Source organism: Mesocricetus auratus, unplaced genomic scaffold (assembly GCF_017639785.1).
Source record: "Mesocricetus auratus isolate SY011 unplaced genomic scaffold, BCM_Maur_2.0 Super-Scaffold_2245, whole genome shotgun sequence".
In the NCBI taxonomy this organism is placed as follows: domain Eukaryota; kingdom Metazoa; phylum Chordata; class Mammalia; order Rodentia; family Cricetidae; genus Mesocricetus; species Mesocricetus auratus.
Window position 1 is genome coordinate 14,396,115 of NW_024429180.1, and position 72,089 is coordinate 14,468,203.

A 72,089-nucleotide genomic window follows, 5' to 3' on the forward strand; every position below is an offset into this window, starting at 1 on the left:
GGAATACATGCGTAATGTATTTTCACTCAGCAAGAAAATGAGAGAGAGAGAGAGAGAGAGAGAAGAGGAAGAAGAAGAAGGAGGAGGAGGAGGAGGAGGAGGAGGAGGAAGAGAAGGAGGAGGAGGAGGAGGAGGAGGAGGTGTAGGAGAAGAAGGAGAAGAAGAAAGACAGACAGACAGACACCTTGGAACATTCAGTCCTAACTGAGGTGTCCTTCAATTCTGTCCCATCAGAGCTCAGAGTACCCTATAGAGGAGGAAGGTAGAGAAACAAGCCAGAAGGTACCAAGAAAATAGGGTCCTCTAAATAAATATAAGCAAAGCTCATATGAAATCACAAAGACAGGAAGAGTATGCACAGGACCTATGTTGCTCCTCATCAGGTCCCTGCATATATTATGGCTTTCAGTTTAGAACCTATGGGTTTTGTGAGTATGCAAACAAGTGTACCTCTAATTCTTGTTCCTTCTCTTGGGTTCTTTTCCTTCTGTTGTTTGTCTTGTCCAACTTTTTGCTGATCATTTTTGTTTTATCTTACATTTTATTATCTTTTCAAAGTGCATTTTTTCTCCATACATGAGAAATAGTGGAGTGGGTTCAGATGGGAGGAGACGTGGGGAAAAGTGAGAGGAGTAGAGGATTGGAGAAACTGTAATGTGTGAGAAAAAAACATTTTGAATAAAAGGAAAAATAAAGCTGGTTTGCATATAGCAAGTACTACTGTAAGATTGTAAATTTCAAATACCTAGACATTTTAAATATTTTCACCACAAACAACAACAGGATATTAGGAATAGCTGTGTCTTCCCTAAATTGAATATTACAAACAATACCCATATTTCATATTTTAGCTGAAAATTTTCAAACGAAATTTACAAAACTACAAATGATTAAAAACGATGGAAAATAGATTAAAATATATCAGCTTTCAACAAGTATAATGTGACCTCCCCCCAAAATATAGTGACTTCTAACATATGGGAAAAAAAACCAATTCCATCTACAGCATTTTAGATCTTAACAGAATTTTAAATATTCTGTTGAGCAAACTCAAAAGGTTCAAGGAGAGGACAAGGAAACACTATCATGAACATCAGTGTCAGCAAGTGAGAAAGTCCATACAATATTAACTCGTGGAAATGAGGAAAATAGTAAGTGGTTGACAGGCTGTGATGATGTACTTAACTCAAGAAGAACAGTGCAAAGAGGGTAGTCATCCGAAGAGGATGGTGTCAGATTAAAGATACCCATCACAGATCTGATTTGGAAGGAATGGTACAGCAACTGACAAGTGTAAAATTCACACTTAACTTTGCGCAAGTTGACGAGTAACAAATTTTATTAATTACTCAGCTTTTACTCTTTTAATGTGTTAAATTTTATCTTGACTCATTATGCTTTTTCATAACTTTTCTGATTAACCTACCATTATTATTTCTCTCAGATAAATGTTTCATTTTACTAAGCAGTCCTCTACGTTCTCCTGCTGTTATTATAATTGAATTTCAACTGGTATTATAAAGTGTCATGAGTATTTCAGTTTTGTAATTTGAGTTTCCTCTTCCAGGAGCACATCATATTTTTTCCTAATTTTAATCTTTTTATGTCTTTGCATACTGCCCCCTTTTGTTAACCATTGTTTTATATAGTAATGTGAATGGAAAAGAGATACAGTACCTTTTCTGTACATTTTGTGTGCAGTTCTCTGGTTACAAATATACTATAAATTAGAGATGGATTTATTTCAATACTTAACTAATTGTTGTATATTAATTTAATAACATGCATATGCTTAATATTTCATTTATTTTCATGTATTTTATAGTGACTTAAATAATTTTCTGCTACATACTGAAAATATTCAATTTTCTTCTTTATGGGCTATGTATATAAAGTATAGCATGTCAAATTGTGATACTCTAATAAAGTTACTAATTAATAGAAAATAAATGATTGATAGTTGGAAGGGAATTTGTGTGTGTGTGTGTGTTTATGTTCTGTGTATCTTCAAGATACATATACATATATATATATAATTTTCATTTAAATGCTTTTCATACAAATGGAGTTATCATCGTAAAAGCAAGAACAAAATGATGTGGTAATTATATATTAAAAATACTGTTTTTAGGAAACTTTTTAAGGAAATTAAAATCTTCCCATTCCAACAAGTTCATAATTAACTTGTAATAAGTTTTAATGTAAAGCATTATTTAAGTCATGCAAACACAAGTACTGATCCCAGTTTTGTGAAAATTTTTGTTGTTAAAATGGTAGTACAACATCTAAGGTAGTATTTTACCAGACTGGGCACCAATATATCATAGAAGATGCCATTTAAATATGTGAATAGGAAAATGACTCACCTAAATAAAGACTGGTTCAATCAGAAACTCATTATCAACGGGACTGAATTTCCACATAGAATGACAAAAGATTTAAAGGAATTTTAGAGACAAAAGTATGGAGAAAAGCATGGGTTTTGGTAGCATCATTTTCTCAGGTGGGCTCTGTTTTGCTAGCAACAAGCAGAGACTCTCGTGGCTCACTTAAGGGACTCTTCCTGACTCAGCATAAGCAAAGAAATAAAACCAACAAGGTTCTTTTAAGAGGTTCTGCTAATGATTGAAAGGTGTGTGCATACAGCTGGAAGTGGCAGTGACCACATCTCCAAGCCAGCAGCTTTTGCTGGATGTCACCATAGACTGAGGCGATGAACTGGAGTCACGCTTATGCCCACATTCTTGGAAAAACTGCAGTTTAAACAGCCACGGTTTTAACAGATAAGACACGTGGCCAGAAAAACATAAAGATTTACAGTAAAGTCAGAGTTGGATAAAGAAAAACCTCTAAAGGTTTACAGTGTGTTTAAAAATATACGTAAGATTGAGAGAGAAAAAGACACGGCATAGTGGTAAATAAATAGAGAAGCTGGCTGTGGTGGTACATGCTGATAGGATTTGCTGCAGACGCAGAGGCAGGCAGATTTCCAAAGAGAAACCCTGTCTCAGAGAAATATAAATAAAAGTAAAAGAAACAGAACAATAATAATAATAGATAAATAAATAAACCACATAAAGATGGAAAATACACAGAGTGTCTGAATACTGTATGCTATGCTAAAGTGTTTTTTAGTTTTTTTGATTGCTCAGGAAGGAACAACTGCTAAAGTACACTTGATTATAAATGCTGCTAAATTAATTCAACTTGTATGTTTTGAAAATGCCTTGACTTAAAAATTTAAGTATAAGGATATGTTACTTTGGAAAGGAGTTACTGTTTATGTTTCTACAGAAAATGAAAAGCTGAGGATTCCTTCCAGGCTTCTGTGGTCTCATGAACCAAGACCCCCGGAATCAGTGGCCCAAGTGATTCAACATCTAAAACAGCTAAGATGATGCAGCCTTACAGAACATGAAAATAAGGACTTATACAGGTTTCTGAGTTTTGTCATGATCCCCATGGTATGAACAGTGCCCCCTTCCAGTATGAAGCAGTTTGGAATGAGCGACGTCCAAATCCCCATATTGTTTATAAATCTTTGTTTTCATTTGAATGGTGTTTCTTATAATTGGTTAATGATCACAACCAATCTCCTTTTAAAGGAAAAGGGGGATTATGGTATGGAAATGAATACTTTGTATTGGTATGTGTTACGAGAAGCTTTTTCCTTTTCTAGCTGCTTTGGTTTATCCCCCGCCAGCCGCCTGGGCTCTGCCACTTTGTAGTCCCCAAATAAACACACAAGATGCTGTATTAATTATGAAGCTGTTGGCCTTGCTTATCTCTTACTGGCTAGCTGTGCTTTAAGTAATTACCCCATAATTGTTAATCTAAGTATGTCTCTTACCGGAGAATAGTTCTGGGCTCCTACCCCAATGGCGGTTACATGTTGACTCTCTGTGTTTCTCCTTCCCAGAATCCTTCTGGACTCCTAGTCCCACCTATCTAGATTCCCTATAGGCTCAACAGTACTTTATTGACAAATGCACAGGACTTCCCCCAACATCTCCTCTTTTCTGTTTAAACAAAAAGAAAGGTCTTAACTTTAACACCGTCAAATTATATATAACAGAACAGTTGTCAAGTAAGAACATAGTTACAATATTTTAGCAAGATTTAAAGAAAATATCATCTATCTCATTCTTGTGAGTCCAAAGTCCTATATGTAGTTTATCTCTTATCATAACTAAGGAAAACTATAATTATAACTATCTGTCTTCAACTCCATCAAAGACCACAGAAGGATAATATACAATCACTAGGATTGACAGAGATATCTTACTGCCTGGACAGTCACCCGAAGTTCCTCTGTAACGTTGGGGCATCCATCTTCAGCCCATAGGCCACAATGTGTTTGGAACACTTCTCAGCAAAGCAGGAAATTTCAAACTGTCCATCTGCATCAGCAGTCTGTCAGTCATTTTTCTGTGTCCTGCAGAAAGTCTCGTAGACTCTTTCATGAAGCAGGAACCCTGAAGGATTATTTGAGTTCAGCATTCACTTTCCTGTGGGTCCTGCATATCCAGATTATACAGCAACAGTCAAGCAGTCCAGGCAAAAGCAGTTTCTTGCCCAAATGGCTAACCTTGCCATGTTGAAAGCAAACTCCATAACAAGTTTCTTCGATGCCCATCTTCCTCTCAGACATAACTGGTGCTGCCAGGAGCAGACATTTCTCATTGTCAAGAAAAACCCTAAACCATTTTAAATGCCATTTTCTGAAGGTCTTTGAAAGGTTTGAAGATTGTCTATCTCAAATATATTTCTGTATATCTAGAAAACCTAACTTACCTTCCAGACACACTGTGGCCTATGGGCTGAAGATGGATGCCCCAACATTACAGAGGAACTTCTGATGACTGTCCAGGCAGTATGATGTCTCTGACAATCCTAGTGTTTATATATTATCTTTCTGTAGACTTTGATAGAGTTGAAGGCAGATAGTTATAATTGTAGTTTTCCTTAGTTATGATAAGAGATAAGCTACATATAGTATTTTGGACTCACAAGGATGGGATAGATGATATTTTCTTTAAATCTTGCTGAATGTTGATAGACAAAATGTTGTAACTGTGTTCTTACTTGATAACTGTTCTGTCATATATAATTTGACTATGTTAAATTTAAAACCTTTCTTTTTTGTTTAAACAGAAAAGAGGAGATTTTGGGGAAGTCCTGTGTATATGTCAATAAAGCACTGTTGGCCAATAGGGAAGCAAGATAGGTGGGACTAGGAGTCCAGGAGGACTCTGGGTAGGAGATACACAGGGAGTCAAGATGTAACAGCCATAGGGATAAGAAGCCAGGAAACGTTTCTCCCATAAGAGACATACTTAGATTAACAATTATGGGGTAATTACTTAAGTCAGAGCTAGCCAGTAAGGAACAAGCAAGGCCAACAGCTTCATAATTAATACAGTGTCTTGTGTGTTATTTGGGGACTACAACGTGGCAGAGCCCAGGCGACTGGTGGGGAAAAACCAAGCGGCTGACAAGGAAAAGGCTTCTCTTTACAATTATACCCTTTTCTTACCAGGTAATGTAGAAAGAGAAAAGGTGGCATGTTATTCTGTAGCAGGAAACATTTCCCACTACAGGAATATATTTGTGGTTTTCTTTTTTGTTTTTTTTTCATAACAATGAATTCTTTCTGGCTGACATTTGGGAAGCCAAATTGACCTAGATGCAGTCATAGCTGGAGGAACTCAACTTGGCCATACACTCAGCATTATAATGTGTGCTGTGTCGCCATATTCAAAATGACTTCTTGACACAAATCCCTGGTGCCGGTGTCAATGTTACCGAAAGGCCTAATGTGCAGTCAAATATTTATGTATGTATTTCTTATTTATTTATTTCCCTCTTAAAATAGCTCTGTTGTCCTGCCAAAAACATAGGCCCTCTCAAAAGATCACACAGCACTATATTACAATGGGATTCTTCTTGAAAGACATTCTAAAAAGCTCAGGGAAGGAGAAACATAAAATTGTGTTATAGTTTATCTCCTGAGGTCCCAGAGTGCAACATTTCTGTCCCCTTTTTTTTTTTTTTTTGGTTAACCATATTTAAATGTCACTCAGATTTAAAGAAATGGAAATCAAATTCTAGTTCTACATGGAAGAATTGATAATGAAGACAAATTTATTGTTTACCTGGTATTTTATTTTAATGAAAATAATAAATCTTTTCAATTTTACTGTCACATATGTGCATACTACTCTGTATACACCTATATATAAGTGGATATCCTCAATTAAATATCCTAGCCTAGGAATCATCTACCTCTGTTCTACTTTTGAGACCATCAAAAATACAGTAAGAATAGGCCTATGGATACAAACTCAGTATCTTTTTTTTTAATTTAAGTTAGAAACAAGCTTGTTTCACATGTCAATCCCAGCTCCCTCTCCCTCCCCTCTTCCCCCGCCCTCCCCAACATGCCCCTCAGTCCCCCACTCAATCTATACTATGATCCCCAGGGAGGGTGAGGCCCTCCATGGGGGATCTCCAGAGTTTGTTATTTCATCCAGGACATGGCCTAGGCCCTCCCATGAGAGTCCAGGCTGAGAGAGGAATCCTCATTGTGGGATGGGCACTCAAAGTCTATTTGTATGCCAGGGACAAATGCTACCCAAGGCCCCACAGATTACCTAGGCCTCCTCACTGACACCCACCAAGCTCAGTGTCTTTAGTAGAGATTGAAGTATATGTGGTGATATCTTGCTTGTACAAATAAAGCCTCTCTGAAGATCTGAGAATGGAGCTTGCCAATAGCTAACCATAGAGGTCTGGAGATCTATACAGAAAGACAGGGAGTGAGCTGACTAGACAGAAACAGGAAGTGAGATGATTGTAGATAGGATATATGCAGGGAGAAACAGGAACTTGCTTTCTTGTTTGCTGAGACACTAAGGAGGTAAAATGTGGCTGTGGTTTGCCCTCTCTTCTCTCTGATCTCTCAGCATTTTCCTCTATATCTTGTTCTAGTAATTTATTATTTAGATCAATTAACTACTTCATTTACAAGTATGTGTTAGATATTGTAGTATATCATGAATAGCTTTTCATGTAATAAATAGAAAACTATTGGATATGAAAATTCATTTTTTACCTTGTAGTAAAATATAGCATATTGAGTGTATTGGCACGATAAAAGAATACTGATATATCTATAACTTGTTGCATCATATCAACCTGTGTTTACTCCTCAGTGGGTCTTTGAATTGACTACCACTGAAGTTTTTCCTCTTTTTTTCCAGTTATATACAGTTGAGTTCCTCTAGAAGAAAGAAGTTGAAAGGGATAAGTTTATTCGCACTCTTTATATAAATATTATTTAAATTATAAACAATCTTGTTTTACATTTCAGTCCCAGTTCCCTCTATCTCCCATCTCCGATGGCTCTCACCAACCCCCACCATCACATCTCCTATCCACTGCCTAGGGAATGTGAAGCCTTACTTGAGGCATCATCAAAATCTGTCCAGTTATTTGGGGCAGGGCCTAGGCTCTCTCTTGTGTATTTAGGCTAAGAGAGTATCCCTCCATGGGAAATGGGCTCCCCAAGTCCATTCATGCACTAGGGCTACATCCTGATTCAGAGGCTCCATAGTCTGCTCAGTGCTCCTAGCGGATACCCACGTTCAGGGGCTTGGTTTGGTTCTATGTTGATAGCCCAGCTGTTGGACTGGTGTCCTAGGACACCATCCCTATCTTGCCCCTCCATGCTCCTGTAGTGCAGTGAGTGCCAGGGTGTCTTCCAGCCCACCTTTCACTGTATTTAACATTCTTGCAAGGGAAAAGAGTTACAATTCCTGACATTCAAAAAGGGCATCTAAATTAGCCAACAATACCTAAATGTGGTTCTTTCACGTAAAACTCTCTTTCTAATTTTTAGTATATCAAAAAATATCACCAAGCGAATTTACCATGAAAAGAGGGGAGGATTTGAAAGAAGTGGAATGTGGAGCCTTTGATCCACCATTTTTTTGTTTGAGAAATCTGAAAGGTAGGCTGCAATTGATCTCTTAAATATTGGCTTCTTCTACCTGAGCCTAAACTTATGAACTGTCAGAGTTAGCTCAACTTTCTGTCTTGTCTTTCTATGAAAGAGACTTGGCAATGTCAAGTAGTGTGGTTGCAGGAAAATAGGCAGATTGAGAATATGGTGAGTGCTGAGCACCTAAAGCCATGGTTCGCACAAGAAAAAGTCAAAGCAAATCTCTGAATAATAGAGAAGATAAAGGGAGCCAATCATCCAGAGTATATCAGGCTAATACATGCACTGTCAGTCAAAACCATCTGATTCTTGCAAGGTGTGTGCCTAAAGGGGAGTACCATTTCCATAACACATATGCCCCTAAGTGTAGCTCACATTAAATCTCAACACAACATATGTATAGTGGAGAGAAAGAACAGTTATAGCTTCATAGGTTGTTTAAATTCATGATCGTTCTTCAAAGGGAATATTTATAAATAATTATTGAAACAAATGTAATCATAACCTTTATAATTCTACCAAAAGATGCTGAATATGAAGTTGCGAATGACAAATTACTATATTAAATAAGATTGCCACTGGATTGTGGTTTATTATTTTATAACTGTATTTTTAATTATATGATGTGTGGGGCTATGTGCACACTAATGCCATATCCCCTTAGGGCAGGAGAGTGATGGGTACCCTGGAGTTGGTGTAAATGTCATTATTGACCTTTGTAATGTGAGTATTGAGAAATGATCTCAGGTCCTGCACAAGGGCAATAGGGCTCTTAAACACTGAGCCACCTCCCCAGTACCCGAGATACTTGTCACTTACAACTGAGTTGTTCTTAAAGAAAATTATATATTAAAATGAATAAGTATTCATATGGAAAAATATCTACACATGATCATATCATACATATTCTCTTTTTTCATGCTTAACTGATTTATCATTTCCATTCCATCTTACTATTTCCACAGCTTGTTCAAAGGTAAACAACAGGAAAACATTTTGTGATTTTAACCTATATCCCACAATAATAAATTCCAGAAACGCAGTCTCCAGGCTAACATCATCATCCAGTAGCTTATTAAAACTGAAAGTTCTCAAGCCACCCTATATTCCATTGAGAAAGAAGCCCTTGCACTAAATCAACTCAACGCCTTTGTTTCACATACTTTCTAAATGAAAATTATGCTTGAAAAAAAATTTAGAGACACTGTATCAGTGAAAACATAATTTAATCTTAATTTCTCCATATTGCCTTTAAAATTTCCACAGTATGGTCTCCTCCAGTCTCAGTCGTGTGCATTCTGTTTGCCAAGGTATACCAGATAACTTTTAACATTCATTCTTTGACATTTCAAACATGTGACTATCCCTTGGCTGATTTAATTAACATTCTTCAAATTAGCCTATGCTAACTAATTTGGGAGGAAATGCCAGGTGACTAATCTCTGTTTTCTCAGATGATGTCTCTTTCTACTGCCTTTATGCTCCTGCACTGTAAGCTGCTACATAAAGTTATCTTTGAGGGTCTTCACAAGGTTTCTAAGGAAATGCTAATCTCCACACTTCGTGTTTCACTTTTGATTCTCTCAACATTCTGAAATCACTTAGCTGACTTCACCACTTCACATAAGATCTGAGTTTCCCAGTACCTTGGCAAATTATAAGGCAATATTTTATCCACATTTAATCTACTTGCACGTCGCATTTGATGTACTCACTACTATGTTTTTGAAAGGAATACTTTTTCCAAACATTCTGACATTTTAGACTGTATCAACATCTTAAATGGTTTCTCTTCCTCCATTTCTGAGCTGTCACTGACCCTTCATGTATCTTGTCAGCATTTCCTCTTTCTTGCTCTGGAGTGAAGCTTACCCAGTAGATTTATGCATCCTGTAGGTTTACAGCTTATGTACTGGGTGTTACAGAATTTACATTTCTGAAGCTGATAACACCTATGAAAATAGACACATTTCCTGAGTCACTAAGTGTATGAATACTTGCATATAAGTTATGATATTGTAAATTTATTATATCATATTTATATAATAAATTTATGGTTACAGCTATATATTTTTAAATATGTTAAGTGCATAAAATTTCTATCCAGAAATAACCAGTGTACTTTCAATATATACAACCTATATTCCTTATTTGTATGCATGCTGAATTTCCTCACAGTAATGTAGCTGCTTTGAATCCCAGAGTCTTTTCAATTACCCATATGGGAAGTACTATAAACACTTATGCACAAACCACATGCCAAGTAAACTAGACCATTCTTGTGCAAGAACATGTTGTTTGGACAGTTATTTGCACTTGGTTACATTTGAATTACAAAAGAATATGTGCTTCAGGATATGAATCTTTCAGGTTCAAAGCCAACACACAATATTACTCTTGAGTTACAGAATATGCCTTTCCATAAATGTATTTTCCTTCTGGGAACCAGTATTCTGCCCTGGAAAACTGTATAGAACCTCAGAATTACATTTGATGAATTTCAGTTTTGAAATGGACATGTGGCTTCAAACTATTATCTTGCTTTAGTGCATCTTAGATCAAGACTAGTGAAAAGATGATTCTTTTTATGTCCAAACGTCAACATGAATGTCCCAGGATTAAGGATTTCCTGAGGGTCTCTGTGATTTTTGTATGTGTGTACCATATATGTTCATGGGTTATAAAAACTGTACATATTCTTTTTCTTTTTACTTGGTTTTTCGAGACAGGGTTTCTCTGTATTGTTTTGGAGGCTGTCCTAGATCTCACTCTGTAGACCAGACTGGCCTAGAACTCATAGAGATCTGCCTGCCTCTGCCTCCTGAGTGCTGGGATTAAAGGCGTGCACCACCAACGCCCGGCCAAAACTGTACATATTCTTAATGGTGAAACAATCATTTTTATAACTTATCAATATTCAAATGATATAAATTTTTATTTAAATTCAGCTGGTGTAAAATCACTCAAATATAGTTAAATAACTTGAGATATGAGGTAAATATTAAGCAAATTATCTAATGAAGTATGGGACATATAGCATAGGAAGGCTTTCATCTTCTCTTTCTTCTTGTAGGAGCTTTATGGTCTGTGGAGAATCCATGCAATTGCATCTCTGTGAGGATTCTTGAGCCTAGACTCATACCCTGATTTATCACCCACTCCATAATATTTGATTTCTCAAAATATAACCATAAGTGAATATTAAAATATGATGTCTGAGCCTATGACCCAGCGACTGAATTATGCCCCCAGGCAGATGTACTACTTTTAATCAGCATACAGTATTTCAGCATCTAATCAAGCTTTGCACAGAATCTGATTATCTTAGTACTTCAGAGGTAGAGTTCATTCATTCATCCCAGAGAACAAATCATAACTCTTTCCAAATACTGTTTATCTTAACCTCAAGTTCATAGGTAACCATGTAGGAATCATCACACAGACCAAAACCAGTCTGGACAGGGTCACCAGTGGCTTCAATTTTACCGAAGTCAGCATTTTCAACTCTATCTGCACATCACATATTTTCAAGTGTGATATACAGTGTTGTTAACCCTTCCCTTCTGAAAGTCTTCCTTTCCTTTTTCTTTACATGATTATATTCTATTTGTCCTAATATGAGTCTTCGTCTATTCTTAACAAACTTTTAAAATTGACGTTTCTTAGAGTACTATACTGTATTAATATCTAGGTATTTTTTTCTCTACATTCAAAGGCTAAGCATTTCTCTGACCTTTTCCTGGTTTAGAATCTGTGCTAATGTTGTATCATTTCACTTCAGCACAGTATTATGTGTTCTAGGGTCTATGCATCTACCTCTATAGCATTATACATGGCATTACACAGAGATGATGTTTTGTTTGCTCATTGAATCAAGAAATGGAGCCATCTGTGTCCTTATTACAAGGACATTTGTCCCTGTGTGGATAAAAGCATAGAGAACAGGTCAATGATTTACTTTCTTTTTTGTATTGTCATTATCTTTTTTTTTGAAACATCAGGCTTTCAGCTGCTTCTTTCTCTCATTGAATGTAATCATATCTTGTTCTTATACTCTTGTTCCTGCTTGAAAGCTGTAACTGCCCTGCCTTTTCTTTTATGAAGACATTGTACCTTTGCTGAAATCTTTATCTACCTGAACATGGATATAGAAAGCTTTCTGCAAGGAAGAACTTGCCTTTACTTTGGAGCCCACAGGTCATCTGATATTACTCATTTTGATCAGGATACTTTCTACCTAATTAGTGATGCTGTGTGCTTCGTGTTGCAGGTTAGTTTCTTCCTACAGATATACATAAATTGTCAACATCATCCTATATCTCATCTGTGTATTCCTTTAGGGACTTGGTCAGCATGTTTTCTCACATTTGAATAATGTATTTAATTTCTTTGTGTATCTGTATTTGGGTGTGCTTGAATAATAGTCTGATATGGGCTTATGTGTTCCCAATAGGAATTAAGGTCTAGTTTTGCAATTATTGTTAAGAAAACTGTCCATACATTTCAACTGTAGCTTTGCAGTGACTGTTAAATGTACCACATTGAATCAAAAATATAAATTGAATTTAATTAATTATATCACATTATATCCCATAAATCTGAGTGCTGAGACATCATAAACAATGTTACTACTAAAATGAAGGTGTCTTCTGTTTGATAAGTTTGCCAGGTCTGGTCACACTGTACCCAATGATATACAGAAAAATGGGGCCCAAATTAGAAGGATTCACTATTACAGCAGGTTCTCAGATTCATGGCTCATTTCCCATGCAGGTGGAATGACTTTAAATGTATTTCTCATTTCTGTTTATGCTCATTTTAACTAATGCTTGTTTGCAGTTTAGGTAAGGAATTCTTTCCAAATTTCAGTTACTAAGTAAAGTCCCATATTAAGATCAACAAAGAAACTATTGTAAGATGCCGTTAAAATGTTTTTTAGTATAAGAAACAATTAGAAATATTGAAGGACCTCACAATAGAAGAGAATTCTGAAAAGGGTAGTACTAATAGCAGATCCTGCTCTCCAGAGAGAAGGCTGCAGGCAGTGTCTAATGAGAATATCAGGAGATGGTGGAAAGGTGACACCAGGGTTACCCCATCCCAAAGCTGGCTGTTGGTCTCCTGTTTGGTAAGCTGAGTTCAGAAGCCTCAATATTAACAGTCACTGGTGTGGTGTTATACTGGTTAACAATAAGTGATGCACACTGATTCTGGTGTACCTAAGGACTTTGTCTTGCTTTTTGTTTGTTTAGTTGGTTTGGTTGTATTTTTCAGTCCAAACTCTTACACTACCCCAAAAATCATCAACAGAATTTAGTATAAAATTGTGATGATGTAAAGTATTTTAGATGTCAAAAAATATGTGTTTTTTAAAAACAATCAAAATTCAGGTTGAATATTTTGTGAAATGTGGCTTATACTCAGCTGCTTATATGCAGAAATAGCTTCTCTTTGTTTTATATTAGTTTATGTCAAACTAAGTTAGTTCAAGAGCAAAAGATAGAGTTTGGGGAAATAAAGTATATTCAAAAGAGATCAACATAATAATTACAATTCTTATTGAATTGTACATCTACTCTAAAGTATAAGTGCTAGTGCAGGCAACCAAAGCACAAACTGAAGGCAAAAAAATAAAAAGATAAACATTGTCATCTTGGATGGTGTTTATGCATAAACACAACACTTGGTAATAGGAATTTATAAAGAGAAAACTAAGTTATAATTCTATGTGATTGATAAATGAGTAGTAAGTAAGAATTATTGCTCAATAATGAATAAAAGGAGAAAAATTCATAGGGACTTCATTTGAAAATAACTTTAAAAGGAAAATAACAATATCCTATGTTGTTCAAAAATTCATTGAGTCAACTACAGAATGATTTCCTGAATCACAAATACCTTTGAATTAAACAATAGAAAATATTATTTCATCAGGCCAGTGTGGCAGTTAATGCTTTTTGAATGTATATAAATTGTCATTTTGTTTTTTGTTTTTTTTCTTTTATTTTCCAGTTTAAATTTAGATAAGAAACAAGGTTGCTTCACAAGTCAGTTCCAGGTCCCTCTCCCATTCCCTCCCCCTTCCCGTGCCCTCCCCCCAACCCCCCCCCGTTATCCCCTCATTCCCCCAGGGAGGGTGAGGCCCTCCATGGGGGTGTCCATAGTCTGTCATTTCATATAGGGCAGGGCCTAGACCCTTCCCCAAGAATTCAGGGTGAGAATGCACCTCACATTGTTCTATGGGAGTCCAAAGTTGTGTGTATACTTGGGATGGGTACTGATCTGCTGCCCAAGGCTCAATAGATTCCCTAGATCAAGACCCCCTGAATCTGGGTGTCAATGAGGAGGCCTAAATTGTCATTTTGTTTTGCTACATCTCTGAATATTATTATTATTATTACCTGTTTAATTTAGTTCTGTTTTCTAGTCAGTTTTCCAAAGTGTTGCAATATACACCTTTCAATTCTTTGTTGCTTTAAAGGTTGGTATGGTTTTAGTTGTTCTGATTTCAATAATATGTCATGGCATAACATTTGAACCATACAACTTTTAAGAAAATTGGTTGGTTGAAAAATATTACTTTATATGCCATCCTAGAGCCTTAATTCAGGAACTGATGGAGGCAGAAGCAGATACCCACAGCTAAACACTGAGCTGAACTTCTGGAACCCAGTTGCAGAGAGGGAGGAGTTATGAGAAAAGGGGTCAAGACCAGACTTGAGAAACCCACAGAAAGACCTGATCTGAACAAGAGGGAGCTCATGGACCCCAGACTAAGAGCTGGGAAACTAGCATAGGACTGTTCCAGAACCCCTGAATGAGGATGTCAGTTTGGCAGTCTGGTTAATCTATGGGGCCTCTGGTATTTATCCCTAGTACACGAATGGATTTGGGAGCCCCATCCACATAGAGGGATACTCTCTCAGCCTAGACACGTGGGGGAGTGTCTATGTCCTGCCCCAAATGATATGACAGACTTTGAATATCTCCCATGGAAGGTCTCACTCTCCCTGGGAACAGAAAGGGAATGGGATAGGGGGTATGTAGGTGGCAGGGGAGGAGGGGAAGGAGAGGTAACTGGGATTGATATGTTTGTAATTTTTATAATTAAAATTTTAAAAAGAAATAAAAAGAATCAAAGAAAAATACATCCATTACAAAAAGAAAAAAGGAAAGAAAAAATAGCTCAGCATGGGCTAAAAGGTAGGTGAATTTCCTTGTAAGACTTAACTATTGTGTTATATTTTGCCATTGCCTTCCAACAGCCCAACAATTTATCTTGTTTTTATCTTTCAGTTACTGGGGATAGACATCCAACACCAGATTCAGCGGATAAAAAGCAACTTGTTAGCAATGCTGTCTATCAGCAGAGGCTTCACGGAAGAGTGTCCTTCCATGGTCACTAGGCAGTTCGAAGAATCAATTCCTTTCCTCTGGAGTCCCTATTTTCCATCTCCTTGACAGCCTGACCTACCTTCAGTTTCTGAGGCATTTCCTGTCGTTGCATGCACATCTCTTTTTGCAGTCACCAAGAGAACTTCAGCACTATCCTTCCTTCTCTTTGCTGTCAGTCATTGTGATGTGTCTTTTAAATGTGCATTTTCTTTTCATCATTCAGTGGGAATGATGGTCATGAGACTGGAAGAAATCATGCATCCATGGACATAAAAGTACACTACAAAGAAGACCTAGGAATCACCAGTTATACTATGAAACTCTGAGTGCAGCTTAGGTATCAAAACTATTACATCTGCTTATAAACAACTAGCAATATGGTCTGTGAGAACCAATAGCTAAGAGTCTGTGGTTTGTTTGTCATGCATTAAATTTGATATATTTGCAAATTTGACATAAGTTGATATATTGTAAATGTAAGAAATGAGCAAAAAGATTTATTTTAGGGACTTGTTTTTAGTAAATTGAACTTTAACAACTGTTAGACGAGTTTTAGTTGGTCTTAATAATAAAAACTTAGAGTCAGATATAAGGGTAAATGCTGAAAGAATAGAGAGAAGGAGGAGCAAGCCACAGCCACCTCTTATTTTGTTAAGTTCTCTGCTGAAAAAGAGAGACCAAGTTCCTGCTTCATACATTCCTCTCTCCACAGAGCCATATCATTTCCTGTCTGTCTGTACAGACCTCTATGGTTAACTAGTGGCTAGTTCTGCCCTTTGATCTGCAGGCAAGCTTTATTTGTTACAGTAAAACCGCATATCACCACAAACAACAATATAAGTATTTACAAAAATTTTATCTCAGAAAATATTGTTGTTAATATTAAGATATCTAATATTTATAATTGAGTACAATTGGTATAATATAATAGATGAATAAACTATTCTAAGACAAAGAGGTGTCTGTTTTGTAACATGAAACTAGAAGTTTCAATTACTGTTTCCGTTTTTAATGTGTTTTTGTCTGTGTGTACTGATGTAAAAATATGAAAAGATGATAAAAAGTAAAAAATGACTTATGGAAGACTATGTGAAAGAAATTATTTGAAATTCTACTCAAAGCAAAAGCTTATATAAATAAATTACAAATCTGCTTTATGAGAATGTCACCAAATTTTCCATCAGATTGGCTAAAGATGCTAATTACAATATTTGATACAAAATATTAGTTACTTCAAACTTAAGTTACTTTACAATAATGTTTGTTTTGATGAAGACAAAATGAATTTGCTTGGTGCCTATGACACAAATTACATAAATATAAATCCAATATAAATCTACAAGTCAAGAACTAATGCATATACAAGCAGTTGTCAGCTTCACAATAATACTGCTTGAGTTGCTGCCTTTTTACTCATACCAGGCTGATACAGAATTATCTGGAATTTGACTACCCAAACTCCGGGTGTCTAATTCTGTTTTTGCTTAATCAACAATGTTAGCATTAAACACATAGTCATAAAAATAAGTAATTAAATAATGAAATATTAGGAGTCTCCTACTTATCCTTCTAACACATAAAAGGATAATTTAAATAAAAAGATAAAGAAAACAAAATGAAGATTTTTTTCAAATCTAAAATCATTATTTTTTCTCATTCATAGTGTTTCTTATAAACATTAAAAACTTGTGCCAGTTAAATCATTATGTAATTTATATTGTGGAAGAGCATACATTACATTTCACTCAGTTTTATAAACTGAATTTCTCAATAAATATAATACATATGTTGAAGATTATCTAAGGTTGACCATCTAATTGTCCACATCTGTATCAGTTAATTTGTCTGATATTTGGTAAAACTTTTGGAATACACTATACATTTTGGTGTAGTAATTGTTTTTAGGAGGTACTATGTTGAGATCTTGGATCCACATGGACCTAAGTTTTGTGCAGCATGATATATATAGATCTATTTGCATTCTTCTATGTACTCACATGCAGTTAGCCTAACGTCACTTGTTGACTATGCTTTCTTTTTCCCATCAAATATCCCTGGTTTCTTTCTCAAAACTCAGGTGTTTATGGGTTTGTGAATTTACATCTAGGAATTTGGTTTGATTCTATTGATCAATTTGTCTGTTTTTCTGTGAATACCATGTGTATTTTATTTCTACAGCTTTGGAGCAAAGCTTGAAATCAGAGATAGTGATACCTCCAGAAGTTCCTGTATTGTACAGAGTTGTTTTAGCTATCCTGGAGTTTTTGTTTATTGTTTGTTTTGTTTTCCCATAGAAAGTTCAATATTGTTCTTTCAAGGTCTGTAACAAATTGTGTTGGAATTTTGATGGGAATTGCATTTAATCTTTAGATTTCTCTTGGTAGGATGACTATTTTTATAAGATTAATCCTAGTGATCCATGGTCATGCGATACATTTTCATCTTCTGATATCTTCATCAATTTGCCTCTTTAAATCAAGGTATTTGATATTATTTATATTATTTGTGACTTTAATGAAGGCTGTTATTTCCCTGATTTCCTTCTCAGGCCATTTACTTTTTTGTTGTTAATTTTGTAACCAGTCACTTCACTAAAGTATGGGTTGCCTTGGATAATATCAAATTATCACTAAATAGTGATAGTTTGACATCTTCCTTTCTAATTTGTATTGTCTTGATCTTCTTTAATTATTTTATTTCCCTAGCTAAAACTACAAACTCATATTGAGTACATATGGAGAGAGTAGATGGCTTTGTTTTGTTCCTGATTTTAGTGTAATTTCTTTGAGTTTCAATCCATTTAATTTGATATTGACTATGGCTTGTTGTAATTACCTTCATTACGTTTAGATATGTCTCTTGTATTCGTGATCACTTCAAAACTATTTTCACAAATGTGTGTTGGATTTTGTCAAATTTTTTTTCAGCAAAAAATGAGATGGTCAAGTGTTTTTTTGGGGGGGTTGTTTTTCTATTGTTGTTGCTTTTCTTTCGGTTTGTTTTTGGCCATATTCTGCAGCTAGGCAAGGTCTCAAGAGAAGGGATTGAAACAGCAACCCATCCACAAAATCTTTAGCCTCCAGCTTGTCCTGCCTGGGGAGTGTTCTGGGACCAGAGCCCAGCAGATTCCTCATCAAAGTAACAAGAAAGACTTCACCTAGCAACCTATGGGAACAGATACAGAGTCCCACAGATAAACATTATCCAGAGCTCTGGGAGTGAAAAGAAGAATGGGGAGGAAGCATTGGAGGAATCAGAAAGGTCGGGGACACAAGAATATGGCCACAGAATCAAGAGGTAACAGAGATTTTAAGGGTCTGTCCTAGATCCTGTACATGGTATGTAATGACCCAGTAGTTTGGTGTTCTTGTAGGATTCCTAACAGTGGGAGCAGGGACTGTCTCTGGCAATTTTACAAGCTTGTGGGACTCTTTTGCTCCTATTAGGTTACCACATCCAGCCTAGATGTGATGGTATGTGCCTGCTATTATTGGAGCTTGTTATGCTGTGTTTTGTTGATGTCCCTGGGAGACCTTCTTCTATCTGAGGGGAGGTAGAATGGGAGTGTATCTGTGGAAGAGGGAAACTGAGAGGGGAGGGTGGGAAATGTAGTTAGGTCATGAGAGAGAAGAAGGAAAATAAAAACAATTATTACTTAATTACTACTCTACATCATGCCTGTTGCTACCCCTCATTCTTCTCCCTCAACTCCTCCCATACATCCTGCCTCTAAAATCATGGCATCTCATTTGATCATTGTTACATATATGTAGACCAACACACACGCACACACACACACACACACACACACACACATTTGTCTTATTTATATGGTAATTGTCAATAAAGGTGTATTTATTTAGTAATTTGTCATCTTTAAAGAGTTTTCAAACTGACATTGATCATATATCATCTTAGAAATTACTAAATATTTCCTGGTACTCTGAATCATGACAGACTGCAGAAATAATAAGGAAAGGAATGGTAAGGAGGATATAGAAGAGGAGTAACAGGGACATTCCTGGTTTGTGTCACGGACATTTGTCACATACAGGAAAAACAAACTAAATGGAAAACCAGTTAAGAAATCCCATTTTAAATGAAACTCCATCTAGTCCTCTGAACTTAAGCTCCTGACTCATACAAGCAAAATGACTGTCTGGGGTATAACAAATACAATGAATTAGGAAAGGTGCTTTAGTCTTTAGCATTTTAAACCAAATGGTTTCCTTAATCATTATATACTGACTAGTCTAGCAGGGAAGTTAATGAAATCTAGTAGAAATCTATAGCACTTGACCAAAGCCACTTTAATCTTCCCCTTGGCTTCACGGACTCTCAGCTTCTGGCCATCATTTCTTTAGAGAACGGACTTTAGAAACCTTAGAATTCTCAGTTCTTTCCTTGTCACATTTGAAGTGTAAATCTACTCAAAAAAAATGAATGAAAGAAAACTTGCCAGTTTTAAGACGAAGGTTTGTATTAATCTGTGACCTGGGGACCATCTCTTTGAAATGCAAGCACCTAGGATAATGTTTCACACTAGTTGCCTCCTTGTGGGGAAGGCAGGACCATGCTTCCCTGGACACTCAATGTAGAAGGAAAAATAAGCCACAGTTTCTAATATGAACACAAGAGCATTCCTGTCTCTTTGGAGTGGAACAGGTTTCATTGCCTGTTTTATTTTGTTTAGTATAAATTCCACTAGGACAAATTCTAAGGCAAAATACAATTCATGAATGCAGAAAGAAAAAAGAAACACTCTCTTTAATGACAGTGTGATACACAGAATTGGATTTGATAAAAAATATGTTTGTATCATGGTAAAGATCACACATATTTAAGCATATGCGAGTCCTGTCTTCCTTAGTGTGTATTAGACCAAAGAGGAATTTGGAAACACAGAAGGAAATGACAAGATAGAGATGATAGTGACTGGAAGTGAGGGTCATTATTCACCAGGAATCTATTCACAAACTCATCTAATTGTGCAGAATATAGCTGAATAACAAAATCAAAATATACAGGGATTACTGTTAAGTTGTAGACTGTTCTATGCATCCAGAGCAAGGAACGGTGACAGAACAGTGCTTTGGGACCAGTGACGCGGGCAGAAGGCTGATGTGGGAAGCTACGTCGGCTCAGCCTATAACATGGAGACACCACTGTGTCCATATGCCCACCAACTTGCGGAAAGAAATCGGTGACGCGGTAGGGCATAAGGACAGGATGGAACATTTTTATATTCTGTATCATTTGAACTTCATTTGTTAAAACTTGATCCGTGTGTACATGTGATTAATAGATCACCATATAGACACTTTAGATAGTTCTGAATCGACTCTAACTCATGCAGCCCAGAAGTTTATACTCATGAAAAATAGCTATATTCGATGTTTCCAGAACCGACTAAGTCCAGAAATCTAGAGGATTGGGACAATGAGCATAGATGGTGAGGAAAGGATGCAGACAGTGGAAGGCTCAGAATCCTGTCTGACAACCTAGCCAGAGGCAAGTCCAGCCAGAGCTGTGAAATGACTCCCTGCCTTCTCCATCCTCACCTCCCTGTATAACCGACTTAGGGGAAGGCTCACCTATGTTCTCAGAATGCCAGCATTGGGAATAAGAGATGGAATGATCTCATAATCTAACACCTATTTTTTTCTGCTCTCTAAATTTTGGCAGTAGATGGGTATTTAGGTTACGGAAGAAAATAGATTAGTGCAACTCTAGTCCTTGGAACACAGAGGATTGTCACGAATTTCCACTTAAGGGATGGCACGGACATTCGGAGCTTTTACAGGAGACAGAAGTGATATAGTGATGATGGAAAATCCCTATACTGGGATGAATCTTTTTTTATAGTGTGTTGTCCCTTCCTGCTGAACCTGGGACTGGAGGTGGCAACTACCTTTACTTTTCAGACATACACATTAATTTCCCATAGGAAAAGTAATGCAAGCTGTGAGCACTTAGATTACCATGTGAACTGATGCTTACAGACTAGAGAGGATATTAACAAGAGATAAGGAAACATTTTCACGTTGTGGTCCATTGTGTAAGAAGGCAGAAATGCACTTTTAGGAAAAAAAATTAAAAACTATTCTGATAATTTTCTCATTTCTCACACAGCATTTAAGCTTTGCTTGTTTGCCATCTCTGAGGATTTCTGTCCAGTCTGGTACTGAAATTAGGGGAGAGAAATGTCCTTGAAAGCTATAGAAGCTTTCTCTCCTCAAGTGGGGCTTGACTGTCATGATCCAGTTCTGAAAACCCACACTTGGACAAGGCTTTCATTCAGTCACCTTATGAGACGGGATTGAAGTATGGAAACTGAACTTCCCCACCTGGCCCACTCTCAAGGTGTCAATGAGTTTATTATCCTGGTGTCTGGCCTGGGGTTCTTCCCTGAACAAGTACCACTAGCCAGAGTATCTCTGGAACGTCTAGCCTCACTCAATCCAAGCGGATCCAAAACTGTGATGTTAGTCTGTGCCCCTGATGGGAAAACTACTGACCAAGGTTCTTGTCTCAGTGTTCTTTCTCCTCTGCTTGTCTGCACAGCAATAATGCACAATAGTAAAAGCTCAGAGAAGACTGTGAACCCCTGCAATTAGAACATCAAGTATTCTGCCCGTCCCCTATTCCTGCTCTATGTGAGGAGCTCTGGGAAGTCACTACAAATAAATTAAAAATTCTGTTTATCAAGGTGAAAACCTGTACCCAGCCCATAAACAACAACAATGGTAAAATATTTCATTTTCATGCACAGAAGAGTAAGTTATCTATTTTCTTTCTCAGATTTTGAAAGTCCACATGTCTCAGGTAAACCAGTCTTCCTATCTTGATTCACAGGATTTCCCCTTCAGAAATCAGGCTCCCAATGTCACTAGAGACCACAGGGGGAAAAAGCCATTTTTCAATGAAATCAGAAGAAAATGGGCAAACAACTTTATTAGCCTGTGAGAGAAATAAAGATGGCCCACAAGCTTGAGATCTCAGCAGCTGACAGGAGGTAGATGGATAAGAGCAAGAAAATTGCTTTCTTAGCTAAAGGTCAAAGAATTAGCCAAGCTAAGCTATTGCATGGCATAGCAGGCGCTTTCAGAGAAAATAGTGAGGATATTTAGGGTGTCTTGGTAAGCAGGTTTCCGATGTGGGCATGTATTCACCTAAATGGAGAGGGAAGGGAAAGAAAAAACAAGGCCTTTCTAGGTTATAACTTAGAAAAGTGGCAGGCTCACCAGCAAAGTTACATTTATGTGAATTTGACACAAACTAGAGTCACTTTAGAGCCTAAAGCCCCAAATGAGAAAATGCTTCCATAAGATACAGTTGTAGGGCATTTTACTAGTTACTAAATGTGAGAGGGCCCAGTTCATTGTTGCTGGGTCTGCACCTAAGCTGGTGGTCCTGGGTTCTATACAAATCAGAATGAGCACCCCATAAGAGCAAGCCAGTAGGCAGAACCCCTCTATGGCCTCATTCTTTGCACCTTCACTCTGGTTCATGCCCCATTTGAATTCCTGTCCTGTCTTCCTTCAATGAAGAATGTGATACGGAATCATACACTGAATGAATCCTTTGCCCCCAAGTTGCTTTTTGTCATGCTACCTCCTCATAGAAATTGCAATCTTAACAGAAACAGTAAGCAATCATATCAAGGAATCGTTGTCGGTGTGTAAAAGCACAGATTTCATTAAAGGAAAATTTATTCCTACCAGTGTTTTATATATCTACAGAAAAGTTATGTTCCTTGTTTGTAGGGAGGTGTTTTATTATCTATATGACTGATAGTTCTATTTTAATTAATTTTCAAGGAATAAGAGAATAGTATGTCTTTGTAAATTTTCATTTTGTTTTCATAGTTAAAAAAGGTCATGATTCCACCCAAGAAAGAAGTAGGACTTGGACCCCACAATTTTAAGCATAGACCATATAATGGTATAGTACTGAAGATAAAGGAAGTGTTTGATAAAATAGACATAATTTACCAGGAATCAGACATCCCATAAGGGCTCTAAGAAAACCCTAAGCAAAGGCAATTTTGGTGATTTCTTTCCCCATTTTACATGAAATTTCAAACCCTAAAGATGCCAACTGTGTTATTTTCTTTTTTTTATTTTTAAATTTAAATTCAGATTAGAAACAAAGTTGCTTCACAAGTCAGTTCCAGGTCCCTCTCCGTTTCTCTCTCCTCCTCTCGTTCCCTCCCCAACCCCCCCCAAATCCCCTCATTTCCCCAGGGAGGGTGAGGCCCTCTTTGTGGGTGTTCATAGTCTGTCATTTCATCTAGGGCAGGGCCTAGACCCTCCCCCAAGAGTTCAGGGTGAGAGTGCATCTCACCCTGGTAGTTCTTCTATTCCTCATCCTCGTTCTGGTTCCGTGGGGGGGAGAAGAAGACCAGGAATCTGGGGTGCTTAGCCTCCCACCTGGTCCCCTGGTCCCTTTGCTGGATTTGCTGGTTTCCTGTTCTTGTTGGTAGGAGAGAAGACCTGGAATCTGGGGTGCTTGGCTCCCTCCAGGATTGGAAGCTCCGTGCAGTTCACAGGCAATCCCCAGGTACTGGGACATAGGCCAGGATGCAGGGCCTGTTTTACCTGGTCCCCTGATCTCCCTGGATCAGCTAGTTTCCTGGTCTTGTTGGTGGGAGAGAAGACCTGGAGTCTGGGGTATTTGCCTCCCGCCAGGATTGGAAGCTCTGTACAGTTCCCAGGCGGTCCCCAGGCACTGGAACACAGGCCTGGATTCAGGGCCTGTTGTACCTGGTCCCTCCAGAACAGCTGGTCTACTTGTCTCCCTGCATCCCCTGGATCTGCTCCTGTGTTATTTTCTTATTCACTAAGTTAACATGTAACTAGTAAAACTGGTGTTAAGACCCAAAGCTGATTATGAGGGGAGAATTCATATCTACAAATGACTGCTTCTCTGGTTTCATTTCCATTGCTATGATAAACACCATGACCTAAATATGAGTGAGGAAAATGTTAATTTAGCATACATCTGTATCATTAAGAGAAAGCATGGCAAGAATTCAAACAGGAACCTGGATGTAGGAACTGAAGCAGAGAACAAGGGAACACAGCCTACTATCTTGCCTCCCTTCCCATTTCTGACTATCTTTCTTATACAGCTCTGACACACCTGTTGAGAGGCAGAATTCCTCAAAGTGTTCTGGACTCTCTTACAGCCATTAACTGTAAGCCACTCCTCCTGCAAGAACTCATCTTAAAATTATTTATTGCTAAATGATGATAGTCTACCAAAGACAGCGATTCAATGAAAGATCATCCATATCCATGTGACACAAGAGGTTAATCAGTCATGGTTACTAAAAGATTATATTAACTGTGATTCATCATTCCAGGCCATGTAATTATTTTCAATAAAAAGTTTTAGTGGTGGGTGAAGACATATTTGGAATGCTGACTAAGTGTGTGTGTGTGTGTGTGTGTGTGTGTGTGTGTGTGTGTGTGTGACTTCTAAGTAAATCTTACTAGAGAGATACATATGACATGAAGTGTTACAGGGCCTGCACTCCCACTATCTTTTAGTGAAAGCATGAATGCAAACACGATGGTAATAGCACATCTCATTTGATGATTAAGATGGTAGACAAAGCAGAACTTTACTCCAGTTGTCATGATTGCCTAAAGATAAAAGAACAAAGCCCCCCCCACCTTATATGGAAAGGAGCTACCCTCTACATGATCTCTACAGTAATGCAAGCCACAGAGTAACAAAAAAGATTGACAATTGAGGAAGCCAATCTGGTAGATGAGGAGAAAAAAGCACATCCTAGATGCCAAGATATTTGAATCAAAATCACTAAATAAACATAACAGAAGAGGCCCTGCCATAAAATCCCAAGGATCAGAAGAAGAAAAAGACATGTTGACTTTAATTTTACCATTTGAGCTTCTCTTGATTATTATGTTTTGGGAGGGAAATTTAAATTTATAATTGTTTCAACCAGGAAACATTTTGTTATGTTAATTTGTGTGTTGGACTAATTTTTGTAAGTATCCAAATAAAAGAATTTAAAGATAGGAAAAAGAAGACAGAGGAGGGGCAAGAAGGGAAAGAACAAAAGAAAGAAATGAAGAGAGCAAGACAGAAGAGAGAAAGAAAGGGAGAGAGAAAGACAGGGAGAGAGAAAAAGAGAGAGACAGAGACAGAGAAAAAGAAAAATAAATGTCTACAGATATGTCCATAGACTAATCTGTTGGAAGCAATCCCTCAAAAGAGACTCTCTTCCCAGGGTTGCCAACTTCACCACGGAAGTTAATCAGGAAAACATTGACTAATGTTTATATTTGCTGGGTTATCTAAAGCAGGGTATGAAAATAATTTCTTGAGAGATTACACTAAAGGCAATAATGTTTTAAATATCTTTTTCTTTAAGTTTCAATAAACAAACAGGTATCACTGATGTGCCACAAGAACAAAACGCCTCAGTATTATGCCAATAGCTGAAACATATTACCCCCCTAAGACAATCTAGACAAACTCACACTCATGTGTAATTAAAGTTTCCAAGCAAAAGCCCTGACTCCAACAGCACCAGGGAGCTTCACTCAGCTACCTGTCCTGAATGCCAATTAAAAATCCAAAGATTAGGACAATCATGGAAGGGATTTAGTTAACGTGTAAGAAGTACTTGTAAGTTGCTTATCTGGTTTCTTTTCTCAGTTCTGGTCCTTCAGTGTGAGTGGACAAGTTCCTCTTGTTTAAGGAGACAAGACAACTAATAGGTGATAATGCCTCACACTCAGAGTTCAGCCAGGCCATCATGATAACTGTGCTTTCTGATAGTTGCTTTGTCCCTTGAGGCTTGGCTTTTCCTCAAATCCAAAGTGACCACAGTCATAAGGGAATAGCTGCTGAGGTTTAAGCAGTTTAGTGAGGCTTGCAGTAGTACATTATACAAAGATGACTATATGATGTTTCAGATATTCTTATGCTTGTGCTTCCACTCTGAAGGGAGAATGAAGTGAGTCAGGCGTCACTGGTTTTTCAGACAGAAGCTTCTTTAATGACCAGCCATTCACCAGTAAGCAGACAACAGTGAAGGCCATGCCCTCATTCCAAGAATGGAGGAGGGTCATAAAGGCAGAGATTTTAAAGGTATTTTGAGGATTCACAGGCAGCTAAGACACATTTTATTCCCTACAGGTGAAAGCTGCTAGGCAGGAGGACACAAAATGGCACCCAGGAACACAGTCTCCATACAGCCCATATGGTGAGTGCAAATGTCTAAAGACAGACACCCAGGCATATTCCTATGGCAACACACAAAAGTGATGTTCTGACCTCACTGCTTACTTGTGGGGTCTTCAGACATTCGGTGTCAATCACATTGTGCTGTTGTAACTCCACGCCACGTCTGCTGTCTGCCGTGGTTTAGTTGACTCATCCCACATACCCACATCAGCTTCAAGCTCTCTAGACATAAACTGGCCATTACTGTTGGAAAATGAAAAGGAAAAAGAGAGAAAGACACAAAGGAAAATTCTCACTTAACCTGTAAGGTCTCCTGTAGGCAGATTTTCAGATATCAACATTTTTGAAGCTATTAAGTGTTTCTGATTAACCATGAAACAATAGGTAGAATTCAGAGGAAGAGAACATATCTACATTTTCATCTTCCTTTCTTTGCTGACTCTTAGTAATTGTGTTTATTTGCAGGCACTAAGCCTTCATTTCTTTTGTGGGAACTGTTTTCTTTTTGTTTGTTTTGGGGTTTGTTTGTTTTATGAAATTCTGCATTCATATGGTGGTTTAAATTTAAATGCAATAGTATGAGTTCATGCTTGCTTCTGCCTACAACTTTAATTTGTGGACATATTCGGAGACCACAAAGTGTGACAGGCAAAGGGTATTTCATCAGAGATTTCTATGGAAAATGAAGTCAGCCACCACCATTTACTGTTGGAAGAGAAGCCAAGGCAACTGTGAGGAAAGAAAAAAGAAAGGCTCCGGGTATGCCGTAATTGGGTTTTGTTGGCAGAGAGAGTTTGGACTCTAGTGAGATGTGAGTGATCTAATAGCTTTGGACTAGAGGAATTATTTGACTTTATATGGTTCAGCTAGGATTGGAAAGAGAAGAACAAGGATTATGAAAGCCAGAAATTATTAGAAAAACTACATTTTGGAGAAGGGTTACTGTAGAGATTGAGATTTCATGTCTGGTGAAATAGTTGCTACAAAGGCTGTGGGAGAGTCCTGATCTCACATGTAATACAAACATTATCATGCTTACCTGGTCCCACACAATTTTTGGATTAGACATTAGCATAAGAGTGATATTGTAGACAATATTCTATGTTCCATACATAAGTACAGACAGACACACACACACACACACACACACACACACATAGGGTTATATTTAATGTAAAAGTTCAATAATGGTATGCGTTGACTGCTTGTTGCCATGTACCCATAAGCAGAACAAGTTTATTGATAACACAATAGTTTTGTGTCCTCTTCTTCTTTCATACCCTTTTCATCCACTGCCTGCCTTTTTGTGTCTCTCCCTCTGTCTCTCTGCCTGTCTCTCTCTCTCTTTCTCTCTCTCTCCTTGGCTCTTTCTATCTCTGCCTCTCTCAATCTCTATATCTGACTCTACTCTGTCTATCTCAATTTGTCCCCCCTCCACACAGTTAATTTTATCTTTATTTTGGACTGATTTTCCCTAAGTATGAAGCAGGATCTGGCATATTACATCATACTGTCACTTAATCTCAAAATGCTTATTACATTTAGGGGAAAATTTTTAAAAGAGAGTGTCAGAAAAAAGAATAACTCCCGACTGTGTTATTTGACATTTTGGGTTTTTGATGTTGTTGTTGTGTGCTTGTTTGTTTAGTAGAAGATTTAACACATGAATGTAGTAAGTCTTTTTTTTTGTGGTTTTAACAGACATGGTTTCTCAGTATTGTTTTGGTGCCTATCCTGAAACAAGCTCTCGTAGAACAGGATGGTCTGGAACTCACAGAGATCTGCCTGCCTCTGCTTCCCAAGTGCTGGGATTAACGGCGTGTGCCACCATCTCCCAGCATGTGTTAAGTCTTAAAGAATGGTAGCTTTAAGATATACTCTCTGAATGTCAATTTACAAATTGAAATTCACAGTGCTAGTTCTGGTGAAATATGTTCAGTGTTCTCTCTTGAGGACATTACTTAGTGTGCATACATCCTTGTCTAAAATAATTTCCAGGACTGTGAAGATTATTTTTATCTTCCTATCTAGATGGTAACCCTTGGAATGCTTTTAATCTCAGTCAATTCTACCATTTACAGCGTTACAGGAAAAGAATGCATTGCATTTATCACAGGTCCACAGAGACATGGACGCTTCATAGAGTTCCAGTTCTCCTTTGTTTCTCTGTTTAATGTTTCTTTTGAGATATGGTGTGATTCTGTAATTTTTTTTATATATTTTATTTTCCAGTTTAAATTTAGATAAGAAACGAGGTTGCTTCAAAAGTCAGTTCCAGGTCCCTCTCCCATTCCCTCCCCTCCTCCCGTGCCCTCCCTCCTTCCCTCCCCCGTTATCCCCTCATTCCCCCAGGGAGGGTGAGGCCCTCCATGGAGGTGTCCATAGTCTGTCATTTCATATAGGGCAGGGCCTAGACCCTTCCCCAAGAGTTCAGGGTGAGAGTGCACCTCACATTGTTCTATGGGAGTCCAAAGTCCGTGTGTATACTTGGGATGGGTACTGATCTGCTGCCCAAGGCTCAATAGATTCCCTAGGCCTCCTCACTGACACCCAGATTCAGGAGGTCTTACTGATCTGGGATGTGCTATGTACCACAGACTTGTCTCCTAGTCACAGAAATCTGCTGGCCTCTGCCTGTGGATTGCTGGGATTATATGTGTGCATCACATCCTAGCCATCTATTTCTCTTTTAAAAAGTTATTTACAAAAAGAAAGTGTCAACTCACTAATACCCTTACTGGCAGTGTAAAGGTAACACACACCTCTCCTTAGAGCAATTACATGAGATCACTTTTAATTGTGTTTGGCTTTCTTGAAATATTTAACTCCTTAAAGACAAAGCAACAACACAATTTTTTAAAATCCATAAAATAAACAACTCTGAGTAACCGTAAAACAGTGATGTGAAGTGTTCGTTGCTATAGAACCAGACCCTGAACAATTTTAGAGATGGTGATCAGATTTTGTGTTATCTTCATCATTTCCTGCCTTGTTTATGCCACCCTTTTTCTCTCACCATTACATTGAGATACAATAAATAATCAAAAGTCCTGCCCTTCATTTTCTAAAGGAAGACAGAATTCCACACCTTGAGAGCTCCTTAATGCATGATGTGCCCAAAGAGGAGACTAGACTTGACTCAGTGAGGGAATAGGAAAGTAGAAGAATCTGGAGATGGAGTGTTCTGTCAGAGGTGGGGGGGTAGATGTCATAATGATGTTCAGCATTCCTAATGAGGATCAGGAAATTTATTCGGAAAATGTGAAAAATGTGGATCCCCTTGATGAATATAAGAGAAGAGGATCAATAGGTTCAAATGCTGACTGTACTTCTAGTAATTATCCAGATATACTCATTGTGTAAACACATATTTAGTTATATTAATCAACATATTTTCCCATGCTTCTTTTTCACCATTATTGTTTTCATTGATTCTGAGACCAGTCCTCATCTCTGAAATGAAAACCTGTAGGAAATCAAAGTGTAGACAAGTCTTTCCTTTATGTAGTTCACCTGAGTCAGCTTTACTAATTTTACTTATAAATTATCTTATGAAACAAAAGTTACTCAAAAATGTTACAGAAAAACATACTACTGGCAAGTGCACAGTATGGAAATTTTTTATCAGTGTCTCATCATTTCGACATATAAAAGACATGAAGTAAAAGCACAGACTATTGAAAATAATTAACTAGCATTATAAAATGATAATATTTTCCCAGCAATCTTTAGGTTCATGAATCATCCAAAAAAGGAGAAAGGGGAGAATGATGACCAGAGAGTGGAAATTCTGTAAGGCAACTTTGAAAGAATGACTATTACTTTGCACTACCTCTACAAAGATGTTTGGCCCTTAAAAGTCAATGCCTTTATCTGTAAATTTATAATACAGTCAGTTAAAAAACAAGTAAGCAAAAGCTGTAGGGTTTGGTTTGATCTGCTGCTTAAGTAGAGTCACCAGGAACTCTTCAATCTGACCTGATACATCTGAGTCTTCTCTTTGTCTTTGAGGTCCCAAACATTTCGTAGGAGTGAGAATGTAGAGTAAGGGAACTTTCGTCCATGGCAATGAGATTGCAAACTTTTACATACACTATGGAAAGTAGTATACTCTTTCAGCAGAAAGATGGAAATCTATCTACCTCAAGATCAGCTTTACCACTCTTGAGTATTTACCCAAATAAAACTTCTTTCTACCATGGAAACACTTGCTCACCCATGTTTACTCATGATCCACTCATAATAGCCAGAATTGGGAAATAACTGGGATGTCACTCTAAACGAAAAAATGGATGAAGAGAATGTGGAGCATTACACAGCCATTGAAAAGAAAAAAAGAGTAACATATAATGAAATTTTCAAGGTAAAGACTGGAACTAGAAAAAAATCATCCTTAGGTAAACGAGACCCAGAAAGGCAAACATGGTGTGTATGCTTATGTGTTACCTTCCATGTGGATATTAGCTGCCAAGGTCATAATAAAAAATTACAATCTGTAGAACCACCGAGTTTATGTATAGAGTAAGAGACTAAGTGGGGAACAGACACATCTCCATGGGGAAAGTAAAAGGAATAAATAGTTGTGTATGAATTAGTGGAGGGAATGGAATGGGAGAATTAAGGGAGAAGGCAGAGAGGAAAGGGGACTAGTGCGTGAATACAAGGAGCAACAGAATCTTACTAAAATGAATACATAGATGAAGATGATCCAAAATAAAATCATCAATTGATGGGTGAGACAGAGATCCGGTTGACTTATCTATTGCCACCAAATGAAGCTTCTAGTATAAGAATTGGGTTGTGTCTAATATAATTGCTAGCAAAAGGAGTTCCAGGTGAATCCCAAACAACTCAGGCTTTTGCCAAGGCAAAAGGTTTCTCTCCACAAACTGAAAGCAAGACCACATTGCAAAGGACAACATGTACACAACTCATTTTATGGGGGTGTGACAGGCAATCCTAAAGTGATGGCACTGTGTTTTTGTTTGCCTAGAAATGAACTCCTCTATACCAGTCATTAGAGTGCTCAGACCTGAGAACTAATTTACACAGGTCCCCTGTGATGACTAAAGGAACTTAATATGGAGTCAGACATCCCGTAAGAGCTGTTGACCTTTTGCTGGGGAATGCCTGGTATATCACAGTGGCATGCATGTGAGATAAGAAAGGATAATGGGTCAGTGCTTAGCTGTGGATCTTTGCTTCTGCTTCCATCGGCTACTGAATGAAGGCTCTAGGATGGCAAATAAGGTAGTCATCAATCTCATTATATGGGGAGGGCATTTAAGGTAGCCTCTTCACTATTGCTTAGATTCTTAGTTTGAGTCAACCCTGTGGTGCTGTGAAACACCCTAGTGCCAGATTTCTCTTTAAACCTATAGTGGCTCCCTCTATTTATGTGTCTCTTTTCTTGCTCTCCTCTACTCATCTCCCCACTCAATCTTCCTGTTCCCTCATGATCACCTCCCTCCTTTTCTCCCCTCCTCTTTCTTCTCCCTCTCTCCCCCTCCCCCAATTTGTTCAGGGGCTCTTGTTGCTTTCCCCTTCACTGGGAGACCATGTATGTATCTTTTATGGTCCTCCTTGTTTCCTAGCTTCTCTGGATGTGTGGACTGTAGACTGGTACTGAGCCAAACTCCTGGAATCCAGTTTCAGAGACTTAGGAATGAGGAACAAAGGGGTCAAGACCACTCTGGGAAAATGCACAGAAACAGCTGACCTGAGCAAGTGGGAACTCATAGACCCAAGTTTGACAGTTGGGGAACCAACATAGGGCCAAACCAGACACCCTGAATGTGGGTGTCATCTAGGAGCATTGGCAGTCTATGGGGCCTCTGGCAGTGGAACCAGGATGTATCCCTAGTATATGAACGAACTTCGGGATCCTATTTCCCATGCATCAATACTCTCCTAGCCTACATACACAGGGGAGGACCTAGACCTGCCTCCAAAGACTTGAACATTTTTGATCATCCCTTGTGGAAGGCCTCACCACCCTGGGGAGTGGGTGGGGGATGAGTGGGGGGTGGTGGAGGGCATGGAAGGATGTTTGGAAGAAGAAACTGGGATTGATATAAGACTGTTTCTAATTTAAGTAAAGTTTATATAAAAAGAAATATTTTACAATGATAATCATATAAAGAATATTTTCTATTATCTAATACATAGCTATCTAAATTTAATGCTAAGAGGCTAACAGATTCCTCTCAAATAAAAAAGGATAATGGGTTGTGGTTACTAACAGCTTCTGTGAAACATATTTATCACTATGGGAAAGGCATGAAGTGATCTTTTTATTACTCTATAACATGAAAGTAAGAAACAAATGAGAGAAATAAAACACTTTTCTTCCTCATTGTGGATTCCATGGATAGTTGTAGTACATACATTTATGATGTCTACCTTTAATTCCCCCTTCCACCCGGCATGCTGTTTAGACCTACATCTACTGTCATTCTGCTAGAAATAAGAATTGTGGTGAGATAATGTTTTTGATTCATTAAAGCCACTGGAGATCAAAAGAACAAGGCAGCCATACTAGTTGAAGCTATATCTCATTCTACCTCACCTGGCTTGGAAGACCCAGAACTGGGATTACATAGTTCAGAGACTAAAGGTAAAGCTAAATACTATTATTTGAAGAAGAAGAAAAATAAATGAAACTAATTTATGAAATGACTTTTGTCATTCTTGTGCTCTATAAACCAGAGACTGGATTGGTGTCTCAGTGTATCCACTTGAAGTCTTGCCTGGTTACAGGAGATGGTGGGTTCACCTTATATTCCACATCGCTAGGACTCTTAGCTAGGCTAATCCTTGTAGATTCCTGGGAGTTTACATTGATTTAGGTTTCTAGCTCACCCCAGAGTCACCCCTAATTCCAGTTGTCTCTTCCAGTAGTCTCTAACTACATCTTCCTCCAGACATGATCCCTTCTGTTCCCATCTCCATCCTCCTTCCCGGTCCCTTTACCCTTCCAATGGCAATGCCCATTATCTTTTTGCTTCACAGAGAGCTTCATGCATCCCCACCATGAGCCCTCCTCATTACTTAGCTTCTCTGGGTCTGTGGGTTGTCACATGGTTTTCCTTTACTTTATGGGTAATATTCAGTTATGAGTGAGTACATAGCATGTTTGGCTTTCTGAGTCTGGGTTTACCTCATTCTGGAAAATGTCTACTACTTCTGTCTATTTGCCAGCAAATTACCATATATGATTGTTTCTAATGCTGAGTAGCATTCTATTGTGTAAACGTACCACATTTTCTTTATCCATTCTTTGGTGGAGGAGCATCTAGGATTTTTCCTGTTTCTGGATATTACAAATAAAGCTGCCAAACACATAGTTGTGCAAGTGTCCTTGTAGTATACTGGAGCATTCTTTGGGTATGCTCAAGAGTAGTATAGTTGTTTCTTGAGGTTGAACATTTCTCAAATATCTGAGAAACCACCAAATTTATTCCCAAAATGGCTGTATAAATTTGCACTCACATTGGTCAAGGAGGAATGTTCCTCTTGCTACATATCCACTACAGAATGAGCTGTCCCTTGTGGTTTTGATCTTAGCCATTCTGATAAGTGGAAGATGGAATCGCAGTGTCATTTGACTTGCATTTCTTACAGTGATTCTTGGACAGTTGTGATTACTCTGTTGAGAATTTTCTGTTTTGATTTGAACACTAGTTTTTAATTGGATTATTTGATTTGTTTAGGTGTAGTTTCTTCAGATCTATATGTTTTGGATATTAGTTCTATTTAGATGTAGGTTTGATTAAGAGCTTTTCCCATTCTGTGGGCTGTCATTTTTTTTCCCTTTTGATGGTGTCCTTTGGCTTACTGGAACTTTTTATTGTTCTTATTTTGGACAGTTGTTTCATATTTTGTTGTTATTTGATGATTTTTTCCTTGAAAAAAGTGAAAATGGTGTCTTTATGTACCTAAAGGGTAACTGAATATGATGCTACCAACACATGAAGGTATCTTATTGTCACAAGAATGTACACTAGTTCTTCTCTTGTTTATTTGCCTCCAAAATTATTAATAAAATAATGTTCTCTCTCATCTTCTTGCCCATAATTCCTCATTCTAGATACATATATTTGTAGCTATTTAGGGGGTGGATGAAGAACTGTATAAAAAACAACTGGCCATTATGGACGATGAATGAAAATTGAGGAATATATGGCCACAGGTCATTGAATAAATAAAGTAGCATAACTCTGTGTTGATACTACAGAAATTACTGTCAGAGTTTTCTCTTTCTGAACTTGAAAAAAAATATGCAAGCACTGCAGCTTTTCTATAAAGCCCTCAGGCGAAGAGCAACTGCTAGCACGCAGGCCAACTGCAATACAAAAGAGGCACAAAGAATTAAGATTGCATTGTAGAAACATACTAGTGTATCCAAGGTACCTAATTGCATAACGTAATTTGGTACTGAAATGTTTGATATTAGTTTCTTGAGAATTGTTTCACAGGATAATTGTTTTAGAACGAGAAATAGTGTTATTCAATAAATTCCAACCAGCAAGGTAAAAATGCTGTTGTTAGTGTCTGTGTATTGCACAAAGTAATTGCTCATCACCTTTTCTGTATTCATTATCAAAATCACTGCCTTTGTTCTCAGTTCTCAGCATTCAGAGCTGATGTGAAAAATAGAAACTCAAGTGAACAGGAAGCTACAATGAGAAACATTAGGTTCAATGTGCCATCAGAAGAGAGCTGAGACCACATAACACTGACCATCCAAGATTTCCCTTACAGAAACAAAGCTGAATCAGGTATCATGAATTCAGGAACTGACTGCAAGTCCAGATTTGATGTCTTTGAATTCCCCACAATTAGAATGGAGAGCTAGCAATATTAGGAACTAAAGAATAACCCTGGCTACTTAATGAAAGCTGGTCTTACGAAAGATGAAGGAGAAAATATTGTCTGAAAATTACTGCCACTGTTCTTTGAACATGAGCAAATTATTTGCTGCTCATGTAATCTAATTTATGTATCTCTGACCTAAACATATAGACTTGTCTGCAATTATTGAAAGAGTGTATGCATTAAGAAGTATTCCCTTCTCACCTCGTTTTATCTTCCCAATGCTTGCTGTGAACTTAGAGATCTTCTGTTTCATGAAAGCTCCTAACTTCGGAATCCTAGAAGAGGCAAAAACAGCATGAAAAAGATCATCCACTTCCAGTACTGGGTCCTGTCTTTTCCCAGCCATAGCCAGGGAGCAGAAAAGTTTAATGAGAACCTCTTTCAAATGTCAATTCTTCCTATGATTATGGAAACAGCAAAAGGCGATCTCAAGTAAGTGCATATATTTTACCATATTGACAGTCACTCTGTTTTTAAGTTTTGTGCTTAGCAGATAAATAAATCTATATGAGAAAAAATTATGAGCAAATAGGTGTACATTTCATATTTCAAAACATATTTTAAGTTGGTTGAAACGAACTATAAGCAAAATATTACACTAACTAAATAAAATAACTTGAAATATTTCAAAAATAAAAACATGTCTTTCAAAGTTAATTAAACTTTTAATCAAGTGTATATTTTCCAAATTATTATACTCAATTTATATATGCTTATTAGTGATGATTTTTCCTTCTCCTGTGTGTTATGACCTTCAGAAGACTTTCCTGTCAGTGTCATTCAGTTTAATAATTATCTTCATTACAATGCGGTATTTATACAGATTCCAGCTCTTCTCTGGGAATCATTACACAATATCCACATTTGTAATTTACCCTTCATTGTGTCCATGATGCATCATTTACAACTGATCATGTGAACATCCTGCTTTAATTAGCTAGTATTTTAACAATTTCAAGGGAAGACAATCTAATAATCTAGAGAAAATTTGTAACCAACCTTTTGACAAAGAGAAGGAGCATTATTTTCATGGCACTTTGAATAACTATTTGGAACTTGTTTGGAATAGATTTGAAAGAAAAACTTAAGTGCAGCTGGTGGCACCCAACTTCAGTATCACAACTGAGGAGGCAGAAGGAGGGGCATCTCTGTCAGTTCAAGGTCAAAAGACCAAGTTTCAGGACAGGCTTCTAAGCTACAAAGTGAAACCCTGTCTTAAAATAAATACATAATGAAGAAAGAAACTAAGTACAGTGTTTCCTTATTATTTCAAGCTGAATTCTCATTTAAAACATACAAAATGTAAAGACAAATTCTTTCCTCTTAATGTATTTTCATGATTTGAATAGAAGCAGCCCTGCAATCTGGCTTCTCAGAATGAAAAATTCATCCCTATGGGTTGTCTGTGAGAATGTGGGGTATAGGGAGGCATGGTCATACTGACATTTGGAGTTCCTAGTGTAGGCATCTCCCAGTGCCAGCTCACATCCTCAGGGGGTAGATCAACGATTCCACAGACTACCCTACTGACAAGTTCACAGAATGGCCGTGACAGCTCCAAATATGCTATTTCTGGTTTCGATACTTCTTGCCAAAATAGTTTTGGAAAGGTAGTTCTAAAAATAGTCTCATGTCTGTGTGCAGATACATTTCAAACGGAAACGCTTATGTGCTAAAAAGCAAGGGGTACTTGATATTAATTTGTAATTATATACAATTGATTAGTTATTAATTAATTTTTACACTTAATTTATATTTTAAGAAAATAGAAGCCTTGTTCCTCACATCACAATTTTCACAAGATTGCATCATATTTGTTCATAGTGTTGTGGAAATAGATACCAAAGTCATACATCAAACTGAAGATGAATTACAACAAGAAGATTTGTATTTAAAATGATGTTTATGTATTGTCTAAGACCAATCTGCTACATGTTTTGAATTATGATGTTACAAGTTAGTGGTCTCTGGAGTGGGAACATCCCTGTCAGAAAAATAAAGATGTAAAAAATCAAATTTGAGCCGGGCAGTGGTGGCGCACGCCTTTAATCTCAGCACTCGGGAGGCAGAGGCAGGCAGATCTCTATGAGTTCGAGGCCGGGCTGGACCGACAGCCTCCTAAACAATACAGAGAAACCCTGTCTCGTAAAAACCAAAAAAAAAAAAATCCAATTTGAAGAACATTGGTGTCAAGTATTCTATTCTGCCAGAATATACTTCTATTCCTAGTGAAAATCATGTATTTATAATACAGTATTCTATTTTTTTTTTTTTTTTTTGGTTTTTTCGAGACAGGGTTTCTCTGTATTGTTTCGGAGGCTGTCGGTCCAGCCCGGCCTCAAACTCACAGAGATCCGCCTGCCTCTGCCTCCCGAGTGCTGGGATTAAAGGCGTGTGCCACCACCACCCGACTTTTTTTAATACAGTATTCTCGATGAAAACTTTAGTGCTAACGAGAAAGACATAGAAATATCAGTAATAATGACATGGATAATTATGCGAAAAGTTCACATTGCCTTTAAGGATTTAGTGTAACTCAAGGAATGCAGAGTAAATTGGGATGAATTGTACTAAGAATCAGAAGAAAACTAAAAATAATATTAGAAGTCTTTATTTCAAGAATAATAAATAATTTGTACAGTAGTTATCTGTCATATCAAGTGTCAAAAATGTACTTGTATGAGTGTCACACTCAGTGACATACTACCTGACATATGAAGTTAGGTAGGTTAAAATAAATTTTCATTTGTCTTGTTTATTCAGAGTTCTCAAAAATCAAGTGAACTCACTACAAACCTGTTGTCTGAGCATGTGAACATAATGAATGACAGCTTTCATTATCATAAGACAATGAGGCATTTTGATTATTCAAGTAGTCTAATAAGGAAACATCATATATATGCATAAGAGTTTCAGATATTTGACGGGCATTGGTTGCACACGCCTTTAATCCCAGCACTCAGGAAGCAGAGGTAGACAGATCTCTGTGAGTTCAAGGCCAGCCTGGTCTACAGAGTGAGTTCTAAAATAGCCTCCAAAACAACACAGAGAAACCCTGTCTCGAAAAAAAAGGGTTTCAGATTTTCATATGATACATGATGAACAGCACAAAACAGAATCAAATCATGATAAATACTTAATGTGTAATTGAAAACAATCATGTTAATACAGATTAATTCTCTACTGAAGAGATTAGGATACTGTCATTAATAAACTTTGTGCTTTACTAGGACTTGGTAGTTTTTCATCAATATAACAATTATTATTTTGTTCTATAGCACATCTCAGAAGATTAAAAATAATGTGTTTCTTGATCATTTTATAACTATATCATTCAACCTACCTAATACATAAAATACATAAGTAATTTTTCCCTTTGTCATTTAGATATCTAATGCCATATAAGCTAAGTATTGTTTTTTAGTATTAGTTTATTCAATTTCATAAATTTCATTTAGCTTTTGAATTTTCATAAATTCAATGGCATAAAATTATAACATATAAATGCTGATCAATCAATAAAGGCTTACTATTATGTGTAAATATGTTTCCATGCAAATGTTTATAAAAGTATCTTTCAAATTGTGAGTAACTCACAGTTAACACACAAAAACATTTCTTAACTCTAGATGTTGCTTTTGATTTCCACTCAAGTGAAACTTTAAAACAAGTTTCCATTGTGTTTTTGGAAGTTTTATACACAAGGACTTTGAACATATTATCTTCCTTTACTTCTTATCACTCACCATGAATTTCTTTCTACCAAGTCTCCAACTCTAAATTTGTATCTACCACAGAAAATATGCAACCATGTCAGGTGTTTCTGGAAGATAATATGCATATAGAATTAAGGCAGTTGGGATATGGAGCTTGTCTCAAGTTTGCTAAATATTGGATATTCAGTACTAGGAAACAGTAATGAAATCATCATTTCAGATCTTAGGAAGGACATTGCTGAATAAGAGAGGAGCTCTTTATGAGCCCAGGAAAAGTATAAAAAGGTTGGGTTTTTTTTAAAGGTGGATAATATTTTCCTCTGAGACAAGTTCAATGTATTTACATTTTTATTTGTAGAGATACAAGCAATTATGACAGTCCTGGGCTGACCAAGAGAAGTCCACTGTGATAACCCCATTGACTATTCACAGGCTGTGGTAAGGCAGTACATTGCTACAATGTGGTATTGTTTATAAAATCTGAAGTTAATTCAAAGCCAAATCTAAGAATTCCACCACAGTAAAGAAAATTTTCAGATCTTTTTCTGTAGGAAGAACAGGGAGTTTGTTTGTGCACTGTGACATAACAAGACAGCAAAGATCCTGGAGAGCAGAAACAGACACTCTCTGGCCACCTGATACCAAGAAAGAACAAGCACACTGGTAGTTTTCATCAAAAATATTTTGATTCAGTATCAAGAAAACAGAGCAAAGTGAATAATTTAGATATTACAGAAGTGTCTCAATTATCTTTTTTCTGCCTCTAATCAAAAAAGAAATGACAAAAAATACAAGTCTTTCTTAAGAAAAAAAATGAAAGATAAAAGTTTAATGGCCTGAATACATGGTAGCAGACCTCAATTCACAAGTAAAAAGGATATGCAAATAGGTCTTCATCTTATCAAGAAAAAGAATTCCCTTATTATTCTGAGTTGCAAATGAACACTTCAGTGCTTCTTTGTACCAAAACGTTTTATTTCCCTTAATCAGAATTTGAAATTTGCTGTTACTACTAACAGATCATCTTAATTACAATCCTTTCCAAGGAAATGATGCTGTTAAAAAAATGTCTGATGGGTTTGTCTATATGCATTGCTAGGCCAGACAGTTTAGAATGAACATTGTTCCACTTAATCTCTAAGATTAATATGCTATAATCATTCAGTATCTTCATTAAGTCTCTTATACCTACAGATAGTCTTATCTGGAACTATGGTGCATACAGCTACAATTATAATAATAATACTATATTTATCCTCTATTTTATATGTGAGGAAAAGAAAACCTTATCCTTTGAAATTCTAATGTTTTGTTGACTTTAGCTGCAATTTTCTTTTTATTTATAATCTATTTTCATTCGCTATCTTCTCCTTTGTCTATCACTAAGAAGTGGTAGGAGAATACCTACAATGGGAACAGTGTCTGGACATTACTCCTATGTAATGTATATTTTTCTTCTTCTTTATAAAAATCACAGAAAGGTATATAATTGGTTTTAAGTAACTCCAAGTTGTTGACAACCATATTTCAAGTCAAATCATGTTGTTAAATGTGTGATTTTACAATCTTCTGATAGCCATCTGATAATGATTTTCAATTGAGAGTCACTTTCTTATCATTGTGCCTTACTTTTCTGGATGTTTGCTGCAGTCACAGAAAATCAATTAATCTGTCCTTTAGATATTTTTTATTTCTAAATTTTTGATCAAATAGACATTAGTATTTTGAGTGGTCATGAAATCAGATACAATTTCAGATGGAACACATGGAAAACTCATAGATGTAATATATTTTTCTAACATTATTATTTTGACTCACCAGTTGGCAAAGGAAAATATCACCAGGCATTTGTGAATGTGACCTAATCATGAAATTTTGGGCAAAAGTGAACTTATCCAAATTAGGTATAGATCATGAAATGTTCACAGTATACAAATAAATCATAATAGAACATTTAAAATAACTGAAGTCTGGATAACAAAAAAAAGTTAATCATTCGAATATACTTCTAAATATGTGCACTTATGCATTGATCACACACGCACACACACTCATAGACACACACACACACACACACTCATAGACACACACACTCATAGACACACACACACACACATGTTCTACATTTACAGACCTTAATAAAATTTTATAGCTCATCTAGATTCATATTCCTTGAAGAGTGATTGAGAATGTTTCTAAGCTTAATCAGTGCATTTAATCAGTTGGTATCCAGACTGCTTGATTGTTATTTTTACTACATCCACATATATCAGCATCTCAAAGAGAATTAGAAAGAGCTCATTCAAGTTAAGGATATTAGCATGCTGTCTTCCTTGTTAATTCAATTCTAAAAATAAGACACAAATTTTGTACTAGGGCAGATATATTCATTTTATAACTTATTCTACCAAGTTACTGAGAGATTGTGATTTCTTAAGACTCTAAGTATTAAAGTCCCTGCTAATACTGTGGTATGATTTGTCTCTTGTAGAATTCACTCTTTCATAGTAATGTGGGTATAATGGGATTTTTTCAGTCCCAAGGGGGCCTTTTATTTCACCCCAGGTAGACTCAGACACAGGATATAGGAACACACAAAACTTCAAATGAGTTAGTGGCCTCTGGTCTTGTTTCTTGAGTTCATCTTAAAAGTCACAGACCACAGAGGGAGAGTTTAGCAAGATGTGTAATTATTAGTACCTTAAGGAAAGAAACAAACAAACAAAAAAGCCATGTTCCTGTAGATCAGGAGTTTATCCCAGCAAGTGGGAAACCTTCAAGTTGATGGTCTAGGGCTTATTCTACAATGCATGGCATGAATCGATGTGAGCCATCAGAGAATAGGTGAGTTGATCTGTCTACTTCGATACCCCTTGCTCTCTCAGTCACATCCTCCAGAGTAGCAACAGCTAGGCAGACTGCTTATTAAGGAAACAGATACCAAATAAGAGGAGCTGGGTGACCCTCCTGTCATTACTAGTCTCCATCAGGGACTGTATCTAGGGAGCCATAAGTGGGTGACTTACATTATTTAAATAAAAGTTAAGATTGTCAGTCTCCAAAAGACAAGTTTCTGGAATTTTCATTGGGTTAAATGGAATCAATTAAAACTATCAGATGACTAATCACGTATTATTGATCTTTTGTTTTTTTACCAGCTTTATAAATGTATTCACATGTATATTATTTTATTAGATTATTGCATAGATATTTAATTTTGACAGTTATAATATATAAACTGTTACTTATTAGGTATTACATTTTATCAATTACATTTAATAGTAACAAATTTTACTATTTCACTATTGGTTTACAGGAAAATGATTACTTTTAAACATTTATGTGATTTCTCACAAATTTCCAAGTGTGCTTACAAGAAATATACTGTCATCAATAGATAAATGACAGATAGATAGATCAATAGCTATAATATTAGTTCCTGATGAAATTTGTACATATTTTGATCATATCCATTTTCATGTACCCAAAATCTTTCCCTTGAATGTATACAATAATGCTTGGAACAAAACATCTATAAACTGCTTTCCCTAATATTCTACCAATTATTTTCTTCAAGTTTCAAGTTATATTACATTAGCTATTTTTTAACAAGTAGGAGAAATTAACAACCTTGCCTTGTTCCTGTTGTTAGTATAGGCTTTCAGTTCTTAATCTTTTATTGTTATAAAATTGTAGAATAATATAAATATCTACAATTTTGAGAAAAACACTATCTTTAATATTATGGAAAGGTATTTAATTGAAAATAGATTTTTCATATATTCTAATTATGATTTACTCCTATCTTGTTTCTTCCTCAATCCTCCTCAACACCTACCCACCCAAATCCAAATCCTTTCTTGATTACATCAGAAAACAAATTTTTGCCTGCTCTTGTGACCCTTTTCCTCCTACTGAGTTGCTTCTCACAAGTCTTAATATGAGAGTTGGTGCCTAATCTTATTAGTATATATGACCGATGAAATGTGAGTCAATATTTGGTTAATGCTTGCTATATTGTTTTTGTTTGTTTGCTTGTTTTGTTGAAACAGGTTTTCTCTGTTGCTTTGGAGGCTGTCCTGGAACTAGCTCTTATAGACCAGGATGGTCTCAAACTCACAGAAATCCCCCTACCTCTGCATTTTTAATCCTGGGATTAAAGGCATGCGCCACCAAGGCCCGGCATGTGCTATATTCTTAACCTTCTTATGTGTGTCTCTTGACTTTTTTTAATATGGTTCTGTTCCAATGAAGAAAATATTCTGAAATTGACATTTCTTAGGATCCTTTGCCAAATTGTTTCCACTTTAGGTCAGGCAGAAACAGTTCTATCAGGAAAAAAAGGCAAAAATGGAACAAAGACAGGGTGTCTCTCCTTGCCCACCTTGGAGCAACAAAGGGCCACAGTGTTGACTTCAAGTTCCTGAATAGATGTTTTCTCTCTTGCTTCCCCACCCCTCATGATGAGTCCCTGGGAAATCTTTTACCTCATCTACATTAAACTATGGGTTACCTGACAATATTTTCTGATCCATTAGTACTTATGATAATTTTGTAGTCAGTAGCTAGCTTGAATTCACCTGCTGTGGAATGTAATGTTTTTTTTTCTAAAATTTCAAATGAATTATGTGCAATAAATCATTTGTGCATGTGAAAATCTTGTAAGGTAGATATTGTTCTGTTCATTTATTTAGAAAAGATGAGACACATTTTGGTTTAAGAAGGGATCCTGCTACCCATGCCAAATCAACAGAAACTAGAATGGGTGGTGATACAAATATCCTAAGAGCTTTGGCTTTTGGGTGACACTTCAGTCCATACTAGGTCACTTTTAGAACGTACTCTGCTGGTTACATGCAAGGTGACTTGGACTTATTTTCTGTTTGAGTTGGTTTTCAGTGTAAAATTGAAAACGATTTTGATGGCATATATATATATATATATATATATATATATATATATATATATATATATGTGCCCACCAACATATTTAGCAAGTGTTTTCTGTTGGCAACTTGGGTAAATTAAAGATGGCAATAAGCTTGGTCCAATCTTCTAATTAAAACCTAAGACTATCTTTTTCTCCATGGTTTAATGTAGGCTAGACCTGAGTTTTGCTTTGGAAAATGAAATTTTGGTTGTTTTAGTTTGTTTGTTTTGTTTTTCCCACTGTGGTGCTGGAATGGAACACAGGGTCACATATATGCTAAGTAAGTTTGTAAAGTAAGTGAGCTATTCCATAGTTTCTGATTCATAGAATGTGACAGAGGTGATTCTATAGTGTGTCACTGTCACAAGAGTGAGTAACATGGATAAGTCTTACAAAATGAGACAATAGTAAAAATAGAGGACATGCAGATCCCAAAGTTTCAGTTAACTGCAAAGCTGTGGATGTTAGAAGCCACATAAACACGAGGAATTCATGATTCCAATTGATGTCATATAGAATAGAACTAACCATTTGACATAATTATAAGAAAAATACATTTCTGTAGAGGTACCATTTGTATATCATGAAATATTTATGACATACTATGACAGTGAAAAGTCAATAATAAGAATTGGAGAGTAGGAAAGAGAACCGCTGCTCTTCCAGGGCCCCAGATGTGACTCCGAACACCAAGTATCAGTCCCAGGCATCTGTCCTCTCCTTTGACTCTTTGCACCCAGCAGTCCTGACAATAGTGCACTTGCATACATGGAAGAAAATCATTCAGATTAGGAAATAACAAAAAATTTAAAGTATTTATTGATACTGATCACCTAATTTTACCAAGGCAATGACTGGAGTTTGGTGAGTACACACTGTGGGACTAAATTAGAAAGAAGAGAAGATGCATCTCAGAACAAATACTGAAATAAGGAAGAAGGATACAACAATAAATTGCAAAAATGGTTATTGCCTGTTTGTTTCTCTTATTTCAAATGCCTTATTCCTAAAATACAAAAGCTTTCAAGAGCATTATAATGAAGCATTATAATTTAAAATTATTTACCATAAATTCATGCTCATGGTACTCAAATGGTTTTCAAAAGCAGAGTAATAATTATTGAAACAATAAAAATAAAGCTTAAGTATTAGAAGAAAATAATAATAGATTGGCACCTTTAAGTAAAAATTACAGGAAGTTTCTATACAAACTAAAATATCACAAAATATATTCCGGTTCCACTATTTCTTACCCACACCACAAACACCAAGGGAGACTCAATTTCATTCACTCAGATCGTGCCTCCAGCTAAAACTCCAGGGATTCCATATGATAAGCCACTCACTCTTTCTGGTCCTTTGTTTCAGCATTCATCTTCCAAACTGGAGATCTGCTATAATCGAATGCTTCTGTGCCATGTTACTTTGGGTCTACTCCATCTGTGGCTGCTAGATATAATTTTGTTAAAACAGGTCACATAATCCCTTAATTGATTTCATGACCCAAGTATATTAGATCATAAACCATATTTGGAAATGCTACATAACCCTCTCATCAAGCTGACTCATTAAACTTTTTCAATGTTTTGGAAGGACAAGTGCAGACAATTTTAGAGTGCAATTTTAGAATGGAAATACACAGGGAGATTTCCTTTTAGAATATTACCTCTAGTAGCATACTACAGAAATTACATAGAAAAACAAAGAGAATTCATCAGAAAAATAACAATTTGTACATTTGAATTTTTCTAAGAAAGAGGAAAACAAACAGATAATGTGGCCCTTTGTTAAATTCGTCCAATAAATTGAACAGGAAGCACACAAGTATACACTGCTCTTACCAAATATTCTAGGCCACTGTTCCATTCCACTTAGCGATATGTTTATAAGAACATATGGAATAGTATAATTTTCTGAAGCATTTGTATATAGTGAGGAGACCTATAGTTAAATAGATGAGGTGATGGCAATGAAAAACTATGAAATGAAATGAAGGAAACACGGAAAGTCATCAAATATATCTTTTTATTGTGAGCAAGGTTTCTACATGTATGTGTGTGTGTGTGTGTGTGCAATTTCAAAAGAATTCTGTGACATTTTTACTAATAAGATTTATAGCAAAATCTTCAAGTAATTCCTTCATTTTTGTGGCTATAGTTGGTTTTTATTTAATTATTTGTTACTGTGTTTTTATGTTTTACTCCAAATGTATATTTAGATTTGCTCCCCATGCAAATAAGAAGGTGGCATCTAATCGTCTCGGCTTTGAGTTACACGTAGTCTGGAAGCTTCATTGTGTAGTGGGAACCAAACCCATATCCTCTGATATAGCACCCAGTTCCCTTAACCACTGAACTGCATCTCCAATCCTAACTGTGCTTCTTTTTATTTAAAATTTTATTACTATTTTAACTGTGTGTTTGTGTATGTGTGTGTGTATAAGAGAGAGAAAGAGAGAGAGAGAGAAGGAGAGAGGGAGAGAGGGAGAGAGAGAGAGAGAGAGAGAGAGAGAGAGAGAGAGAGAGAGAGAGAGAGAGAGAGAGAGAGAGAGAACACTTGCCTGAGAAGATGAGAGGACCAGGAGAGGGCTTTTGCTCCACTGAAGCTTCCCAATGTGTGCTAGCATCTGAACTCTGTCCTCTGAACAAAGAGCCATCCCTCTACTCCCTTCTGATTATACTCCTCAGTGGAGAAAAAAAAAATAAAACAAAACGGACAGACAAAAAAAAACCAAGGGTTTTGGGGTATAGCTGGGTAGGACTCATTTTTACCAAGGTACAACAAATAAATTATTAGAAAACCATATAAAGAAGGTCTTTTATTTCCTCTGAAACCTTAATTTATCAAATAATCCAAACTCAAATATTTCATATAATCAAGGTTAAATAGTAGCATTCTAAGAATAATAATATTTTATAAAGGAAAATGTTTTAGACATAACATTTTAATATAATTTATCACTTGAATGTAATATATAAATGAGATAACTGAACTGTTTAAACCCCCTACATATCACACTGAGCCACATAAGAAATTTCTCTGTAAGATAGTCTATATCATCTCGCTTCTTATTGCCATCACAATGATTTATGTACTGGAAACTACTAGGTTTAGCTTGGTAGTTTTTGCTTTCTATTAATAAATAAAAATAGACATGCTATGAATCATGTTAACTACTTGGAAATAATTTTTATAAGCTGTGGTTGCCTTTATTTTTCTGTATTTTGAAGAGGAAACATTATAGAAATACAAAATTCCTAGTGTCTCTTAAAAGCTGTTGAAGTGAGAAACATTTCTAGTGAGATGGTGAGGAGGAGGATAACAGTACACATATTTTAGCGATCTATTTGATGATTAGGGAGATTAAGTTCTATTAGAGTCATTTAGCTGACTTCCTGAGACATAATACTCCCATTCAATACAATGATTTTCATATTCATTTGAGTCCATCCCAAATGCACATACATGACGCCACTAAGTTTAATATACGTTCTTACAAAACTTTTTGCACAGTACACATCTAAGTAATTAATTTAATTTTGAATAGTCTTTAATTCTTTCAAAAACTTCATAGCAGATGTGATTAGGATCACATTTCTACTACACTCAGTCTGATACTGTGGTCAAAGTTTTGGTATCAATTTCTTTGAGACTCAAGGAAAACTTCTTAAATTGTCTCAAAATAGAAACCTGTGACTTACAAAGAAATTCATTTGAAGGACTGCTTCTTAAATTGAAGCTACATGAATTACACAGATTACAACAAGGTATGACATAGCTCTGTTAAGGAATCAGAAAACTGTGATGAATACATTGAGTAGCTGAAAGTTAGGTATGTATAATTTAGACGTTCCATGTTTTAACTTTAAGACCCAGATAATGGACACATGGGAATTCCATTTTAATAAAAATCCAAAATGATGACTTAAAGCGTTTAGTACAAATCTAATGTAAAACGCTGGTGGCTTTCAGTTTATGAGTGACAATCCACTTAATATTTGTACAACATTTACTAAGAATAATAATGGGAACTAGAATGTACTTAGTACTGTGTTACAAGCACTTTGAAGTCAAGGAATTTCTTGTTCAAAAACATTACTGTAGCAGAAACACTAGAAAATCTCAGAGTCTTTTTTTGTTGTTCTTGTTGTGTTGTTTTTTGTCTGTTTGTTTGTCTGTTTGTCTCCAATTTGCACGCTGGAAGGAGGGACACTCGAAGGATACATGAAATGCATAGCCTGACAATGCTCTTTGAAATTCTAATCAGGATGACTTAATGCCAAATAGACACAGAAAAAAATGATAGAGCAGCAAGCATTCTTCAAACCCAAGCTGTGTGAAAAATGCGGCTTGTGGCACTTTTTTTCTTTGTACTGAAGGAATTGGCTTTCTAGAGAATCAATTACATGATTTCCTGAGACAAATGTGCTCAAACCTAAGTCTGACAGTAAAGAGTGTTTTTCTCCCTGACCCTCCATTAACAATAGGTCTCCAGATGACATTGAGCTACAAGATAATATAAACAATGCCAAGTTCCCAACAAAGAGACTACCTGTATCATATTTCCACATCTGAAAGAGGGATAAAAAAGAAAGAACATAAGGAAGAAGGAAGGAAGAGAAAATGGAAGTTAAAAACTTTGAGTGGGCATGAGAGAGAAAAAAGTAAGAGAGGCAGAGAGGGGGGGTAAGGTAGAGAGAAGGTCCCTGAATGAATTTTTCTCCAGCTTGGAATTATTACCCAAAGAAATGTAAAACTGAAAGTGTTGATTTTACTTCTAGCTGGAGGTTACAACATATCACAGCAAATCATTTAGGGCATCAGAGTCTACAGCAGATAATCACATTGTCTCCTCAGTGAGGAAGCCATGAACAAAAAATACATATTTTCAATTTCCTTTAGCCATTTAATAGAGGGCAGCATTCTTGTCAAGGTAAAGTAATCCTTAGTGGGTGGGCTTCTCCACCATGACTAACATAATTAAGATAATCTCCCACAAGACTACCAAGTGATTCATGGCATCATCAAGTTGAGAACTGAGATTAACCACTACAGGCTGATTCCCTGATTTCTTGATACTTCAATGCAATAATAATCTTCTTTTTTTTTGCACTTTAATTTTTTAAACTGTTTTTCTTGTAATTCTTGGCTGTCAATACTTAATATGATAATTTCTTGAGACAATAGGTAGTACCCAAAGCTATTGATTTCAGACACATAGTTCAAGAGGGAACAAAACAGTACTTTACATAAAATATGATGCGATGAAATTGTGGTATTTGGTAGTTGAGTACACTAAATGCTTATTAGACTCTTGATGTTTTAACCTAAAACGTGTTTGTCAAAATAAAATGTCATTGCAAATGGAGCACTATCTTTGTTAAATTTAACTAATTTTTTAAGGTGTTAATCAGTATTCAAACAAAAGCATTGCTGGAGAATTCATATATTCAACCTTCAGAAATGCTAATTAATGGTGGTTATACAGCTAATATTTTCCAAATCTCATACAATCATTTTATATAAATGTTTTCTTCTTTCTTATTAAATGTATTCATTTATTTAACTTTTCTATGAATTCTGTTCCCTGAAGCACAAACTCTTTCAAAGCTACTAAGGAAGCTTATTTAAATCTGTTCTGTTAAAGAACTCAGGATTCCAAGATTGAGATAGAATCCTGCTTCCCAGAGAGGCTGAACATCAAGCAGCTCACATTTTCCTGTCTCGCAAGAAGTCCTCCTGCTGACTGTCACCCCTCCTTAGAAACCCTTCTCTACTTGGCTCCCCCTTACAACTTCCTGTCAGCTGGTTGCTGGCCTAGCCTCCTGAACGCAGGTGAATTTTATTTAATCAAACACATCATTGCATCACTAAACAAATGTTCCAGAGCATAAAAAATAACATACCTTAAATTAATATTGTACAATACACCATACCTTGCTAATGTGTTTATTTTTGCTGCATAATTAGCAGCAATTTGTTTGAAACCAGTTTCTAATATTTGGTACAATAATCCAGGTAGATCGTTCATATACAGCTCATTTTATGCTGTCTCCCAGAGCCCTTCACTTCACAAGTATTTTATTATTTTCTTCCTTTCTCTGTCTCTCTCTCTCTCTCTCTTTCTGTGTCTGTCTTTCTGTCTCTGTGTCTCTCTCTCTATCTCTGTGTCCTTGTCTGCCTCACTCTCCTCTATCTTTTTCCAACACAGGGTTTCATTGTGTAGACTTGGTTGTGCTTCTCTATAGACCATGTAATCCTCAAACTCAGAAATAGACCTGCCTTTGTCAAGTACTGGGATTAAAGGTGTGGTCCACCTGGCATGGCTTTATCACTTTCTATATTGTTTAATATGTAGAATGTCCCATAGACACTTGATGTAGCAATCTCCTTCCTTTGTTTTGTATCAGTTATCTTAAACATAAAAGCCACTGTAAACAGGGGGTTGCTTAGTTAATAGAGTCCGCTGAGATTTACAGCACAGAGCCAGCACAATCTGAAGCTGCTGTTTGCGACTGGTTCTTTTCCTCCTTAGAGACATCAGTCTTCATTTTAACAGAGGAAGGGCAATCACAGCTACCATTTAGGCATCATCTTGCATATAAGGACTATGATTTTAGCATTTTAACCTAATAATACCTTTTTCATGAATTGTGCATACAAAATATTTTAATTTTTAGTTCTTGTTGAGCAGAAATCTCAGTGCATTAAATCTGCAAACATATTTTTACAAGCTGATTCCTGCTTCTCTCTTCTCAGAGGGACTGGGAGATTTTGAATCTTTCTCCCACCCTATGCTTTTTTACATGCATGGTCCGTTCCCTTCATGGGGAATCTCTTCATACACAGTTAGCAAGCTACTACACACCATACAGCTACTCTTGTGTCCTTCTATTTCACGGAATCTGGCCATCCTTCCAGAGTAACCAGCCAAGCCTTCTGCTGTGCCATCCGTGGGCTTTGCATATGCATCGATCATGCATCACACAGGATTCAGCAGGAGCTTCTTATCAGCCATTTAATCTAGGGCTTAACATTATCCTTAAAATGTGTGTATTCCATGCCAGATATTTCACAAGTTGAGCATGTTTATCATTCAATAATATCACAAGGAAAATGTATCTTTAATGTTTAGAAAATGATCACATTTGACTCAAATTGTTGACTATTTGAGGATGGCGTCATCAAACGTGAACTATGGAAGGGTATATGTTAATTTTCATATGCTCCTGTTCTTTAAATGTGTGTGTGTGTGTGATATTTGCATTCCTAAATAGAAGTTGTTCTCCACACTCGCCAATGTCAATTTTTTGAAATTGAGACATTCTTTCGCACGAGTATTTCAAAATTGGCAGAGGGAGTTTTCTATACCAGGTAAATAATACATTTATGTGAGCAAACATAATTTCATCCTTTTTCCATTCTTAAGAAATCGTATTATGGTTATGCATTGCAAATGAAAAAATTAAAACAATATAATATCAAATCAAGTAGCTTTCTCTTACTGAAGTTTTATTATTTGTTGGCTTGCTGGGACTTTGTCAGGGTAGCCATCTCATCTTTGTCTGCTAAATCTGATATCATTACTATAAAGAATTCTGCAAATTTTATCTCTCCTAGCCCTGTTTGAACAACATGATTTTATATTATCCTTAAGAGATTCAAAAATTTAGGTGGTCTTAAATTTGAAATAACATCTTTTATCAATTTCTATTTGCTCCATAATTTATAACAAAGACTATTTTTGCAGGAATCCACGGGGGGAAAATCCTGTTTCATGAACAAAATGACAGTAGTATAAATTAGAGTCCTAAAATCTCCACTATTTTCTTCAGGCTCAATGGTCTTTTAAGGTTATCAGGGCTCCCTGAGGAATGTCTGTGTTTACGAGCCCCCTGACAGTGTCTTTGAACTGGAAATGCCTCTTTTAGTGTCCTGGAAATATATTGTCAACATGTACCTGAGACACTCCACCAACTCTAAGTAGTTTCTCTGCCAGCGCTCATTCCATATGCTGGAAATGCATTCCCCAGCCCTGCAGACATGTGCAATTATACAGCTGATGGATGTGATGTAGTCAGTGACTTGGAGAAATCACCCAAAGCTTTCTCATATGTTCCTATGTTTGAGAGAGCACATGGCTAGGCATTTAAGTTTACATTTATTCTGAATGGGTAAAAGATTTATGAATGGCGTGTTAGTGGGGAAATTTTGGTAATAGAGAGAAAAACAATTTCTTTTTTAATGATTTCAATTTTTTTGAAAATACATTTTACATAGAACATATTATTTTTAAAATTTTATTTGGAGTAGATTCTTCTTTCATACAATATACCCTGACCACAGTTTCCCTGAAACAATTCCATATGTTAACATTGCAACTCTGAAATTTAAAATTTAATGCCTCTTTGTAAAAAACAAATCTGAATCTATGACTTTAGTAATCTAAATATATGCAGTAAAAGTTATTGGAACGGCTATTTAAAAGTACTTGTAACTGATGATAATCTAATACCTTTGAAAAATTATCCAAATATTCTCTATATAAACTTTAATTTTCTAGATATTAGAATGAGCCTCAAAACAGCATAATACAGCACAATATAGTAAAGCACATCATGATAGAATACTTTGTTGCTTTAAATTTACTGTCAAAATAACAATTACTTTATATCAAACTATTCAGAGTCCTCATATGTTCCTACTGTATATTGAGTCACATTTACTCAATTTCTTTGCATGATTAACATATATTTGCCTATGCTTTTAGGTATATCTTAATAAAGTAATGGGCCCTATAATGAAGGTAATATGCATATTTTCACATTTGAAAATAAGTTACTTAGAATATTTAAGAAATTTGTGACAAATCACACAGCTTGTACAATAAGGTCCTATTCCTGAAGACTAGACCTACACAACTCATTGAACATGAAAAATTGATCTGTCTCTCTTAACCTAGAGCCTTTCCTACTGACTAGCATTCATGGTACCAGAAGGGACTCTGCATACTTCCAAAGGAGAAAGATAAACACGAAACCACATGGAAACCCCCCGATTTACAATGTTTTCCTGCTTGCAACATGTGATGGTGCAACGGAGGCACAAAACTTGTGGGTGTAATCAGTGAACAATATCTCATTGGATTTAATAGCCACTCCATGAGATGGAACCCGTATGCAACATTGCTTTACATGGCCAAGAAACAAAAACTAAATAGCCCATGCATCTAGGGAAATGTCAACCGCTACTCTTCTGCTAAAGGAATGTTTCAATAAAATGGTTCTCAATTCTGCTATGTTCATAGATCAGCCTATTGCATAGCCATCATCAAGGAAGTTTATCTGCAGCAGATGGGAACAAATACTGAGATCCTGAGGAAACCTTAAAATACTCAGTAGTAAATGGGATTTCTCCATTAAGTCCCTCCTGTTAGGCCCAAGGAACCATACAGAAGAGAAGACAGAGAGTTTGAGAGCCAGAGAGAATAGAGGAGACAATTGAAACACGGTCTTCGAAACACTGAAGGACCTACACACATAGGAACTCACAGACTTTTACAGCATACACAGGACCTGCATGAGTGTGTAGCAGACAGGGTCACAGCACTGAGATGCGAAGGGTACATGAAGCTCCCATCCCTACCCCAGAAGCTATCTCTAACTGCTCGGTACATGAGAATGAAAAGTTCATGTTCTCGAGCTGAGTCTCACAGAGAGAAAGCACTCCTAAAGGCTGGGCCCAAGCCCAAGCCCAATATTAGATGGCAAACGCAATATAAAACTCAATAGCATTTTTGGAGATTCCTTGTCTTTTCTTTTTTCTTTTTTTTTTAAACTAACAGGTCTTTATGTGGGATTTTTACATGTGTAAACAAGTAGTTTGAAATAGAAGAATCTAGCCTATAAACAATAAACTGTTTTTAACTATTTCATCTTATTATCTTATTTTAATGAGAATATTTAAATTTGTACTTCACTATGATTTTGCTGACTTTAAAAATGCAATGTTTTTTGTACTTACTCATGATTATAGCTTCTATCAAAAGTAGAAGAAAATCTTTCAATGAAAAAAATTGAGAAAAGTATGTGCTTTCACAATTCTACTTCCTCAGAATATTTTATTCATGGAAAGTCTGTTTTTGAACTACAAGATAAACCAAATGAAAGCTATTTAAATTCAGATTCCTTGTTCAGCACTCACTTTTCATATGCAATAATGACTTCTAGAATGCAATGAATGTTAATAATTGCACACATAACAATCTGACCAGATGTTTACATTATATGGAAGGTAATATAAAATAACAAAAAATGAAATAATAGCCCATTCATGTAAAAATGACTCAAATAAGAGCTACTACCTGCTTTTTGGATGAAAAAAAAGATTTTATTAGTAATTTGGGAATAGGGGGATTATGTCTTTATCCTCAAGAATTTCTTAGAGGACATATATTTTAAGTAGCAGAATAATTCTAAAAGGAAATGGGATTAAAATCCTAAATGAATACTAATGCATTAGCGTGTGTCTGCATTTGTGCCTTTATAAACTGCATTCTTCTACAACAAAGCAATTGCTAGCATATGACACAGCATATTAATACTAAAGAAAGAAGCAGTGATGCATAACAAGAAACAGAAGCTCCATTAGAAGTGTACAAGGGTCAGAGAACAACAGAATATATAATGCAAGCAGTTCTATTTTTAGAAGCAGCTCCTTGGTTATGCTGAGTTCTTTAACCTTCATTTGAGAAGGAATCCATGGGTTTTCATTTTGTTAACAATCACAATTTACTGATGTAAACCATGTGCCAAGCTCTATGCTTGATGTCGAAGAGGGAAAAAAAAGAGCTGAATAAAATGTGTCACCCTCCCTCAGAGAGCCCACAATAAAATGAGAGGCAGGTGTGAACAAATTATTGTAAATAAAATATGGCGAGCAGAGGTATACAGCAAGTATTATGAAAACACATAAAGGCTCTGTAGGGAGAAAGCATCTAAAGTTAGTTTTGATTGTGAGTAGGAGTTTGCCAGATGGGTCAGGGAAGAGGGCAATTTCCAGGGAACGTAAACAGCTTAGACAACACAGGAAATGTGAGGGAATGGCTACAAAATGAAAAACTGTCTTCTGCTAGGAAAGAGGAAGAGATAGACAAATCAGAGCAGAATCAGTCTCAAAATGGCAGTGAGGCTGTATCTTCATGCATGAAATCTGAGTTTTCAATCCAAGTCTCTTATCTCAGATTCGAGTCTACTGATCTCATTATCTTCATGACAGTCATCTTAGCTGTAGTCTTTTACTCTTTGAATATCTAGCTTTGTAGGTTAGGACACATTACAAGGTCACCTCCTCAGAACCACATGTATCACTTCAATTTATGGTTTATATTTTTGACTTCTAACTAAATTGAACTATTATTTCCCCTAAACATTTGAGCCCAAATCTTTTTTGTCTATAATATTGGGCTTTCTCTCTGTATTCCTTGACCAACAATGATTTCCATTCATCTTTCATAGTACCACCGGGGACTCAATAAACATTGTAAGGTGAAAGAAAGAGGAAAAACTGGGTATGACTTCCTGGAAGGATCTTCCTACTTACCCCAGAAACAGGAAAGAGGACCATAGACAAAAGTGTCTGTCCTGTCCTTCAACAGTTCAGTCCCAAATAAACACAAAGATTTATATTAATTATAAACTGTTTTGCCTATTGCTCAGGCTTGTTACCTCCTACAATTTAAATTAACCAATAATTCTTATCTACATGTAGCCAATGGCTTGGTACCTTTTCTGAGTAAGGCATTCTCACATTGCTTCCTCTTCATCTGGCTGGATCTCTGTCTTTCCTCTTCCCAGAATTCTCTTAGTCTGGTAGCCCCACCTACACTTTCGGCCTGGCTACTGGACAATCAGCATTTTGTTAAACGAATACAAGTGACAAATCTTCAGAGTGAGCAAGAGCATTATCCCATATCACAAGACCAGATCAATTGATGTGTGATTCAACTCAAGTTTCTGAACTGACGGTTTTATTCTGACTGCTTACAGGACAGTTGACTCTAAACAAACAACATCACTGAAGACCACATTGCAGCGTGTGTGATGACTTCTTGAAATCTGCATCTATAGATTGCTTCTTTGAGAGATGCCCACCACCCCATATAATTTCTAGAATCATTCACAGACGATTTTCAGATGGGGTGGGGAGCAGAGAAGATAAGTTTCTGAATCAGTGAGCAAAGACTGGTGACTTCCTCATTTTCTTCATGGTTGCATTAGCAGCCTATTATCATTATATAGGCGTGACTAAGTTATTCCAGGGGGAAGGAACCTTACTAATTCTAGATAAAGTAATGAAATCAACTTTAAATTTCTTTTGCAATACGTCAAAAGTGAAAAATAGAACAAGGATTGTTTTTTTTCTTAATTTTCTTCCTTCCTTCCTTCCTTTCTTCCTTCCATCCTTTCTTTCTATTTTCTTATTTGTTTTATCCTTTCTTCCTTTGTTTGTTCCTTTGTCTGTCTGCTGTCTTTCTGATTGTCTATCTGCCTCTCTTTGATAGGGTCTTCCTCTGTAGACTAGGCGGCCTTTACTCGTAGAATCCTGAGTCCTGAGTTCCTGGAAGTAAAAGTGGTTGCCATGAAGACTAGGTTCATAGACTGCTTTCTAAAGTACATTCTACCAGTTGAAAATCAATGAAATCTTCTTTAAATCTTGACATCTTTAATAAAAGATTATAATTTATCATAACCATATTGAATATGTGTTAAAGACTTTGCTTTTAACAAACCAAAATAAATTATACTGCTTTTAATATGTGTGTGTATACAGATGTATTAACACATATTTATAACAATTCTGAATTTATACATTGAATATATATAATATATGAAGAGACACAGCTCCATTAAAAAATCACAGTATTTTCATCACTATGTAAAGAATGATTTAGATTTTCAAAAGATAAAACATGCAAAGTAAATTATTGTTCAGAAATCAAAGCACTTTTCTGGAGGAAAATGGAGGAGGAGTAGATACGGGGGGAGGGGTTGCTGGGAGACTGGAAAGAGTGGAGGGAAGGGAATCTGCAGAGGAGGTATATGAGAGAAGATGAAAGAAAGAGAAAAAGAGAAAGAAAAGAGGGAAGCAAGGAAGGAGGGAAGGAAGAAAAAAGGAACGAAAGAAGGAGATAACAAATCCAAACTGAAATTTGACTGATTTCAAAGAGGAGGTTCTGTCCCTGAAAATGAACAAATTTGTAGAAAATGATAATTATTTCAACATTAATGCTATTTATCAAAGGATAATTTCTCATAATGCCCATTTTTTTATCCAACTGAACAAAAACAATTAATGTTTTACCAGAAAAATATAGTAAGCAAAGTTGTCTGCAAAGACTAGCAGGAAAATAGGGATATATGATTTCTTTGGTAGCCATTAGATTTTGCTGTCATATAAAAGTAGCCAAAAATAATAAATGTGTAGAGCTGTGTCCAATTAAATGTAACTTTTAAAGACTCTGATTCTGATTTCTGAATGAATTTTCATGCTGTGAAATGTTTCTCTTTATCATTTCCATTCAATTGTTTCAAATTAATAAACACATTGCAATCTTCAAAATACATTCATGACTTATGCTTTACAGACATACTACATATATTTGTACTTTTCAATTTCCATTGAGAATCACTTTATTTAGTGAATTAGTATCATAAAAGGAAAATTATTTTATGTCTTTTCCCCAATAATTCTCAAAATATGCTGAAGATATAGCATGCACTAAATAATACATGCCCAAACAGTCAGGAATCCCATTTTTTTAAAATATGTTTTGTTACAGTTTCCCATACACATATAATAAAATTTACTCATTTAGACACGACGTTGACAATTCCCATCTCCATTACCAGTGTCTTTTGTTTTTTGTTTTTTGTTGGTTTTTTTTTTTTTGGTTTTTACGAGACAGAGTTTCTCTGTATTGTTTTGGAGGCTATCGGTCCAGCCCAGCCTCGAACTCACAGAGATCCGCCTGCCTCTGCTGGGATTAAAGGCATGCGCCACCCCCACCTGGCACCAGTGTCTTTTTTTAATTACAAATATAAAACTCAAAGCAATCATTTAACATGAACACAACGACATGACCAGTGCATGAAAGATTTATTCATTCTCTCCAGAGACTATTAAGCAATAGTTTTAATGACCTAATTAATAGGAAATAATGATATGATCCCCAAATCTCAGGGATATAACATAGCAGCTTAATTTTGAGAGTTTTGCTGTTGTTTGTTTGTTTGTTTCTCACTGGTACAATTGTTCAGTGTAGGCTAATGTCTCTCAGGAAAGATTTCACTTAAGCAGTGGTGCAGTGCTCCTGGAGTCTTCTACTTTACAATTCCGTTGTGCTGCAGAATCCTAAACTGAATCTTGTTATATCTGATATGTATAGGAACACATGGGAATGCAGATTCTTAGTCAGAAATGGATGGTGCTGGGGAGAGGGACAGGTGGTCTTTACAGTGTCATCTACTAAAGTGAAGAAATTTGGTGTAAATTAAACCAATTGTGAAAAGTTTCCCTAATTATTATTCAAAAATGTAAAGTATTGTAGCTTCTTAGAAGCAAGCATTAAATCCATGTATTCAAATGAATGATTAGTCAACAACTTTTTCTTTGAAAAGAAAAATAAACTTTAAAAATATATCGACAAATATGGTTTTATAACTGTCTATAACATGTTATTACTTTTAAATCTGTAATGTAAAATGTTTTGAAGACAAATTAGTAAATTATAGACCCCTTGTTCACTTGCTTTCAGTTCTGACTAGGTGTGAAATTCTGTGTTTTCTCATGCTTAATGACTACAATTAAAATATTATGGCTCCTTGAAAATTAAGATGTGTGGTGATATATTATTTATGATATAATAAAGCCTCTGAAGATCAGAATGTAACGCTAGTTGCAGTGATAGAAGTTGGGTGGTGGTATTACACACTTTTAATCCCAGGACTCAGGAGAGAGAGGCAGATGGATCTCTGTGTGTTCAAGGCCACCCAGGGATACATTAGAGTGAATTAGTCTAAAAGGGAAACGCAGCTCACTCCTTTAATCCCAGCACTAGAGAGAATATAAAGAGCTTAGTGCAGTCTCAGGCAGCAGTCCATTTTTGGTGATAGATAACATTGCAGTTTGAGATTTGGTGAGGAGCAGTAACCAATCTGAGGTTTGGTGGATCGACGCTTTGGTCTGAGCATTGGTAGAGGATAGAGCTCTCCAGTAACTGGCTGCTTTGCCTCTCTGATCTTCAGTGACTTTACTAGATAATAAACAATATATCACCACAGAGATGGGATACTTTTTGTTTCTTTTGTAGAAGAACATCTGGTAGAAGTCTTTGAACATGAACTTTTATATTGTACTTCTCAACAGATGAGGTTTGCCATTCTTCCTGAATTCTCTTTCCAGTAGCACGTAAGGGACTAGAACAATTACTGTGATTTCCAGGAGTTCCAATATTCTAGTTGATTAAATCACACAGCTGTCCATTTTCTGCCTCTATTTTTAAAATATTCTATACATAGATCTGTGGGTAGAGGCTTTTTATGCCAAGCCCGATAAGATCAGTGGGATCTCTGAACTCCTATGTGGAAGGAAAGAATCAAACCCTGAAAGATGTCCTCTGCCCTCTCCACCATGTGGTTGGTTCTCCACCATTTGTCTGATTCCCCATGTTGAATAATTCAAAGGGCATGACACTTTTTTCTTTCTCCATTCTTCTCTTCTAAGTAGCTGTTGAGATTTACAGCTCACCTTTCCCAGGGCTTTCTTTTATACCCTAATAAACCTTGACTCCTGAAACAACTTTGGCTTTGGTAGACTTTCAAACCTTTTCTTCCTTTTGATTCTTCAATTTGTGAATGATGATGATGATGATGACTATGATGATGATGGTAACCCCTTCTTGCATCAACAGATTGTGTCAGAAACTCACTAATAATTAAGTTAATTTCAAAATATGACAAGTTAAAATATTTGAATGAAATGGCCTTTTAGTCATAGACAATGTCTCTCCTAGAATGTGGGAAGCTTCCTTATTTTCGGGAGGCTCCATGGTTTTGCAAAACAGCAGAGACTATTGCATGTCCCTTGGCTACCCAATGTAACTACATCGCAAAACCTTATTTCTAAAGACAATTCAGGGTTTGCCTGCAGGACATGAAGACATAAATCTCAAACTGACAGGACAATTTTCTCCCTGTCAGTTCATTTTCGTAGTACTAGAAGGTGCTATACTGAATGCTGGGAAATAAAGGGTATCAATGATCTTACAAAGCACTATACCCTGTTTGTTGAAATACTGACCAACCAGGCAAACGTGTCTGCTGGGTAACTATGGGACTGGCTGTTATGGAGTGACTATTGTTTTATGACTGGATTTGGATTCTGTTTGACAAGAAGAAATTTCATGTCTGGTGATATGTTTCTGATCAAATGCCTATGACTGGGAGGTCACAGAACCTACTGTAGATAAGCCGATATTGCTATTTTGCTATATGGTCACACTGACAAATTGTCTTCTAAAAATTATGATTGTACCATAGGTATAAGTTGTCCTAAACCTTAATCAAAGGCACTTTATTTCACTGTGGGCAGCAGTCAATGTGAAAAAGTATAATGGAATAAGAGATTGGGTGCTGACTCACTAGTGGGACACTGAGCTGGGCAGTGGTGGCACACACCTTTAGTCCCAGCACTTAGTAGGTAGAGGCAGTCAGATCTCTGTGAGCTTGAGGTCAGCATGCTCTACAGAATGAGTTCTACTACGGATTCCAAAGCTACAGAGAAACCCTGTCTCAAAAAATAAAATAAAAAGCAACGACAAAAACAAGAAACAAAACAAATGGGACACTGATGTAATCACACCAACACAAAGTTTTCAGAGTATATCATTGCAGAAGAAACCAAAAGAATGTAAGAGTCACAGCAATGGAACTAGTATTAGGAAATGCCTTCTTGGTATGACGTGGCTATCGCAATCATGAACTCAGAGCAGCTGTACCTGTAGAATACCTACATAAGATCAAGCCAAACACATTCTGTCACAGATGAGCTAAATTAATTCAATTCCCATAGCTTACTGAGGAGCATTGACAGCTGGTAGCTTTTAGGAGAAGAATCATGTTTGAGAATGAGGCAAAAGTAGGCTTCCCAATATCAGGCAAATGGAACCACATCACACACACATGAGCATCAATACCTGAATATATAGTAAGCTGTCCGCTACAGCAGAAAAGGAATTGAGGTTGTACAGAAATATGTTTGAAGAGAAATGAGGAGGAGAGTTTGAGGAAATATTACTATACTTCATCATATACCAGAAGGAAACTCTCAAGCATAGGTTGAAAAGCTGCCGGACCATGGGTGGTGGTGCATGCCTTTAATCCCAGCATTCGGGAGGCAGAGGCCAGCAGATCTCTGTGAGTTTGAGGCCAGCCTGTTCTACAAGAGCTAGTTCCAGGATAGCCTTCAAAGTCACAGAGAAACCCTGTCTCTAAAAACCAAAAAAAAAAAAAAAAGGACAAAGAGAAAAACAAAACAGTATTTGACACTATTGAATACTCAACAGGAAACAGGAAAGACAGGAATTTAGCATATCAGTGTGTTTAGAAACTCAAACTCTTCTCTGGAATCTGTGGGAGGCAAATTAGTTCACTGATGTGAGTATTTGGACAATCTGGGTAAGCACCTGTTTGTTCCATTGACCCAGCAATACTTTTCCTTAGTGTGTAACTAATGCATCCAAATACTGCTGAATTTCCACAAAACTAAGAAGCTTAACCAACTATAAATATTGTGATCAATGCCAGTATTTCTTAGTAACAGAAGGGCTAATTTTGTTTTAGCCCATCTATTAAAAATGGATAACCTGTGTCACAAGAAGAAAATGGGTACATTATAATTACTTAGTACAGCATGTGTGATATATCAAAGTCAAATGTTCAGCAAAGTAAGGTAGCAACAGAAGGCAATTACTGTGTGATATCCTTTCCTTTAAAACTTAAAATGAATGTTAGTATGAAGTAAGCTGATTTTTGCTGGGAAGAGTATTAGGAAGTTAAAAATCCCAGCAATGAATAATGTCTTCTATAACTGTATCCTGTTATACAGGCATATTCACAAACACAAATTTATTTTATTGTACAATTATCTTTTATAATTTCATGAATAATATAATTAGGTACATTTTAAATAAAAATAATATTTACTTGGCATTGTCCCATAAGTAAGTACCCAAGATTTTTGGTTAATTTAGAAATTTAGATTTCTAATTTCTAAGTAATTCTTATTTACATTAACTAATTTCTTGCTGTGACTATAGCTCAGTGGTATAGTACTTTTTTTTTTAGCATGCATGAGGACCTCGGTTGAAATCCCATTGGAATTACATAATTTTGTCTACAATATTTCACCAAAACAAACTCAATTTTTCTTTCATACTTTAGTTAAAATAAGGATATTTGACGATTCTTCTCATGTTAATGTCATGGAAAAGAAGCAGGAGGATTTAAATATTCTTCAGATTTGAGTCCAAGGAGCCATCTGAATAACTCCTGATTTTCAGAAAGCAGCGATGCAGTGATTAAGGGGTAAAAACTGAAGGATTATTTGGATTCAAGTGGGAAAAATGTAAAACCAATTTAGACTCCAGTAACTGAGAGCTATTGTAAAGGGCTTGAGCAGGTACTTTGTAGAAAATGAGGCATCACAGAAACTTCTGCAAAGGAAAATGATGTAATTGTACCTCCTGCCCTAATGAAGACAGCGTGAACAACAGATTAAAAAGATTAGTTTCTGAAACCTGGGTATGAGGTTGGTTGGTATCATAACAAGTCTAGCTGATGCTAAAAGTCTGAACCAAGATACTAACAAAAGAAAATTCTAGAAGAAAAACCCATATCATTTTCATAATGCTGCATGTAGAAATTGAGAGAAATTAGCGGGTGATAAGATGGGAGCAATAAATGCACAAAGTCAAATTAACTTTAATATTTCTAGCCTACGAGGTGAGCAGGAAAAAGTTCCATTAGCAGAATTAAAGAATGGAGGAATAGCACCTCAGAGGGGAACAAATGAATCCATGCAGTGATGAGAGAACTCTTGGCAAGTAACGGACCAGATTAACCGGTGTGAGCCAACACTGGAACATGGACAACATGTGAAGATGATAATGTATTCTGTATTTTTAGCCTGAAGTCCATCCTTGAAATAATAGGAAAGATTTCTCAAAACTATCCAATTGTTATTTATTATAGTCTATCATTGTCACAATTTTTTACTTTATTTTATGTATATATTTTTAAACTTTGAATGTTCATAGAAGAATTGACAAATATTTGTGTCATCTCCCAAAGAGACGCATGATAATACTTGGTTCAGGATATCTCCTCTTGCTAACTTTTTATTGATTTTACTTTTGGGGTGCTTGATAGATGCTTCATGTTTCCATACTTGAGAATTGTCATAAAGACTATAAAATCCACCACTCTGTTTTTCCAACTACACACAACACACAATTCACATAATGCATTTTACTTTATCATAATATGCTTCATCATTGGAGTTCAAAATATTAACTATATTGTAGCAAAATACTATGTGCTATTAACAACTTTAAAGACACTTTAAAAAGTTATGCATTGCTGATTTCCATGTATGTATGTGTATCAACCTTGAGGTGGTCTTTTGTTTCTTCAGTACTGTGTTGTGTGATTTATACACTTGCTCTGAGTTGGATTCCAATATCATCTTTTCAAACATTTTTATTGTTTTTATTCTTCATCAGTGAAGTTTCAAAGGATTTCTACAGAATCTGAAAGTACTGAAACAACTGTTTTTAAAAAAACATTACATTAATAAATGGAAAATAGTTGCCTTCTAAGAGTTTGGAATTATGTATGCTATTATTTTAAAGTGTGCATTCTACTTTATTTATCCATAAAGGTAGGTAAGCCTTCACAAGTAAAAATTAACCTTTCAAATTTTAACAGTTTTGTGGGTGGTGAGAGAACTTTTGGGTTAGAGATTAAATGCCTTCATCTGGCCTCTAGGTTCCAAAACTCAAACATGGCGTATACATATGCATCCAGGCATAACAGCATTATATACAAGACTAACACAAAAGAAGTGACTAACGAAACACAAAGTTAGTGATAATTGGAATCTATGAAGATAGCCCTAGAAGTAAATGCTTACTGAGAAAGCAGGAGGATCTTCAGCATTCATGTTTTCCAAAGGCAGGTTTTATGGGCTGGATAAAAAACAATCCCAATACTTGCTGACGAGCTATGTGCAATGAATATGTGAGCTCCATGTGAGATCCTGTCTCAAAAATCAATGTGATAGGTGATTGAGAAAAACAACTAATATACACCTCTGCCTACATATACACTCCCATACGCAGACACAGACACGAACCTGTACATTAACTGCACAAAATAATAATATTATGAATCTTTGTATGTTTACTGGAGTGTATGTGTCTACAACTATAGGTGCTCTGGGGAAGAGCTGTAGAATCATACCTAAGAAAGAAAGATGCAGTAAAAGCAGATACATAAATCTAGCTGGGGGTTAATTTCTCTACTTTAAAGGCACATTGTTTTCTAAAATGGGTAATATGTACTCTCATCTACTAAGTGATATGTTCATCGTCTTTACTGTCACCACTCTGATTTTCACAACATCCTTTATGACGTGAATTTCACTAATGGCTGTAAACTTTTATCTCTACTTTCCATGCTCATGCAGTCTGCTGTTTAAAATTCGAACTCTTTCTTTTATACTTCAAGTAACACCATGTCCCTCGTCTCCCAACAACTCCTTGTCGATTCTTAAAGTATTCTCCAATGTCTGTGTTTTTCGGGTCCTTGTGACTGCCCTACCTCATTTTATACCACCTACGGGAACTTGAGAAATATTCCCTTTACAATACAGTGTGCGATATTGACACTGCATCATTTACTACAGCACAAACAATCCTTTATCACCTCTGTTCATATCTGTACTTACACATACAATTACGAGAGTCCTAATCTGTGACTTTGAATGTGCCTCAAATTGTGACAGCAATGAAGATAATACAGTCAACATGATGTCAAAATTATTATGTAAAATGTGAGTAACAGACGTGAAGAAATTTTATAAAAAGAAATGGTATCTTCTTTTTAAATGAGTCACTGGCTTACATTTATTTGAATGTTCAAAATGTTTGTCGTTATCAGATAAGTCACTTTACTATCACTGCAGTTTTATTTACTATGGCATATAAACGGCACTGATATTAACTGCCAATCTACTGGACAGGAAAAAGGAAATCATCATTTCCTGAGGATTTTACTTTCTATCTATATTGTTTGCATTTTAATTAAAAATAATTTGTTGATCTGATGAAAAATGGCCTTGAAATGCAAAGAAGAGCACTCAGTATGTTTGCAATAACATTAAAAGATGAAATTCACGAAATGATTATAGTTATAGGGCAATCACCGTAAGAAATTTTATCTTTTCTTGCTTTGTGAAATGAGGATAATTTTACTTTAAGACATATAGAGCTCAGTCTGAAACAAAAGTCAGCTCTTTTTATAATGAAAACTTTTACCTTATTGCCATATCACAATGTTAAATACAAAATTAAATTAACCATTTTCTCTTCATTGGAGCTCTAATGAACTGTTAACACTTCCATAGTAATTTGTTGCATGGTTTAGTGTAAGCAACATTTTATTACTCCTACTTGAAACACAGTAATAATAGCAAGCCATTATACTTACATAGCTCCAGCATTTAGTAGAAAATCTCTAATTGTGATACATGTTTTTTATAAATTCTCACATTATCTACAAAAGCAAGGAAATATAATAACAGCATATCATTGACTGAAAAGCTTGACAGTACTGTGTGTTCTTTGCATGAATGGATGACTTAATTAGTCTCATTTACTTCAATAAATTTAGATTGTTTCAAAATAGTAACACCCAGATGATAGGTGGTGATTTGAGCCAAACAAGGATTGTGTCACATTACATATTACTACAGTGGAAGAATAAATAATTGAATAGTTGCATACAATGAGTATGTTCTTTAATAGATGATAAATGATGCAGAGACAAATATTTTTTGTTAAAATTCTTGTCACTGCAATAGTAGTATGATATCAGTTTATCATGCTACTAGATAACAATTCCATTAATACGTTATCTAAGCTCTCACTCAGCTTGTATGGTAAGCATATTCCACCTTCCTAGCCATACTACTCACATGTGAGAATAATTTGTAATTAAGATGAAGCAAAATTCTCAATAAAACAAAACAAACAAAAAATCCACAATGCTAAGAATACTTCATTTGGGGATATCATACATATGCTGGGACATAAGTCATGCTTGGCTATTGGATGCAATGTTAAGAGAGTGTTGCCTGTGGTGAACTTCCATTGGCCATGCTTGCTTAGCTACTACAAGGGTATGGATTTCCTCTCCAGGACTGCAACAAAATATGTAGCAAGTAGACATCATGGCCAAAGACTTTTAAAAATGATTGCTCCCTCCATGTTCATGCCACAAATTGAATTATTTTTGTAAGAAATAAAATATGAAGCTTTTGGAATAAAAATGGCCCAACAAGGTACAGTTCCTCTCAGTCAGTATGACATTGACATAAAGAGAACCCTATGAAATCTTCGCTAGAATGGTCCTAAGTTAGGAAACTGGAATATACTTGTGTCTCCTGGATAGATCCATAGAAGTGTGACTTTGATATTCTGTAAGTCCATGCCTACTGAAGTTTCTCCATTGCAGTTTTTGTGTTTAAAAGATCTGGGAATATGTGTGATGGTTTCAACAAGAGGCACCCAATAGTTGAGGGCATTTGGGTGCTTCCCAGTGGGTGGTGCTGCTGTTCCTGATGCTTCCTAGGTGGCCTTGTAGAAAGCAATGTAGGCCTGGAGGTGGGATTTGAACATTCAGTTTGCTCTTTGTGCTTTACTTGCGGTTTCCTGCTTCATGTGTGACGTCATAGCTTGATGTTTCAAGGCTACCCTGATGTGATGGTGAGGAAGCATATCCCTTCTGGAACTTATTAGCTTTCACTTCTAAGGGCTGCCTTGATCCTGATCTTGTCCTACAGCAAGAGGAAAGCAACTAACACAAACTGCAACAAGACTATGAAAAAAATGCTTAGCATATAAGTAATTAGATAATTTCAAGCAAATCACAGTACTTCCTTATTCCACTAAGTGTGATTGTGATAAAAACAAACAGAAATACAGAATGGAGAGAAAGTGAACTTGAGTGCACTGCTGGTAGACATGTAAACTAGCAAAGTTATTATTGACAACTTTTGAAGATCCTTCCTAAAATTAAAATCAGAACAACCACATGATCAAGCAATGTAACTACCCGATATGTGTCCAAAGGAAATTAAGTCAATTAAATCAGTGTGTCTTTAACTTCATATTTGCTTGATCATTATCCACAACAGCCAAGTGTGAAAATAAACACAAGAATCCACCCAATGAAAATGAGAAGTACTATGTATAAAGTTAATGTTATTCATACATAAAAAAAATGAAGTCCCCCACTCTTGCTAGAGATCACTACTCTACTCAGTGACTTGAGCCAAACATTTGAGGCCTAACTCATTCGTCAGTCATCACAGAAACTGAGAGTAGTCTGCGGTTATCAGTGACAGGGAAGAGAATCTGGGTGGGGATGATAGAGGAAGTGTTGATAAAATTAAATAAATTATAGTTAGATAGGAATAAATGACTGCAAATTACAATGATATCTATTTCAAAAGACCAGAAAGAAGAACATTACTGTCATACTGATGAGAGATAAATACTTGAAGATATTGTTAGATTTTATCTTTACACATATATACACATGTCAAACATACAGTACTCACTTTAGTATAGACAATTTCTAGTTTTATATATTAATTAAAATAAACATAATTCAAAGTTAAATCAGAGAAAGGCAAATTATTGACAAATAACAAGAAAATATAGGTAGTAGGAAGAAAATACAAATATAAATGCATAGTAAAACATAGAATAATGTGAATATTGATAGAACAATTCTGTTTCACTTTATGAAGTATAAGCATTTTCAATATGATCTCTGACCTATGTGATGCTTATGAGTGAATCAAAATGCTACTTTTGTTTATAATCCTTTCCCCATTTGTAGTAAGATTTTTCTTTGGGGTCCCAGCTTAGAAAAAAGATATGGAGACTTCTCATTAATTACGAAAACTTGACCTACAGCTTACACTTGTTCTTATGTAGCTCTTTTTTGCCAAATTCTTTTTTCTTTCTTTTTTTTTTTTTTTTTTTGGTTTTTGGTTTTTGGTTTTTACGAGACAGGGTTTCTCTGTATTGTTTCAGAGGCTATCGGTCCAGCCCCGCCTCGAACTCACAGAGATCCGCCTACCTCTGCCTCCCGAGTGCTGGGATTAAAGGCGTGCACCACCACCGCCCGGCTTCTTTTTTGCCAAATTCTTAATTTTTTATTTAAATTAAAATATTTTACATACCATTCCCAGTTCTCTCTCCCTTCCATCCTCCCATCTCCCCCACCATTCCCCCATTCCACCCCCTATCCACTCCTCAGAGAGGATGAGGTCTCCCATGGTGGATAATTAAAGTCTGTCACATCATTTGGGCCCTGTATTTAGGCTGACAGAGTAGTTCTCCAAAGTGAATATGATCCAAAAAGCCAGTTCATGTATTAGAGATAAATACTGGTTCCACTACCAGCAGCCCTATAGAGTGACCATGCCCCCCAACTGACACCTAAGTTCAGGAGTCCGAGTTTGGTCTTATGCAGGGCCCCCAACTATAAGTCTAGAGTCCATGAGCTCACACATGCTCAGGTCAGTGGTTTCTGTGTGTTTCCCCCAGTATGGCAGTTTCTCAGGAAAATGGAAATCTATCTACCTTAAAACCCAGCAATGCCAGTCTGGCGGTGGTGGCGCACACCATTAATCCCAGCACTCGGGAGGCAGAGGCAGGCGGATCTCTGTGAGTTCGAGGCCAGGCTGGACCGACAGCCTCCAAAACAATACATAGAAACCCTGTCTCGTACAGGCAATATATAATGACACTTTACAAAACACCAAAAGAAAAAGGGAGGAGAAACTACACAAAATAACTTCACTAACAATAAATCAAGCACAAGCAAGGATCACCAATCAATGGTCATTAATATCCCTCAATGTCAACGGCCTTACCTTGCCTATAAAAAGACACAGACTAGCAGAATGGATATGAAGACAGAACCCTTCCCTCTGCTGCATACAAGAAACACATCTCAACATCAAAGACAGATGTTATCTCAGAGTAAAGGGTTGGGAAAAGATCTTCCAATCAAAAGGTCCCAAAAGACAAGCGGTTGTAGCAATCCTAATATCTAACAAATTAGACTTCAAATTAAAATCAATCAAAAGAGATGAAGAAGGACACTTCATATTCATCAAAGGAAAAATACATCAAGACGAAGTCTCAATTTTAAACATCTACGCCCCAAATACAAAGGCACCTACATTCGTGAAAGAAACATTACTAAAGCTCAAAATGCACATAAAATCTCACACACTAATAGTAGGAGACTTCCACACTCCTCTCTCACCGCTAGACAGGACCTCCAGACAGAAACTTAACAAAGAAACAAAAGAACTAATAGAAGTTATGACCCAACTGGGTTTAACAGACATCTATAGAACATTCCACCCAAATACAAAGGGATATACCTTCTTCTCGGCACCACATGGAACCTTCTCTAAAATTGACCACATAATAGGAAACATAGCAAATCTCCACAGATACAAAAAAATTGGAATAACCCCCTGCATCTTATCAGACCACCATGCATTAGCATTAGAATTCAACAATAACACAAATCGCAGAAACCCTACAAACTTGTTGGGGACTGCTAGAACCTTGAACAAAATAGAGTCTGTCAACCGTTTCTTGGCCTTCTGCCTATGTGACTGCGAGCACACATGCCCTTGAAACAAAGGAAAAGGCTAACCATAAAAGTTAAATTTACACAGGGCAGCCCACCTGCCTAGCCAGGGGGAAGTACCCTTACAGAGTAATTGTCTTTGTTAACAAGATTAAAGTGTTCCATTGAATACTTCCTACCCCTCCTTAATTCCTGCACCTGACTTACGCTGACAAGCATTTGTGGAATGCAACTGATGACTGATGGAAAATTACAGCTTTGTCTTTACCGTATTTGGTGTATATTTGAGTTGAGACTTGATTGACATGCTTGTACCACCCCCTGAGGTCCTTCCTCTATAAGTTCCCCAAAATAAAGGCTCTTGATCAGCGAACGTTGTCTTGAGCCTGATTCCATTAACCTCTTGAAGTTCACTTTCCAGATCGGATCTGCTCATGAAGGCCCACCAAATTAGTAGCGACCATCATCACCTCACCCCCGCGGGTCGGGGGTCCCTTCCTGGGGGTCGCAACTGGCGCCCCACGTGGGGCACGAGTTACAGACCACCGATCGGACTGCAGAGGCGCGACGAGTCCGGAGCCCACTCATAAGGTGTCAGGTAAGCCCCATCCGGGTGGCGCAGAGTAGGGTTAGTCTAATAACCTAGGTTAACACCGCCGTCCCATCCGTCCCGTGAAAATGGGGACTAACATCAGCAAAGAAGCTAGATTTATTAAAGGAATTCAGAAAGAATTAAGAGATAGAAACATTGAGGTTAAGAAAAAAGATTTGCTTAAGTTTCCACTTTTTGTACTTGAAGTCTGTCCCTGGTTTGTCATTACCTGTCCAAAAATAGTTTGCAGTACTTGGGAACAAGTCGGGGCTGAATTAACTAATTATTTCAAAACCAAAGGCTCTGAAAGCGATAAAAAGATTATGCAGCAGTATTGGGATCTCTTAAAAAGTATCATTGTTAACGTGGAGGAAAGCCCCCGAAATGAACAAATTCTTAAAGATGCCCAACAACATCTAGAGGTCGCTTCCCGAGGGTGTCTTCCTGCCAGCTCCAGGGCAAGTTCTGTCGCTGATCTTTCTAAAGATTGTTCCTCTTCCTCTGCTAACTCTGACTTTGATAAGCTTCCTCCTTCTCCTTCTGATCAACCTACCTCATTTGCCCCTAAAGTTCGCTCTCTAGCCACCGGTATCTACCCCTCCTAAGGGCTCTCACCTCTGCTCCTCCTGAGGAACCTCTTGATCCTGGGGACGCCCAGGAGCTAGAGGAAGAGGCTGCCGCCTACCTTCGGGTGCAAGGTCTCTCTGGCCACGAGACCTCCTGCCTACGATCTTTCCTAGCTCCCTGATCTTCCTCAACCTTTTGCTCCCAAATACTCCTCCACTGTTGATTCTCTTGCCTCCTCTCTCGATCAAGCTCTCAGCGACAAGTTTTCACAGCTCCTCTCCTCGGCATCACGTAAACTCCAGTTCCCTCTTTTTGACCCTGAAGGGTAGGGAGCTGAACCGCCTCTCCCTGCTAGACCTCTTCCTGCGGCACAGGGGCAACCATGCACTAGACAGGCAGCTCGAGCCGAAGAAGCGGCTCGCCAAAATCCCGATCCCGATGATAGAGCGGGCCTTGGCTATAGCCCACCTGCTCAAAATTTTCAGTAGCCATCACTACCTCCCCTGCACCCCCCCCAACAGATAAAATCACCTGGATAAATGATGATCCTCTCTGGGTAGGACAATTGCCTCTAGTCAAAGAAAAAGTAGAAGCAGCCCAGCAGCTTGTGCAGGAGCAATTCAATGCTGGCCATATAGAACTCTCTACATCTCTTTGGAATACCCCTATTTTTGTTATCAAAAAGAAATCAGGCTTGTGGATGCTTTATTTTTGGAAGCCACAAATGTAGTTTTTCTGGATGAATTGTTTTTCTTATAGATGTATC